Raw genomic sequence first — 60,948 nt, 5'->3', positions numbered from 1 at the left:
AGGGCACAACGTTGGCAGCTTGGCTATGCTGGGGCTTGAACTCCGATCTTCCGGTCAACTTCCCAGAGCCTTCAGCTATGTTGAGGTTTTATGTTCTTGTAGAACACATTGTTAGTACACTTCTCCATGCACAGGTTTGAAAGCCTGAAAAGCAAAGCATTACTGACTAATGCGGTCAGTCAATTCCCACTTAGCGAAGGAAAATGCTATTTGTGTAGTTTGTAAAGGAACAGCAAAACAAACGCTCTCCAAAAAACGTACAAATCAAAAAGCACTGCCTAGTGTCATGGACTGCAATTTATGTTTACTCAAATTAATAACTGAATCTAACTGTCTATCTGTATATTTGCGTAATTCTCTTTCTTTAGAGTTTATATCTTCTGCTCTTCTAGAAAAGCTCCACACTTTCTGGAGGTCAACAACACAAGATTTGCAGTCAAGTATCCATCAGTGAATTTCCTGGTTACACAACTGCATTTATTTTAATCACCCAGACGAGGACAGGTTCCCTTTTTTTAGTCTGGTTCCTCTCTCTTTTCTTCACCATTTTCACCTCTGACCTGCTCATTAGGGATCCATCTAAAATATAGAATTCATATCCTCAGTGTACACACTTCTTTAAAACTGCTTTGTGGCAATGTCCCTGATAACAATTAAATTGAATAAAACAGTCAATATAACCAAGATGAATTGAATCCAGTGCATTTATTTGAGACTTTAGGTTCCTCCATTACACAATTCATATACACTGATTACTCAATAGTATAGAAAGATTAAAATCTTTCACCTCCCTACAATACAATGTTTTCTGGCAGGACGTGACGATGTATGACATTTACGTCCAAAACCTCGACTGGGAATTAATATCACGTGTCAAGAAGACGTGTAGCAGCTTCAAAAACCAATGAGTACACACGTGGAGTACACTGTAGTGTTGATATCCACTTCCTTCCCTATTTTCCCCTTCAAGCCCTGTCAATCATCCAGGAGATTCCCATAGACGACTCCAACTTAAGCGACCAGGAATCCTCCGTCGATCGGCAGGAACGCTCCGTTAGTCATGGCGCTCTTGTCACAGAGCAGAAACAGGATGGCATTGACCACATCCTCCACTTCTGTATTTAAATAAAGCAAAAAGGAGATGCAGATGATCATTAGAGAGAGTCCCAGAAAGACATTCATTCTAAATCAAAACAATTTATTTATTTTTCTTAATACATATATTATAACCCACCCGCAAATTTGCCCATCGGGATTCGTGAGATCATGCCGTTGGCTCTTACGGGGTCACTCCATCCTATTTTTGCCATATCGGTCAACACCACAGTTGGGTTTACAGAATTCACTCGGATCTGCACAAATATGAACATAAAAAAAACATTAGAAAAGACACACACACACACACACACACTATGTACAGAAACCCAATAGTGTCCTACCAAATCTTACATATTACAGCAGTAGTGCAGGTCATTACCAAAAAAATTGCGCGTATGTCCAGGAGCCATTCAAAACTTGTTAGCGTCAGTGGAAAGCCAACAGAAGCCAGCTTACAAATTTTACAAATTATTTTTCAGTCAGTGAAAGCTGTTTAGAAAGAGAACAGAGAGTCACCTTGTATGGCGCTAGCTCCAGAGCCATCACTTTGGTCAGCATGTCCAGAGCTCCTTTGGTTGCACCTTTATAAACAGTGAGTAAATATCAGAGTCAGATACAGTATATTTAAATATATTGTAAGAACAAGTCAGCAGGAAGTGACAGCAGTCAAAACAAAACAGGTTAACGCACCACCTGACGTCTATCGTCTTCGTGAGGGTCGTGTTTTTTGAATTAGCGGCAATGTTTTTGTTTGTGTTTAGTTTAGAAGTCCTGTGATTAGTTTAGGTGTGTGTTTAGGTCTTGGTCTAGGTGGTGTGTGTTCAGGTCTAGGTGGTGTGTGTTTAGGAGGTGTGTGTATAGGTTTTTAAGGTGTTTAGGGTGTTCAGGTCTAGGTGGTGTGTGTGTTCAGGTCTAGGTGGTGTGTGTGTTCAGGTCTAGGTGGTGTGTGTGTTCAGGTCTAGGTGGTGTGTGTATAGGTTTTTAAGGTGTTTAGGGTGTTCAGGTCTAGGTGGTGTGTGTGTTCAGGTCTAGGTGGTGTGTGTGTTCAGGTCTAGGTGGTGTGTGTATAGGTTTTTAAGGTGTTTAGGGTGTTCAGGTCTAGGTGGTGTGTGTGTTCAGGTCTAGGTGGTGTGTGTGTAGGTTTTTAAGGTGTTTAGGGTGTTCAGGTCTAGGTGGTGTGTGTGTTCAGGTCTAGGTGGTGTGTGTGTTCAGGTCTAGGTGGTGTGTGTGTAGGTCTTGGTCTAGGTGGTGTGTGTGTTCAGGTCTAGGTGGTGTGTGTGTTCAGGTCTAGGTGGTGTGTGTGTTCAGGTCTAGGTGGTGTGTGTGTTCAGGTCTAGGTGGTGTGTGTGTTCAGGTCTAGGTGGTGTGTGTTTAGGTCTTGGTCTAGGTGGTGTGTGTGTTCAGGTCTAGGTGGTGTGTGTGTTTAGGTCTAGGTGGTGTGTGTGTTCAGGTCTAGGTGGTGTGTGTGTTCAGGTCTAGGTAGTGTGTGTGTTCAGGTCTAGGTGGTGTGTGTGTTTAGGTCTAGGTGGTGTGTGTGTTCAGGTCTAGGTGGTGTGTGTGTTCAGGTCTAGGTGGTGTGTGTGTTCAGGTCTAGGTGGTGTGTGTGTTCAGGTCTAGGTGGTGTGTGTTTAGGTCTTGGTCTAGGTGGTGTGTGTTCAGGTCTAGGTGGTGTGTGTATAGGTTTTTAAGGTGTTTAGGGTGTTCAGGTCTAGGTGGTGTGTGTGTTCAGGTCTAGGTGGTGTGTGTGTTCAGGTCTTGGTCTAGGTGGTGTGTGTGTTCAGGTCTAGGTGGTGTGTGTGTTCAGGTCTAGGTGGTGTGTGTGTTCAGGTCTAGGTGGTGTGTGTGTTCAGGTCTAGGTGGTGTGTGTTTAGGTCTTGGTCTAGGTGGTGTGTGTTCAGGTCTAGGTGGTGTGTGTGTTCAGGTCTAGGTAGTGTGTGTGTTCAGGTCTAGGTGGTGTGTGTGTTCAGGTCTAGGTGGTGTGTGTTTAGGTCTTGGTCTAGGTGGTGTGTGTTCAGGTCTAGGTGGTGTGTGTTTAGGTCTTGGTCTAGGTGGTGTGTGTTCAGGTCTAGGTGGTGTGTGTATAGGTTTTTAAGGTGTTTAGGGTGTTCAGGTCTAGGTGGTGTGTGTGTTCAGGTCTAGGTGGTGTGTGTGTTCAGGTCTAGGTGGTGTGTGTGTTCAGGTCTAGGTGGTGTGTGTGTTCAGGTCTAGGTGGTGTGTGTGTTTGGGTTTTAGGTTTTCTTTCATGGTTTTGATTTTGCTGCTGTGGTTTTTGGTTTTGTTCCTGAGTGTACTGTTCCGTTTTCTGTTTTGTTGTTGCCTTTTTCTGGTGTGTTGTTGTGTATCTAGTTTCTGTATTAGTTCTCTGATAGTGAGCAGAAACTTATTTATTTAAATCCCTGGACCAGCACAGAGCCTTGCTTTAAATAAGTGAAGGTAAAGAGGCTAAAATGGAGGTATTACTCATAACCTGACTATTGCCTTAAATATCATTAACCTGCGCCGAGCATTAAATCTGTTAAGTTGCCAGTTTATTAGACACGTTAATATATTGCACCTAATAAAATCATAAAATGCCCCAATAAATAGTCATAATAAAGTACAAGCCTACTCATAACACAGTACAATAAAGTCCAACAAGGACAGATTGTAGGTACAAAGTCCTGACTATATAGTAAACCAGTGTCCACTTTATGCCTCCTGTTCTTCAATCATGTGTGTGTGTGTGTGTGTGTGTGTGTTCTGGTTTGTCTGTGGTAGTGTAAAGCAGTGCTATTTAATGCACAATGCATGTTCCTATGAGTCAATATGTTTTGTCCTTATACCCAAGTGAAATATTTGAAGCTGCTCATCACCTTCTATCCTGTATTTATTTATTTATTTGTATGAGGACAAGAAGCTTATGTATATCTGAAACATCCTGTTATGAAGGACATTTCACCTGTGGTTTTTTTCTTCTTTTTTGTTAAACCCAAATCATATAATCAGCCTTAAGAAATAGTTTAGTGAGCATTATGATATTTTAATAAAATGGAAATATTTAAAAACAGACTTTTCTGAACATTTTTTGTTGGCTTAATGGGGGAAAAAAGTTAAAGAGGAAATGTGATAAATTTAAGCGATTGAATTTAAACAGAGGAATAAATGAATCTGTAATTTAGAAATGACTCTAAAGCCTCTTCAAGACAATTTTGGTAAATATTAAAAATACTATACAATTAAAATGGAATGGAATTGAACAGAGAAGCTCAAAGGCCCATGAGTAAAGAGGTTGTTTGTTCTACTCACAGTACACGGCATGGTCTTTAAAGGCACGCTGTGAAGCTTGGCTGGAGATGTTCACGATGGAGCCACCAGTTCCCCTGGCTTTCATTCCTTTGGCCACAATCTATACTTAAAGTCACCACTTAGAGTCAGAATTGCAGTCATAATGCCATTTCCATGAGTAAGTACTGCTTCTTGTACGTTTTTTCTATTTTCTCTGTCTCTTACTTGAGCGACATGTAGGGCTGCTTTCACGTTGACGCTGAAAGACCTGCAATTACAGTGCAAGCATTGAAAGTCAAAAACGTGCAAGTGTAGAAATATACTACAAAATATATACACTATATTGCCAAAAGTTTTGGGACACCCCTTCAAATAATTGAATTCAGGTGTTGTTTTTCAGGGGTTGGACTCGGTCCCTTAGTTCCAGTGAAAGGAACTCTTAATGCTTCAGCTTCATACCAAGACATTTTGGACAATTTCATGCTCTTTGTGGGAACAGTTTGGGGATGACCCCTTCCTGTTCCAACATGACTGCACACCAGTGACCAAAGCAAGGTCCATAAAGACATGGATGAGCGAGTTTGGTGTGGAGGAACTTGACTGGCCTGGACAGAGTCCTGACCTCAACCCCACAGAACACCACTGGGATGAATTAGAGTGGAGACTGTGAGCCAGGCCTTTTCGTCCAACATCAGTGCCTGACCTCACAAATGCGCTTCTAGAGTAACAGTCAAAAATTCCCATAAACACACTCCTAAACCTTGTGGAAAGCCTTCCCAGAAGAGTTGAAGCTGTTATAGCTGCAAAGGGCGGGACAACTCCATATTACATTCATGTGCAGCATGTAAAGGCAAATGTCCCAAAACTTTTGGCACTATAGTGTATATGAAAGTATGGAAGTGAAAATGTCTTTACACGTCAAAGCTTTCCTCCGTGATCTCGAGGAAGGACTCCAGCCTGGCGCAGCCCGCATTGTTCACCAGCAGGTCGACAGGACCCACGTCTTTCAGAGCGCGCTCTGTAGCATCCCAATCCGCCAACTCCACACACACGGGCTTAATGGAAGAACACTGCAGATTTGGGAATGAGGAGAAGATGAAGGTAATATCAAAACTATGTGCAAACATTACAGCAAGTCATGTTTACTCTCTAACAGGATCCATGAGGAGGTTTCCTGATGACTTCTGTAGGTCAGACTGTATAAAGGGTCACCAGTCTGACTTATGGATCATTTATGTTTGGCGTGGGTGTGCGAGTTGGTGTAAGAGGGAGGATGAGTGAAGTGACTCCTGACCCTGATATTTCTATAGACAGAATTTATTTTGATAAAAATATCATCATATGTTTTTATTTGAATGTGTACAATATCCGCTGTGTGTGTTTTTTTTTAATGCAGGATATGAAGTTCTCCAGCAGGTTTACTGCAGAAGGAGAAAAAGTTTTCCGGATCAGATTTTTTGTTAGATAAAATATTATTAACTAGCAGGTTAAAGTACCTCCTGCACGAGCGTGTCCAGGTCGGCCTGTGTGCGCGTGACAGCTATAACTTCCGCTCCCACGCGCGCTAAAGCCAGAGCTGTGGCTCGCCCGATGCCTGCAAGTGCAAGTGAGTTAAAGGGCATTTAAAGCGTTTGTATACATTTGATAACGATAGAAAATCATTAAGTTTATAGCACTGGTGTATTAAGCGTGAATATGACCATAACTGTCACTGTCTTTAAAAAAAAAAGAAAAAAAAAAAGTACCCTTTCCGGCTCCCGTCACGAGCGCGCGCTTGCCGGTGAACGTGATCTCCATGGCTACGAGTACAAAATCAGGAAAAACAAAGGAAATAAAGACGTTATTAAATTTTTACTCAACACATGTATATACACAAAGCAAAGCGGATACACTGATTTATGATGTTTAAACTGTTATACCTTCTTCCTCGTGGCAGTTAGCTGTGGAGGAGAGCAGGGTTTATACAGAGGGGGAGGGGCCGGAGGAAAATGACGGGTGGGGGAGGGGCTGTGGGATTGGGTCTATTGGAAGTTCAAGGGTTTCTTCAAGGACAAAGTGCATCTGGTTACAGTGGACTAAATCGCTGCAATTTACTGACCGAAAACAGATTAAATGTTTACTCCGAATTTCAGACAATTAATTAATCAGGGTTGGTCATTTTTTTCAACGATGTATATATTCTGGGTTTTACGGTAATAGTCAGTCACTTGGGTTAACATACACTGACCAGGCATAACATTATGGCCACCTGTCATTCTGTGCACTGTGTATTCTGACCCCTTTCTATCAGAACCAGCATTAACCTCTTCAGCATTCTGAGCAACAGTAGCTCGTCTGTTGGATCGGATCACACGGGCCAGTCTTCTCTCCCCACGTGCATCAATGAGCCTTGACCGCCCATGACCCTGTCACCGGTTCACCACTGTGGTCCATACTGACCACTGCAGACCAGGAACACTTCCACAAGAGCTGCAGTTTTGGAGATGCTCTGATCCAGTGGTCTAGCCATCAATATTTGGCCCTTTTGGTCAAACTTGCTTAAATCCTTACTCTTGTCCATTTTTCCTGCTTCTAACATCAACTTTGAGGACAAAATGTTCACTTGCTGCCTAATATATCCCACCCACTAACAGGTGCCATGATGAGGAGATCATCAGTTTTATTCACTTCACCTGTCAGTGGTTATAATGTTATGCCTGACACTAGTACATCAGCCATAACATTAAAACCACCTTCTTTTGTGTAGGTCTCACTTGTGCCATCAAAACAGCTCTGATCTGTTGAGGAATGGACTCTTCAAGACCTCTGAAGGTGTGTTGTAGTATCGGGTACCAAGAGATTAGTATATCCTTTAAGTCCTGTAAGTTAGAGGTGGATCAGACTAGTTTGTCCAGCACATTATACAAATGTTTGATTGGATTGAGAACTTTGTCGTGTTTCTCAAACCGTTCCTGATCTTTTTTTTGTGGCTGCCATTAACGAATAATGTTTCCATGAAGGGGTATGGTTGGTTTGCCAACCAAGGTAGGTGATGCGTATCAAAGTAACATATACATGAATGGCAGGACCCGAGGTTTTCCAGTAGTACATTGTCTAGCATATTAAACTGGCTTGCCTTTTTCCCATGGTGCATCCTAGTGCCATCTCTTCCTCAGAGAAGTAACACACATGCACCTGGTCATCTACATGATGTAAAAGAAAGCTTAATTCATCAGACCAGACCACCTTCTTCCATTGCTCCATGGTCCAGTTCTCATGCTCAAATGCTTATTGTAGGTGTTTTCGGTGGTGGTCAGCATGGGCACTTACTCTTTTGCAGCCAGCATTAACATTTTCAGTAGCTCTTCTGTGGGATCGGAACAGACAGGCTAGCATTCTCTCCCCATGCACATCACCAAGCCTGCTGGTTCTCTTGATGCACTTTAGCTAGGTAATGCCCATTGTACCTGCTTCCACACACATCAACTTAAAGAATTGACTGTTTACTTGTTGCCTAATATATCCTACCCCTTCCCTACCCACTGTAACAAGATAATCAATGTTATTCACTTCAACTGATCATTATTATATATACATATACTCATTATAAGATTCTCAATTATATCATTAACTATATACAATAGATGAGCTACACTATGGCCAAAAGTTCATGTCACCCATCATACGCATAGGTGGTTTTTCTCCAAACATTTGCAACAAAGATGGAAGCACACGGTGGTACAGAATGTCTTAGTATGCTGTAGCATTACACTTTCCCTTAAACATGTTCCAGCATGACAATGCCCCTGTGCACAAAGCACAGAGCTCCATGAAGACATGGATCACCAATGTCGGAGTGGAAAATCTCGAGTGTCCTTTATAGAGCCCTGACTCAGACTGAACTCCACCCGGAATGCCGACTTCAACCCAGGTCTCTTCGCCCAGCACAAACGAATGAAAACAAACGCCCATGTCCAGATGTTCTAACAGCAAAGGTGGACTAAATCTTTCCAATATGTTGGGATGCTCAGGTGTCCACACACGTTTGGCCATATAGTGTATATTGACTGCCCCCCCACCCACATCCGATTGCAATAAATCAATAAACAGAGACTTAAAAAGCTCAACATGGTTTATTTACATGAGAATAGGAGGACAGGATAAGAAGCAATCAGCAACAGTATTTGGCAGCAGCTTGGCATTGCTTAATCCTCTTCTGTTCGCACGGCAATAACAACATATTCGTCATCGCTAACGAAGAAAGTAATACCTCAGTCTGTTTTTTTGGCAAGCTCACATGAAATCACTGACCAGCAGTGAAAAGGCATGTAAAAAAAAATATTTTGGCAGAAATATGTTAATGTTAAGACATCATTTAGTGAAAGAATTATAAAGCCCAGTAGAGAATTTCTTTTACTTTAGTCCACGATATGCATCAGAGATGACTCAATTCCTTCCTGTGTTATCATCACATTAAAATCTACTTTAGATATCCTTCAGCTTTCATCTCCAGGCTTCCATGAGCCCGTGAACTGAGGTCAAGCCTAAACCGCAGCCGTAGTACCGTGAAACCCTATTTAGATGTGTCCTCATGACTTCTATTTTTGTTTTGGAGTCTGTCTGGAGGTGAAACCTGACTCCCAAAGAGATGAAACCGATATTTCCTCCTGCATGGCATGCTTACAAGAATGGCTCAGTTCAGCAATTTAAAGCCTTGAGCTGATGCATACTTGGGGGAAAAAAAAAAAAGAGTAACAGATGATCCACAAAACCCAAAATGGTCTGAAATAAGCTTGAGGGAAAATAATAATAATGCTAACGTGTAATCTTTTGCTGTTTAAAAATAAATCAGATTTTTCAATGAAATCTGAACAAAATGCAGCAGTTTTAACTTGACGGGGTAATCAGCCTGCTAGTCAGCGATATTAATGCATGAAAGTATCCTTCACACAAGACCCCAGATATTTTCCTTGTCTCCAGAACAACGTGTTGAGGTCAGTGATGTCTACTGCGGTGACACCATTCAGTCTCAGGATAAAGTAGGCAGTGAACGGTTTTAAACCTGAAGAAAAGACAAGATCATGATCCGTAAGTGATTGATGTTTATACAAAATAAGCCACACTAATTGTTGAAGTCAGAAGTGTTTTTATGGTAACGGTGACGTGTTAGTGGGAACGCAGCTCAACAGTGTCGGTTCTGCGGTTCTCAGTAAACTTACCGTGAAGGGTCTTCGGTCAAGGAGAACGCTCCGGCAATAGGTACCACGTTCCTCCTGTTCTCAAAACCGCCGTAGCTGAGGGTGACCTACGGCGGGGAACACACACAGTGAGCAGACCATAAAGAAATGATTGCACAGATTTATGCCGAGTTCTGCAAGATAACATGCACTTATGGAAACAGGTACAGATATAGAACTGAGTATTGTGTCCTTTACAACACACTAAGGAAGTTTATTTGATAAGTCAATATACGTAAAGGTTAATGGGACAGCAAGGGTCATTGTTACATAAGCATTACATGCACTTGCATACCGCGTTCTGCTGTGTCATTCTGTTTGTTTAGTCGAGCTTACTATATCCCTTCGATATCTCCTCATCCATAATTCTAAGCGTAAAATCAAGCGTGCGTCTTAAACCAGTCATTCACCCGAGTGAGAAAGCGTGAGGGAGACCTGTTGGAGGACGTTCTCAGCAGGCATCCTCTGCAGGTTCTCCAGATGTGAGTGGAACAGGTTGGTGTGCGTCAGAGGAACCTCCAGCAGCGCTTCGATGATGTAACCGATCGTACAGTCGTCTGGGAGACGGATCTTCTCCGCTGTAGTGATGAAGTTCCCTAGACTGCGACGAAGAAACAACAACGTAATGCTAATAATAATAATAATAATAATAATACACCTGTGCACTTAAATAGGAACACCTGCTCATTCATGCAGTTTGGGCAGAAGATCCACACAGCTGAGAATTGGGAAAATCGGGACCATAAGTGTCCAGTTTACAGTGGAACCTGGTGTGGTCTTCAGCTGACATATCATGACTGCCTCAAACAAAATGTTTCTCCCTGTAGAAGTGCTGATCACTGGATGCTGTTGGTCTTCTTGTGCTTGAAAATCCCAGCAGTTTCTGAAATATTTAAAACCAGCCTGTCTGGCATTCACAATAATGCCACGGTTTTCCACATTCTGTTTGATGTAAATATTAAGTGAAACACTTGACCCATATCTGTAAGATTTGCTGCTGCCACATGATTGACTGACAAAGAGACTAATGAGCAGGTGTTCCTAATTAAGTTACTAAGGCCTATTTATATATATATATATATATATATATATATATATATATATATATATATATATATATATATATATATATATATATATATATATATATATATATATAAACACAGATACCATTCAGTAACACAGAAATTCTTATTGAATGGTAGAGGGGTTATTATTAAAATGTGGAGGAATATTAATTTGAACACATTTGAGTACCTTGCCCATGGACTCATCTTGAGTGCCAGGCCTCGACTGATACAGAAGCCAGCACCTCCTGTAGCAAACCAGAACTTGACAGACGTCTGGAAAATAAACAGTATAAATGATTAGGAGATCATGCTGACAATCAACTGCTCAATAATACCACCCGCAGTGTCTGAATTACACGATTCTGGCCAAGCTTTCTCGACTTTTCCTCAATCCCACTAGACCGAGAATTGCTCATTTGGTTTTTCTTCACTTATGCTACACATATGCTGCTGATATAACAACATCTTCAAAATGTAACATTAGTTCTTAATTATAAATCTTAAAAAGAAAAAACAAGTCTGTAAAAAGATACATAAAAATTCGGGGATAGTTAGTTGGTCTGACATGTTTATGCAAATAATAAACCCACAGCGATCATTTCCCATAACTGTTCCATCCGATTTCAACAATTTGTCATTTGTCTAAGTGTCACAGTCATGCACCGGTTCTACAGGCTTGTAAGAGTTGGAGTTGCTCACCGATCCATCACTCCTGACCCTCTCAGGAGCCTCTATAGGGTGATCGAGGCTGGGCCGGCCCAGGTACACATCCTGCGTGTGGGAATAGGAGGAGAGCAGCTGCAGCAGACTCCGCAGGACGACGTAATTATCGTCATCCACGTGACAGAACCACCTAGGGTGGAGCGGAGAAGTGAAGAAGAGGTTAAAGACACGATCAGTACCATGATTAAACAAAAATACCTTAAATAACTGTAGTTTTGAACAGACGCAATGACATGGTTAAAAGGAAACTAATGCAGTATATTATGGATGCTCTAACAGCTCAGCATTATCCTGTCTCCAAGTGGGGTCTGTGATTTTTACATTTAGTTACAGATGAAGAAGAAGAAGCTTTAATCTGTCACATATGCATTATCCCAGCATAACAGGAAGTGCAGGACACAGCACCCTGGAGTAGTGAGGGTTAAGGGCCTTGCTTAAGGACCCAGTGGTGGAAGACTGGTAGTGAAAGGGCTTGAACTGCACTGATTAAATTAAGCTTCTATATTTCTATGCCTATAATCAGGCTTCTAACTAACATAACCTCTAACCGTATTTGTTTTGTCTCCTTGGTTTTCCGTATATCTTAATAAATCTGTTCTGTTTGCTCACAGTGTATTTATATGCCTGGTTTTGCTGAGTCTAGAAAAGTTTACGTCCTTGATTGAACAGGGTGTACTGGTGTACATCAGGTGCATGGCTGTGCAGAGGAAAGGGTATCAACGATACGTTTTATAACCATGGAGATCACTATGTCATGATGGTGACTGCATCTCCATATATCTTGTCCTATTAGCATATATTAGCCACTACACCCAGTTAACCCTGACGCTGTTTATTACTGTGATTTCAAAACCCAACTTTTTCTGTGACTCGATGAACTTGTCGTACTCCACAGACATCTTGCAGCACAGCGCCTGGCGTGTGTGAGCGGCTGAGCAGTTGGTGTTGATCACGCTGCCTCCTTCAGTGGAAGAACAAAGAAAGGAAGAAAACAGAGATTTAATGTTTTAAGGACATTGTGACATTTCTATGATGACCGGATACCAGGATTGTTATTTAGCTATTGATGATGAGTTTAAAAATCTAGCGGATGGGTCGTTACCGGCTTTCTGCTTCAGGTCTTTATCCTCACCGTCAGTGAAGATGAATGTCTGAAAAAAACAAAACAATAGTGTTTAAAAAAAACACACTTCCCGGTCCCATGCTGGAGCTACAAAACATTCTTGTCCATCTCTCTCACTCTGAACTCTCACTCTGCACAAAGTGTTACTAGCATTTTTTAATGGCATTAACACCGTGTAAGCTACAGGTAATCAAAAGCAGCTAATTCAGAGGAGACCCCAGGTAGCTCGGACCTGTCGCTGAGCCGTCTCGGCACGCCAGATCAGCTTACAGTAGTTAAGTACCTCTGCAACATTGCTGTGTGAAATACACTGGTTCTATGAAGCTGTAGCTTGTGGGCCACAGCCTACCAGGAGGTCCAGGTGCTACTCTGCTGTTGTCGAATACCTCTTTGGAAATAAAATGCCGGGCCAAAAAGTCTAATATTTAAAAGTCACTGTCTAATATTTCACTGGATCGCCCTTAAGTTGTCTTTATTTTGTCACGTACATTACTGCACAGTGAAATTCTTTCTTCGCATATCCCATCCTTGGAGGGTTGGGGTCAGAGCGCAGAGTCAGCCATGATGCAGTGTCCCTGGAGCAGGGGTGGGGTTTGGGGGCCTTGCTCAATGGCCCAGCAGTGGCAGCTTGGTGGTGCTGGGGCTTGAACCCTGATCATCTGGTCAACATCCCACAGCCTTAACCACCTGATCTACCACCACCCTGCCTTTTGCTTTGATTTCAGCACACATTCACCATGGCATCATTTTGGTAAGCTTTTGCAGCATCACAACATTTATTTCTGATCTGCATGAAGATCTTATATTGATGATGGAAGAGTCTGAGTAAAGTCTTCTCCGGCACAAAATGAAGATATTAAGGTCTGGGTTGTGTGGTGCCTAATCCGTGTGTGGAAATGTTTCATACTCCCTGAACCACATGATTTGAGCATGATGAATCCTGGCATTGTTATGTTGGGATATTCCAGTGTCATCCAGGAAAAAATCCATTGATGGAAAAAAACCTGGTCTTTCAGTATATTCAAGTGGTCAGCTGACCTATTTATTGCCACATAACATTCCTGAACTTAGATCAGGCCAAGTGAAGTGACCCTGGATCACAACACTGCCACCACAGGCTTGCACGGTAGGCATGATGGTTGCATCACTTCATCCACCTCTCTTCTTACCTCGAGTGGCCATTACTCTGGGACGGGGTAAACCTGGACTCATCAGACCACATGAACTTTTTCACCAATCTTTATGTGCATTACTGTTTGTTAGAAATTGCTCTTTGTAGTTGTAATAGTGACTTTGTAGTTACAGTGATACACATACCTTACATGGTTGAGATTGAGAACCTAATGTGAAGCCTTTATAAAGTCTCATGTAGGCTGATTATTGGATGATTAATGGGGCTACATATTATGTAAGCAATAAAATATGACTGGATGACTGGTACAAAGCCACTGGTATGAATATTTTCCTACAACTGCGTGATGTTATATTCGTCTATAGATAGTTGGATAGTTCAAAAGCAGTGCATCACAATTCTGTATCAAAGCACTAGGTTTTAAACCAATTGAACACTTGTGCTGTTGTACACTAACCTTTCCTCATTATGTTGCTTAGCAACCAAAGCTGACGCCGAAACAGACAAATTGATTATTTTAATATTGTTAATTAATTAATTAATTATTAATAATCACTCTTTGATAAAGCATTGCAGTAATGAGCTACAGCTTCACCCCTCTGTAACAAAGTGCTGACACTGGAGACTCCTTCCGTACATGCTACAAATCACCATATCAGCAATCACAAATGGTTTGAATCTGCTTAAGCGTACTAGAACGAGCATTTTGATATAAAAGTGTGGTTCTCCGTGCTGCTGGAGCTACGATCGGAGGTTTGAACCGTACTGTGGTGCAACACAAAGCGCAGGAGTGAACTCCATCCTGCTGTGGAAGAGTTTGTGGTTGATTGCGAATGCCTGAGCTACGTTTCAGCATTACAGTGTAATTGGTCTCATCTGAAACATAGCTCTTGTCCATTTTTTTCCATATAAAATGGTCTGGCCTGCACACTGCTGGTGATTTTATGATGCCTTGTGGCAAAATAATCTACCTGAACAAAAGCCTCTTTCAGAGTGCCTCCTTTTGACACTTTTACACTGGATTCATTCATTTCCAGGAAATTAGTACTGTTATATAATCTTCTACTCTTCCTACACTGAAAGCTGCTGAGATCGAATGTTTTTTTTATTTAAAAAACATAGATAAGTTTGTTTATAAGGCTTTATAGAGCGAAATGAATGCACCGACATTGGGAAAATCTGTGAAAAGGTCCTTTGTGTGATTTAACTGGGAGCCATAATCTGATTGTGAAACCTTTCTCTCTGGGTATTGCTGTTACTCAATACGGACCACTTACGTCAATTTAACGTGGAGCCAAAGTAGAAATAAGGCATTTTCTTTGCCAAACCAGTTCGCTAACTAAGGAATAACTAATTCTTGAGTCATTTAAGATCATTTGATTCTTTGTGCTCAGCCTGCAGTTTAGCCCTCGGCTGAATCTTTGCTCAGGAAAAGCAGTGCCCCAGCTGGTGCTTTAGTCTGCGATAAATTTTGTAGGAAAACAAACACCATCTTTTTCACCTCCTGACTTAGTTTTTAATAACTACCCAGCAGGCATGCTGCCAAAGCTCAGCTGCCTGTGCTCCCCTCTGGCACTCCCTAACTGCACCTTAAAAACTACTGAATTCCTCCTGCTCCTGCCTCACAGCCTCGATTCAGTCATTTTATTAATTCAAATAAACAACAGAACGTGTGTGTGTGTGTGTGTCTGTGTGTGTGTCTGTGTGTTTAAAGCCCAGTGTTTAGTTCAGGAGAGCAAATCAGGGAAGGCATGCATGCATGGATACACAAATAGCCAGAGATCTGTTTTGTTCTAGAAACCAAACAAACTCAGCTCCTACTCTCAGCTCATGGAAATGGAATGTCAGACTGATTCCACATCTTGTAGCTTTTGCATTAACAGCAGTCCAACTCTGCCGCTGTTAGTCGAGTGTGTGTCCTACCTGCTCTTTGGCTTCTGACACCCAGGTCTGAAAAAGCAGCTCCAGACGTGATCTGTGATACTTCCTGGTGGTTTTGACTGCAATAAAAATGTCTTTTAGTCTTAGAGGCTCCTTGGCTCGTGAACTGAGGAAATCGGCACCTCCTGAGTCTCTTTGGGATTTGTCACTAGTGACACTGCTGTGCTTAGAGTTACTAGCAGCTTTGTTGTCCGTGGCGTTTTCTCCCCCTGTAGGCCTGGTATGGGGCAGAGGTCGAGGCAGCTTGCCCTGCCGCTGGGGCGTTTGGAGAGTCGGGATCAGCAGCAGCACGATGGCACAGAGGGCCGAAGAGGCCAGGAAGCAACGTCTGTTTGTGCCGACCGGAGACAAATGCATTCTTCCTGAGCTCAGCGCCAGCTCAGCCGCCTGGTCTCGGCCACCTCTCCTCTCCTGTGTCCATCTTCAGTGGAAAGAGCTGCAGTCTGCTTGAAAGGGAATGGAGAAAGAAAGAAGCAGAATGTTAAAAATGACTATTACAGGCAACATGACGTATGAAAAGCAGCAGTAGTGTGTGCCATCCATGGGAGTGATTACTGGACTTCTGCTTCAACTGCTCACAGATGTGCACGCTGGAAACGGAACCAGCCTGGAGTTCTTTATAGACCAAGAAATAGTGCTGCGCTGAACTAAAAGCCGACCAGCAAAGACTATCAGAACTCGGGAAATACTACTCAGGAATATGGGACGGTCTCCTTAACACCCAGTGCAGCAAGTGACATCCGAAAACATGGCAGTTCTCACCATGAACAGCAAACAAAGCAAAGCAGCACTGCTTACTAACTAACAAACAGAAATGGACATGGAGGCATGCCTTACTCTAGGCTGGGAGTCTGCTTGGTCTCTAGGTTTCTTCCTGATGTCTTCTCAGGGAGTTTTTATCTTCCTATTGTTGCCTTTTGCTCTCTTATAAGCGACCTAAATCTAAATCCATAAATGGTTTTCTGTAAAGCTGCTCAGTAATACTGTTAAAAGCACTTTATGAATAAAAATTGTTCTCATAAACACAGGGATCAGTTTTATTCCCTTAGTCCTGACCTCGCAGATTGCTAACTAGTTAAGTTAGTTAAGTAGCAGTTAAGCAGCCTTAATTGTCACATATACATTACTGCACAGTGAAAATCTTTCTTTGCATATCCCATCCTTGGAGGGTTGGGTTCAGAGTGTCAACCATGGTGCAGCACACCTGCAACAGGGAGAGTTAAGGGCCTTGCTCAGGGGCCCAACAATGGCAGCTTGGTAGATCTGGGGGCTTGAATCTTCCAATCAACAACCCTGAGCCTTAACCACTTGAGCTACCACTGCTAGCCGAGCTGAATCTCTCAACCGCAAGTGCATTTACCTTCGTTGTATTTTGGGACCTCGTTGTCTGTCTTCTACACTAGATTCCTCATTAATATGGTAAGCCCTTGCCCTATTTGCTTTTAGGGGCAAACAGTACGATTTGTTAATCATCACAGCACAAACACGCTAACCTCTTACAGGAAAAAAACACAAACACAGCACCATCATTAAATACATAAATATTTCAGTATAAATACATTTCATGTGTTTCGGGGCGGAGCTTTTTAATCGTCTAACAATTTCGTATTTGAATAATCCCCGCCCATTTTACCGAAGCTCCACCCCCAGGATCTTGGGTATCTGTGTGTATAAAATGACTGACCAAACATAAACAAGCATTCCGATCCGGGACTCGGTTTTCCAATTGGGTTAATATATATACTTTTTCTGAGGCCACCGAATCTATTTTTGAAATCATGTTCCACATATTGTCCGTGTTATTTGTATAAGTAAGGAATAATAATAACTAAAAAAATCGACTATTGCTCCTTTAACTATGTCTTAAGTGGCATAGTACTTAATATAGTCATAGTACTAAATATTCCAAATAAACACCAATCTACCCTGTACGATTGCAGACAAAAACTAAACGTTATTGCAAAACTGACTCCTATATATCCTATTACACCTATTTATAACACCCGAAGAAGCTAGCTAAGCATTAATGACATGTTAATGAGAGGATTAGCAGTGTTGCAGTGTTTTAGTTCGTGCACCTCAGAGCTGGGTCACAAAAAGAGGATTTTTCGCAATAGTTTCAACAAAGTAATGTTGAAATAAACCCGCAGTTAATGTTGAGCAAGGACACATTTCTACCAGATTTTCCAAACAATTTTCCTTCACATAAACAAAGTAAGAACACACAAACACCTCACTGTCCTTTCTGGTTTTAGGTGCAATCTTAAATGGATATGTAGTGCACTAAATATGGAGCAGAATTCCTCTATGATATACCCTATGAAGTGCACTTAAATAGGGAGTATGGATCCATTTGGGATTCAACCGAAGTCAATTCTCCTTTCACTGCACACATTGACTTTCTCTCGCTAAAGCAGCTAGCAGCTACCTGCCGCATACATATATATACACACAATTCTAATACTGACCCAAAGTGAATGAGAGTGGAAGAAAAAACGGATCTGAAAATAATTTCTGAAATCCTTACCGCTAAACAGCGTGTGTGTAGCATCAGTTTTCTTTCTCAGGTCTGTCTTCATCCTCTCGAAATATGTAGCAAAAAATACAAAAATAAAAACAAAGGCTGACTAGGAAAAGTGAAGGAAAACACAACGTGACAGAAACTTATTTCATAACACTAAAGTTATTGTTCTTGTCTCCACCAGAAGCAGTGAGGACAAACTTATATCTTCAACTTTAGTTCACACATCACCGAATAAACCGCTCAGGATCTACACAAAGTCCGGCATTCATCTTCGAGGCTGTGTTAAATGCCCTCTGCGTCGTCTACAGCCAGCCAAAAGGTCCTGTGCGCTTTTACTAGATAGTAGCGGTGATGTAGGCCGACTCTCTATTTTTACCGTATTTACTGCAAGTGTGCAACCATAGTCCTGTAGAACTAGTGGGCGGGACAAGCAGACACAGTGTCAATCATTTGATGCATCAACCAATCATATAAGACTAAACTGAGAATTGGGGTCAGGGTTAGCCAATCATATAACAGGTACTCAAAATCATTCACAAAAAATGTGCTTCAAATTATTCATTATGGAATACTCTACAAACAAAAGAGATGATTGTTTTAATTATTTAAAAAGAAAAATTCTGAAAATATATCTATATAATATAACTAACTGTTTGTATAACTAACTTTTAATATTGATGCAAAAAAATGATTTGATTTTTGGGCATATTCATAAAGAATTTATGGAGAAATGATTGACAGAATTATATCTCTCATCAGTATTCCTTCGTATTGTGTCGTATTTACGCGTTAATTAAATATTATTAGCGAATTAGCTAATAATTAGCGAAAAGCATTTCGGTCAAAGAGGCATTTCAGGGTTGTTAAATAATTCCAAGAAAAGTTTAACAACCGATGAACACTTCTCAAGAGCTTTGTGCTTTTATGCTGAGTGAGAAAAAACAACAACACTTACTCAGCAAGAGGTGGGCTTACATGTAGGTAAAAGTCATAGTTAGTCAGATGAAATTGTAAACAGAGAATGAAATGATATGATTTGCTTTAACTTTAATGCTATCTATAAAAGCTCTCTCGAATCTTTGTGCTTGTTTACATCAACAGCACCTCATGAAGCCTACTAATACTTCGTTGTAATTAGAAGCGGTTCCGGCAGGGGGCAGTGTTGGGCCAAAAGTCGACATGACACTTTACCATGTAGTATAGTGACAAATACTGTGATATCATTCACTCTTCTTTTATGCTAATCCTTAAACTAGCCCAAGAAAATTCAAGCACTGGAAAAGGGACACACATTTATCTGCATGCCACCGTGGTACACATGCATTTCCACTATACCGACACTCCATAAACAGCCCTTTCTTCTCTCGGTCTTTGTCCTATATCATACTTTACATCACAGACACACCTTGTTTGAGCTTTAATTCCAGTTATTTGCTCTATAATACACGGCAGCTGTGGAGTATTTTTAAACTAGCTAATCTGGCAACCCCAGACCTGCCTCTCCTGAGCATGATTCCTGCCCCAGCTTTCTTTATTTGTGTTGGTTTTTACATTTTTGACCAATATGTCCACTAATAGCTGTATGAAGCTAATGAAAGCATAAAATCATTAGTTACTCAAAAATAGATCATTAGTATTTCCACTGAAAAATATGGTGAACTTTATGAAAGTTTGTTAAGGTTTGTTAAATGGCTGATCGCATGATTCGTTAGGATTTTATCCTTGTCAAGGTCATGGTGGATCTAAAGCATATCCCAGGAACTCTTTGCTGTTCCATCCTCTCTGTCACCCCTGATAAACCAATTTCTGATGGTTCTATTAAGTCTACCTTACACCCAAAACCTACCTTAACCATAAGTATCGATTTCAGGTTTACCAAGCAACACTGTATGGTGAGGTTCCAATTAGGGCATAAAATAGACTACACACACACACACACACACTGGTATGGCTTTATGGCTGATGCAAAAATAGCCTCTCTTTTAGACTCAAAGGGGACCCCACTGTCTTTTCCAGCTGCTCTTGTCAGTCACATTTCAAAACAAGATGGCAGACAGAGGGAACTGGGTTTTAACACTCTCAGGCAAGTTTTTGGACTTTTCTTTCAAATTAAATGACCACACTTATGTCCACACGAAACGTTTGATTTAGCCTTATTCATGAAGCGTATTCATGTTGTACCTAGACGTGTGTTCGAGTGACGAATGAAAGCTGCCTGAATGTAGCTTCAATATGATGTCATAGAGCTGGACTAAACCTACATTAATGTGTGACCTGTTCTACGTGGAAATCTGTGTATGTGAAACAAACTGTAATATATACATGTATGGAATATTTACTGTGAGTTTATTGAGCCTCTTCTCATGAAAGCCAAGACTTATTTGCGTTTGTTTTCCACACGATGTCTGTGTAAAGTATTAAACTGTGTTAGAAGTGCGGAAAGAAAGAGAGAGAGAGAAACAGAGAGATAGAGAGACAGAGAGACAAAAAGACAGTGGGAAAGTGTGTGTGAGAGAAAGACAGAAACAGAGAGAGAGAGAGAGAGAGAGACTGAGAGAAAAAGAGAGTGAGACTGAGAGGAAAAGAGAGACTGAGAGTGAGAGAGAGAGACAGAATCTTCCCTCCTGTGCTTGTATAAGCATCTTCCTCAATCTAAAAGATTCTGTCCAGTGAATAAATATAAATGAAGCAGCATTTTTTCTCTCTCCGCAGTGTGTAGTGTCTGCTTGCTGGTGGTCAGAGCAGACATCATAGGGCACGCCTCTGTGGGTCAGCTGTTCGTATATGAACTACAGAGAGAAATCTACCAGAATGATTTTGAGAACTTTCACTACTACGGTAAGCTGTATTGGAATATTAAACTACACAGACAGTCAGGATGTTTATTCATTTACTATTCCCACGTTCATATTTGCGAGCTAAATGATTTCTCCTTTTCTTCCGATCCATTTTTGAAGCTCAAATCCTTACGCTTGTCCATTTTTCCTGCTTCTAACACATCAACTTTGAGGACAAAATGTTGACTTGCTGTCTAATATATCCCACCCACTAACAGGTGCCATGATGAGGAGATCATCAGTCTTATTCACTTCACCTCTCACTGCTCACAGTGTTATTACCTGATCAGTGTATCAAGCTCTCAGACTCCATGTTTCCATATTTTCCTGTCTGTATCCCTTCATCATCTTCCTCTGTGTAACCAGGAAGTATGCATAATGACCCCATGGTGTTCAAGTGCAACAAGCAGCAGTTCCCAGACCTGCCCCGCTGGCTGCGCTTCACACAGCGCCATCCATACGACAACGGCTTCCTGTACGGCACACCGCTGCCCGAAGACCTGGGCAAGAACATCATAGAGGTACAAAAACTTTGACTTGAACTAAATGTCGAATTCATGTCAAGTCAGTATTTTTTTATCGGTGATGCCTGTCCTCCTTTTCCACAGATTTATGTGACAAATAAACGAACTTATGAAACTTTCAGGGACCGCCTTATTCTAAACATTGGGCCTGCAGGTAAGAAAGACAACAACACACATATCTTAAAATTGGATAGAAATTCTCTGTAGATAGAAATACATTTTATAATAATGATTGTTGAAGTTTTTTGTGTACATTTTGTATATGCAGCATAATATTTCTTTTATATTTATTTCTCTCGTGTAATGTGAAGGAATCTCTGGCAAAAGAATTTCCTTATTAAAGTATTAAAGGATTATTAAAGTTCTATCTTATCTTATCATATCTTTATAGGCTGAAAAGAAAATCACAAAAAGATTAAAAAGAAAGGATTAAACCTCATTTTAAATGACATGTCTTTAAAAAAAAAAAAAAGAAAGAAAGAAGAAAGAAAGAAGAAAGAAGAAGAAGCAAGCAGCATGGTGGCTTAGTGGTCAGCACTGTTGCCTCCCAGCAAGAAGGCACTGGGTTCAAATCCCGGGTTCGAACAGGCAGGGACCTTTCTGTGCGGAGTTTCCCCGTACCTGCGTGGGTTTACTCCAGGTTCTCTGGTTTCCTCCCACGGTCTCAAAACATGCAAACATGTTCTAAATTGCCTGTGAGTGTGTGTGTGTGTGGTTATCTGTCTATATGTGTGGCCCTGTGTTGAACTGGTGACCTGTCCAGGGTGTACCCCTGCCAGTGTGTGCTGGGATAGGCTCCAGCAGATCCCTGTGACCTTAATTAGGAATAAATGGATGGATGTCTTTAAAAACATATAAGCACTCAAATGTGAGCTGAGCAAAAAAAAAGCCCTCATTAAATAAAATAAGCAAACTTTTCCGCTCTCACCGGTTCCATCCTGACATCATGCTTCTGGTTGCTGAGCCGCTGACTGATGATGAGGAACCCCATGATCTGAAGATCTGTGAGATTACTGTGGATGGTTGTTGTTGATCTTTCGGTTGCTCCCTACGTGTGTGAGGGGTCACCACAGTGGACCAACTGTTCCGCTCAACAACTTGGCACAGGTTTTACACCAGATGCCCTTCCTGATGCGACCCTCCCATTTTAACCGGCACTGCATCCAGTGGCAGGGGTTTGGGCACTGGCTGTGAAACGAACCTGGGCCTTCCGCATGGTAGGCGAGCCACCAGCGCCCTAGATTACTGTGGTGCTGATGGTACCACTGAGAAACCCATGGCTATTATAGAAGGGAAGGGATTTATAATCACACTGTCTGGTTATATTTAGATGAGGATGAGGTTTCTTTTGAGTCCAGTTCCTCAAGGTTTCTTCCTAACCATCAACGCTTATGGCTTGCTCACTAGAGATAAATGGAAATTTAAGCTGCTTTGTGACATTGTCTGTTGTTAAAAGTGCTTTACAAAATCAAAACCCTGTTTTTGCTCCCAGTTAAACTGCTACCTTACCAGGCTGAATTCTTCATCGGTTTGAGAGAGATTGAGAAGGTCTTGCCGTATGACGTTCAGGAAGAGATAAAGCAGGACATCCAGATGATCTGGGGAACGGATCGACTCGAATATGTTAACATCACCTCTGCTCTGGACCGTGGTGGACGTGTCCCTCTGCCTCTGCCAGGACACTATGAGGGGTGAGTTAAAGTGTTTGAAGGTGTATTCTCACTCAAGGTTTCTATAGTAACAGTTTATTTACAAAGACCTTTATGGAAGACAATCTACATCATCTAAGGCCTACAATAAACAAAATAAACAAAGGAAGTTATCATCTACTCTCCAGAGTCTCCAGTGTCAGGGCTTCGTCACAATTCCATAATGAGAAAGTCTTAGATAGACGACTTTGCGCTCTTTCAGGTTCTGCTAATGTTGTGGAACAAGTGTTTTTGTAGTTTGATGAGAGTGTTTATTACTTCTCTAAGGAATTGGACGTTCAATAAAATGTATCAGTAAACAGATAAAAAAATACGTTGTCATTCTTTTAGATTCTAGTAAATAAATAAATAAAGTTTGCAAATTGCTGATTTAATAAGATGAGTAGTTCATTCAGGGGTTGTAAAGGTGTGTGTGTGTGTCAGTGTGTATGTGAAGCTGGGGTCAGATCAACCCTACTCCGCCTGTCTGCTGAAGCTGCAGACAGCAGATCATCAGCGAGAGTGTGAGGCTGGAGGGAAGTTCCCCGGAGAATGCAGAGTGTGCCGTATCCCTGCTAACTGTGTGACCTGGTGCAAGTCATCTCTGGTAAGCTTTTACACCATCACCAAGTGTGAGCAGCCATGGCTGAAAGGTTAAGATTATGTATCATTGACATGAAGTCACAGTTTAAGTGTAAAGATCTCAGGATTGTGGGTTTCGATCCAAATGCATGAGAATTATTGTTGGTTTTGGGCATGGAGTATAAACTTAGTGAACAGGGAAAGTGAGGCAATCTTACCTCAAGACTTGATCTCAGTAAAGATCTTTTTATTTTTTTTCTCATTTCATGACAGCACCACATCATCTCACAGCTCCTGGATCCTCGGTTCTGTCCTGAGATCATGTTGCTGTTTGTGTGGAGTCTCTGCATGTTTCTCCATGTCTGCTTAGATTTCTGCTACTTTCTCTGGTTTCCTCTGGATTCTCCAGATTTGCTGTGTTAAAAATGGCTCCAGTGTGTGTGTCTGTCTGTGCATGTATATGTGTGTGTGTGTGTGTGTGTGTGTGTGTGTGTGTGTGTGTGTGTGTGTGTGTGTGTGTGTGTGTGTGTGTGTGTGTGTGTGTGTGTGTGTGTGTGTCTGTATATGTGTCAGCCTGTCTGTACATGTGTGTATGTGTCTGTAGACATAGCTACATGATTCAGGCTCTGGAAGATCAGGGTTCAAGCCCCAGCACCGCCAAGCTGCCACCATTTGGCCCTTGAGCAAAACACACACTCAAACCTAAAAAACCCACACTAGTATCAGTCATTTCTATATTTTCCTCAGATTAATTCATCCATGCCTGCGCCTCCTCCAGCCCCGACCGTAGGTTCAGGAGTTCTGGCCTGGGGAGGAGAGTTTATGCCACCTGACTCTCCACCTGATAGAGACTTTGTCCCTGACTACATCGTTACCGTCATCGTGCCCTTCATCCTTGCCATCCTCCTCTGCCTCATTCTAGCTTATGTGATGTGCTGCAGGAGAGAAGGAGTGTAAGTTCGCTTCATTCCTGACCGGTAAAATATACCTCTGGAATAAGGAATGTCTGCAAGTGTACACGGACTTACTCTACCATTTTTCTTTTTCTTTCCAGTCAGAAACGGGATGCCATGACTCCAGAGTATGTATGCTGAAAGAAACATCTTTTTCATGTTTTTCTCTCCATGTTTTTTAAGTGCAGTAGTAATGATAGCAATGATGCCAGACCGTGGAGTCAGCCAGTAGGTAGCTGCCCACTTTATTAGGAACACCCTCACATTCATAGCCGTTATCTAATCAGCTACAGAGCATCTGCTGGTGTTCACATCAAACATTAGAATGATGAAAGAGTCTGATCTAGTCTTTGTGCTGCTTCACAATGATCGGCTGAGTAGATAACTTCATGAATGTTTTGACAAGTTCAAAAGTTATGTCAGTATTTATGCAGGTGCTGATTTTCTCAGTTGTCTATTCAGATTATTAAAATCATCTGTGTTTAGTTTACATATCCATAGTTGCCAGATATTTCTTTATTTCTTTATTTCTTTATTAGAGGTGTCCAACATGGCACTCTTATTGTTTTTCATTAGCCTCTTTTAACCACCACCTTCAAACGCAAACTCTTTCCTTTAAAATGGCATAAAACAAATAGAAATATTGTACAAAAAACAACAATAAAAGCCATTTTGGAAAGAAGCAATTAAAAATAAATTTTAATAATAATTAATAATATTTTAAGAAATTATTATTAAGAAATTATGTATTTATTTATTTGAATGTCTGTCCTTACCCTATGTTAGAACCCCTTGTTTTTTTCCCTCTTCTCTTCCACACTGCATTTCTTCTCACTCTTTTTCTTTTCTCTCTCATCCCTCTGTAATCTGTCACGCTCAGGCTCCAGCTTTATCACCATCACACCATCCATGATAACAGCAGTGAGCTGCGGACCATGACCGGCAACCGCAATAGTGTACCACAGCCCCTGTCCACACTGCCTATGTTTAACGCCCGGACCGGGGAGAGGGCACCTCCGGAGTATCCCTCCGACAGCGTCCATATCCCGCTCATCATGGCCCAGCAGTAAGGAATTATTGCTTTTACACTGGAATATTTGTGCAGCTGAGTTTAAGCACGTCACCGACCTGACAGCAGAGGGCGCTCTTAACTGGAATGACGCTTATCTTTAATTAAAAATCCAAACAGTTTACAGATTATGATGACCAGAGAGCTGATTTAAAATTCTGATTTAAAATTCTAAAGAATCCTTAAGAATTGTTTAAGACTTTTATGCTACACAGAACCGAAACCAACTCCTAGATGATGATACGTGTGCCTCGGATGAAGCTATTTTAAAATTCATGACTGAAAATCTTTTTATTTTGTGCCCACATTCATTGCCCTTTTAAATAGGTTGCCTTTCTCAATACTATTTATAGTTCCTTTTTGAATGACTTCTAATGGATGAAATGCTATCCAGCTGAACTTTCCTTGCCTTTTGTGATGCATAAATGCCCACTAATGATTTGGAAATAATTTTATTGCAATGTCTCTCCCTTCTTCTTCCTCTTCGTCTTCTTCTTCTTCTTCTTCTTGTTTTAGGGAGCCTAATGTTGACACACTGCCCAGGTAATCCACATCGTTTCACTTCAGATCATTAGCGTAACGATCCAGTTTGTGACTATAAATATGGAGTTCTTTTTCTCCTTTCTTAGGAAATGAAGATCTGGATCTTCGGGAACCCAATGAAGGATCGCGATTTGCTGGAGAGCTTTTTCTTTTTTTCTTTTCACTCTGATTTTATTTCTTCTGATCTGCATTGTTTGAAAAGTTGCAGTACCATGTGGCTTTAAGTGCACCAAGTTGCCTCTTTTAGATGCATTGCTAATGTTTGAAATCTGTATTTCATGTATTTCCTATAATTATTTAGGAAAATATATGAATAGATACCTGTAGAATGTGTTTATATATATATATATATATATATATATATATATATATATATATATATATATATATATATATATTTCCAATGAGAAAAACAAATCCTCCGTCCACCCAAATGTGCAAATATGTTAGTCCAGGAAAATCAAATATTCAATATTCAGCTAACTGGATATAAGCAGGAAGGCGATGGCAAGAAGATGACATGCCGAACATTCCTTTGACCACTTTAAAACATGCTTTATTTCAGCATCCAAAATAATTAAAAACATCTCGAAATATTATACATGTACAAAATAAGTACAGATCCTCTGTTTGGAACCATTAAAGTGTCTGGTTGTGGTTTTCTTTCTGTGCCGCCTCATTTACCGAAAAACAAGGAAAAAAAATGAAATGGAAGAGAAGAAAATGAAAAAATTGACAGTCGGGGGGCCATGTGCAGACACAAATAGATTTCCCCCAAAGGTTACGGGGAAACCCGGGAATCAAAGATCTGGCAATCGGTCCACTTACTTAACTCACCTACAGTACAGCAATCGCATTCAGCTTTTATTTTTCTTCAGCCAACAATATAATGAGAGAAAAAAATTGCATCACATTGACAACAAGATGAAATAGCACCAAACAGGTCCCAAAAAGCACAAGACAGAAACCAAAAAAACCACATTTTTTTTGGTCAAACACATATACACCACAGTTAAGGACCTGGAGAGGAAAGTAGCACCTTTTCACAAATGTTACTCGTGATTTTAGTTTGTTAATGTTCTTTGTTTTTGTTTTTTTTGAGTGGTTATATGGCTATAACCTGCCTTAGTGTCCCCCAAACACCCATAGGTAACATGATTTGTTGTCCTGAGGTAGCCATTACAAGTTAGAGCCTAGAGCCTGTGTGACACAATGATGGGATGATGACATCTTTCCCCCTTTGGCTGGAAGAACAAGACACTTAATTGTCATTTTTCAGATTTATTCAACACCAGAAAATGGTACATTTGGTAGCACTTGTGTGTTTTTTCATTGTCCTTCTGCAGTGGCAAAATGAAAAAAAGGAAAAAACGGCAAAAAAAAGTCACCGGTCATTCTCATGCCCTTTGGGTTGTTTGCTCTTTCGTTGAATCTTTGAAGGGGGGGGTGATCTTACACTTTACTTTAAGTACAGGTATATATTATTTTCTTGTTGCCAAACGACTCAAAAAATTTCTCGCTAAGTGTCCATGATGTTGACGCTGATTGGCAATAGTGGTCCTCAAAAATTATTTTCTTAAAAAAAAAGAAAAGCAGAACGTCTCTCGAGATCACAACAAGCACCGTCCTCAAGGATGTTAAAGTGTAAGCACGTGGACTGATTGCAGCCGAATGAGTTTTTTTTTTTTAATGCATAGAAAAAGATTTGGAGATGATTGCTAGAAACAAAACAACAACATTTTTTTAATGTCCAGATTTATCTTTTTACAAGAAGCAGACAGGGCCAACTTCTATGCCGAATTCCTGATTGGGAGCACCAATGTCCATAGGAGCAATGTCAATGATGGGAAGACGAGATGTTTTCGTTGTTTGATATTCGATGACTGTCTTGCCCCAAGTGCCAGTGTGCGACTGTGGAGACAGAAAGGTGGAGATAGTCAATTAACATGAAGAGCCAGAACATCACAGGAGACATTGCATTTATGACAAGTCAAACTAGTAAATAAACCGAACAGCTAAAAGATATATAGAAAAGTAGGATGATGTAGATGGATGGTCTATTCCCTCCTTCACATTCTAGTTGTCAATATTAGCTAGAAAGCTCGAAAGGACAGAATCAAAAGAACAAATGAAAGGAAAATCTATAATAGTAACCGAAATAAACGAAAAACTTTCCAGCTCAGTGCGTCTGTGCCAAACGAGAAGCAATGTGAGACTGATGCTGAGAGAAAAGAGTGAGTTCTCACCGTGCAGCCGTCCTCGGTGACAGTATACGTGGAGCGGCTGTTGCCCTCGGCCCTGATCTCGGCATCGTTGGATCCCTGCAGGAGCAGAGCCTTCTTCAGGTTGCCTGAGGTCTCGTCCATGTAGGCAATGCTGTTCTTGCAGTGGTACGTGATGTTCTGAGATGCCTTGTTGGACATCAGGCGCATGAAGGTCATCTGGATGCTCACGTCCTCAGAGTCTGAGCCCTCGCTGCCGTACTGGAACTGTGGACAGAGAGCTAGGTTTAGTCCATTCATTTGGACAGCATGGGTTTAGTGTACAGCATTCAGGATGTATATAAGATGCGTCTGGAATTTGCTGCACTCGGGTTCGATGTCACCGTGAGGCCAGGTTACCAACATACCCTGATGCTCACCAACCAAACTTAGTATCCATTAGTTGAGATGGAGTCATATTGTTAGAGATAAAAGAGTGTACATATTTGAATTTCTCATTAGGAATACAATCTAAAGCAAAAATAATGATTACTGGTAAATTATTTATTACAACTTCACTGGGGCTTTAGTCCAGTGGATATATATATATATATATATATATATATATATATATATATATATATATATATATATATATATATATATTTTCGCTGCCTTCCATATTTCATCATTCACATGAAGGCACCTTGGAAGGTTGAACTATATAAAAACATTCGCTTTAAGTATAATTTGACGTCTTTAAATCTTTCAGACACATTTGTAATCTAGCCATTCTTCTTTCATTCCACTATTTCTCTCTATTCCTCTGCAGCCTTTTGCTTTAACATCTTCATCTACATCATCGTCCCCTACCTGGAAGCCATCAGGCATGGACTCGCCGAACCAGACGTGCTTCTTCTCACGGATGTTCTTGCTGATGTACCAGTTCTTCAGAGGAATGCCGGAACGAGTTGGGTTGACGCAGGTCTCGCCAGTCTCCATGTTGCAGAAGACCTTGATGGCATCCAGAGGAGATCCCTGGTTGGGATCCACCCAGTAGGGACCTTTAGCAATGAACAGAAGATTGTAGAGAAGAGTTGGAGACTGAAGAGGTTTTAACCGAGGTTAAAGTTCTTATTTAGAAGCTGGTTGTGTGCAAAATAACAATGATATTACTAAATTTCTCTAGATATTTCTGGATTTACCGCTCTTCCACTCGGGATGGCACATCCTGAGGTCACGGCACATGCGAGCTGGGTTTGTCTTGGTTCCCTCGGGGCTGCGGATGTTCTCGATCTTCTGGCTGATAGTCTTGAGGGAAGAGTCCACCTCAGCATCACGGTCTTGCACACTAGCCTCATCAGCCCTGTAGCCGTGGAATGGGTCAGCAGCCTTCTCAGGCTGGGGCATGATGGGGAATGGCTCACCAATGCCTGCAGGACCGGGAGGACCTGGGGGTCCGGGAAGACCAGGGGCACCCTATAAAAACAAAGGTGGGTCTTCAGGGGCTGCCGAAGGCAAAGACTAGATGCATAAAGGGAAGAGTGGGAAGAATTAAAAAGAGATTATGCCACTCACAGCAGGTCCCATCTCTCCAGAGCGTCCACGAGGTCCAGGAGGTCCAACAGGTCCAGGAATACCGTTCATGCCGTCTTTACCATGAGCACCAGAAGAACCAGCAGGTCCCTATAACAAGAATGGCAGTAGCAGTCAGCACTGAAATGACCAGCTAACTGGTCAATAATTATTTTCTCAGAATCTCTTTCTGAATTAAATGACAGATTTGGCAATCAAAGACTTACACGAGGTCCAGCAGGGCCAGTGGGTCCAGCAGGTCCTGCCTCACCAGGATGGCCCTAAAGGTGCACAAAATGATAAGAAATTTATTACTACATTTTTCAACCCCAAAGATTAACATATTGAATGAAAAATAACAGAGTACACATTGCATCTAAAATCTAGAAAAATTTCTCAGCAGGTTTGTTTAGCCTCTCTGCTTGGGCTGAGTGGCTCTTTTTCTCACTAGATTTGACACGGTCACTCACAGCAGGTCCAGGCAGTCCAGCCATGCCACTGAAGCCACGGTGTCCCTTCATGCCTCTCTCTCCAGTCTCTCCAGCCTCACCTTTGTCTCCACGAGGACCAGCAGGGCCCTAAAGATAGATATAAATATGTATGTATCAAAATACTTTTTCTGAGTAAAAGTCTATTTGATGTGCAAAAGATGGAAGCTTTGTTGCACTCACCACGGCACCACGTGCACCAGAAGGACCTGAAATACCGGCAGGACCAGCAGGACCCTAGAGAGAGAGAGAGAAACACATTAGAGTAAACTATGCACTCTTAACATTACATTAATATCAATATGTACAATGGATGTTCATTTAAAAGGAACTCACAGCCTCTCCACGATCTCCAGGCTTTCCAGATGCTCCAACAGGTCCAGGAGGTCCAGGGGGTCCAGGAGCTCCTGGAGCTCCAGGATGTCCAGACTCACCACGGTCTCCCTGAGGTAAACAGAAAAATTGCAAAAATTAAGAATTGGAACTGCTTTTTGATGCTTTACAGTGACTAATGCAGGACAACCATGACCTTTGAAATGTTTGTTATTTTAAAAGGAAGGGTATGATACAAGACTAGATGCAAGCTTTTGCAGAAAGAAAATTCTGCTGCAAAAACAATATAATTCACCTTGGGGCCAGTTGCACCATCACGACCAGGGGCACCATCATGACCAGTGCTACCCTGTAACGGTAAGCAGGAAAAGGAAGTTAATTTAATTAAATAATATCACTTTGCCAACACACAAACCAGACTGTTCCATATATTAGAGTACAAAATAAGGCTGCTCCAATGCTAGCTGTTTTTTCATGTTTTTGCAGCTACCGGTGTATTTCTATTAATGGTACATGAATGTGCAAATCTATAAAGGTGGTTTTCTTACCTCACGGCCAGCCTCACCAGGACCTCCGCTCAGACCAGGGGGTCCCATTGGGCCAGGTGGTCCACGCTCACCTACTGCACCAGTAGGTCCCTGTTTACCTGGCTCTCCCTAAATGGAGGATGCACAAGAATTAGACTTGTGGTATGTCGTGATTAGAAAATAACTGAAACCCAATATTTAAAGTGGCTAATGTAAGCTATACTCTTAGTTAGCTCCAGACTCACAGATGGGCCAGAAGGACCTGGAATGCCTCTCTCTCCTCTTTGTCCAGGGCTACCAGCAATACCACCACCTCCATTTATACCCTGAGGTCCAGGGGCACCAGGGGCACCCTAAAGAAGAAACAAATCAAATGGTATTAAACCTTGTTATACTGTGTGGACAGAGGATGAGAATATTTCATTTCTTAACTAATGAAGCTGCAAAGTTTATAATTTGTTAAAATAATTTGTTCCCCACAATGGTACAAGTTAAAAAGTTTTTTTTAACTTAAAAGTGCCTGAGGGATAAAATGCTTCTTTGGGTCTACTGTCAATGTTTACTGTTACAAAATATTTCATCTAATTCAAACTGAACAGATGAGAGTGAGGGAGTTACATACGGAAGGTCCGTCAGCACCGGTAGAACCTCTCTCTCCGGGAGGTCCTGGGGCTCCAGCAGCACCAACCTCACCAGGGCGACCAGCTGCTCCCTTCTCACCACGGGCACCACGCTGTCCTTCTTTACCAGCTGAGCCAACGGGACCAGGAGGTCCAGCAATGCCCTAGGAAGAAGAGATCCATGAGCAGATGAGAAATGTCCATTTTTCAGCTAATATGCTACAAGCTTATAATAATGCCTTCTCGGGAAGGGACTACAGGTATGACCACACTGAGAATGATGATGGTGATTGTGATGAAGTAACTTACAGAAGGGCCGGGAGGTCCAACTCGACCAGCAGCACCAGGGAATCCAGTGGCACCCTATAAAAAATAAAGACACACTCTGCCAATGACTTATCTGTATAACACTTGTTAGCAACTAAGCAATTTATATATGACAATATAGTCAGGTGTTAAAAAAAAGAAGCTTACAGGAGGTCCAGCACCACCACGAGCACCTTTGGATCCAGTAGGACCAGATGGACCCTGGATAAAGAGAAGAGAAACATTTATATACATTTCTCCATTTGTGTTTGTGCATTTATCTGGTTACACACATGCTTATAATATCAGCTGTCGACTCAGTACCTGAGGTCCGGCAGCACCGACAGGTCCGGGAGGTCCAGGAGGTCCAGCATCACCTTTAGGTCCAGAGTCACCATGCTCACCCTTGGCTCCAGGCTGACCAGCTGCACCCTATGTCAGGGTAAAAAGCAAAAACTTGTATTTCTATCTCTATACTGGGTATTAACTGAAATATAATTGACCATATTTCTTATTTAATTAGAGAGAATGTTAGAACACTCACAGGAGGTCCAGCAAATCCAGCAGGTCCAGGAAGTCCGGGCTCACCACGGTCACCCTGGGTTAGAGATAATGATATGATTACTATCAGCATAAGCTAGCTAAGAAATTTAAAAAAGGGAGGAATTGTTAAGGGAAGATCTGTTATGATATGGTATGTATAATTGTATGTATCATTTTTATGGCCAGAAGTATGTGGACACCTGACCATCACATCTGCATGTGGTTCTTCCCCAAACTGTTGCCACAAAGCTGGAAGCACACGATTGTATAGAATTTCTCTGTGTGCTGTAGCATGACAGAGCCCCTGTGCACAAAACTCCATGGTGCCATGGTGTGTTAAGGGTGGAGTAAAAAAACTCGAGTGTCCTGCACAGATCCCTGACACTGACTCAACCCTGCTGAACACCTTCGGAATGAACTGGAACACCGACTGAACCCCAGACTTTCTCACACTTACATACAGTGTCTGATCTCACTACCGCTCTTGTAGCTAAATGATCATAAATCCCCACAGCACCAACATGTAGCTCATACGCCTGTGATGGTCAACTTTTTGGACCTACTGAATGTGTCCAGCATTTCCAATTCTATTTATTTAAGCCAGATGTCACAAAAGTCAGTGTCTATCCTGAAACATTCATGAACGAAGCTCCTACATCCCTGCCCAAATAATGAACCATCTGTCAAGATGTCTGGATTTGGATCTTGAGATAAAACCAAGATCAACCTAACATGTCTGCTGAGCATGGTGGGATGTTAATTGCTGGAATGTTTCTTGCCAGTATGGAAAATCGTCTGCACTTGTTATGTTTCTCCACCCAGTTTTTCCTGTTGTTCCTTCCTCTTATATCATGTGTTAATTCATGGTGTGATAATTCATATTGAAAACATTTGTAGATGTGCGTGACATTTGTAGAATAACTCACAGGGCCACCACGAGGTCCAGTAGATCCAGCGGGTCCTACAGGTCCAGGCTCACCCTGCAGCAAGACAGGACATGCATCTTATTTCCATATTCCATATTGTCACTTTATTTCAGTATATATTTGGTTATATATATATATATTATATATATTATTTTATTTTATTTTTATATTATTTTTAACAATCTGTTTTTTTATATGGCAAGAACAGTAGTAAGGAAAATTCATTACATGTCATTGCACTTGACTGTTGATATGACATGATAATCACACACACACACACACTACAGGCAAAATGAACAAATTCTGTCTTGTCAAAATAGAAATGGGAGCAGAAAATGCTATAAAATGTGATTAAGATGATTGCACTGTAGATCTGAAATAAAAATGTATTGTAGTTTGTATTGTATTGAAATGGTTTAAAATGTGATGCATTAACTCTGAATTCAATTATCATGATGTGGTCATGGTCGTGCATGTAGTGGGGATTATCTGGATCTGTTTAATATTGTGCTTTGAAATAATATTGTCCTATAAATTAAAATGGGATGGAATGGGCTTAGTGACCTTGACAAGTAACAATCAAATACTCAAAATCAAATATTTTAATAATCCTAATATACATATAGTGGTTTCTAACTGGTGTGTATCTTCAACTAAACAAAAAAAGGAAACCATTTAGCTTTGCTAACCTTTTCTCCAGAAGCACCAGAAGGTCCAGGGGCACCAATGGCACCAGTCAAACCACGCAGACCATCCTTACCAGGAGCACCATCAGGTCCCTTAGGTCCAGCGTCTCCCTATCAATGGAAGTCATCATCATCAGTCATTCTACAATCTCAAGTGAAAGGCTAAATAATTATTGTTACAGATTTCATTCTAACATTTTAATTTAAATTTTCAAATCTATCTATCTATCTATCTATCTATCTATCTATCTATCTATCTATCTATCTATCTATCTATCTATCTATCTATCTATCTATCTATCTATCTATCTATCTATCCTAAATTAGGGCTTGGTGATATGATTAATATGGTGGGAAGATAAATGTTTTTATATGTCAATATACTGTGTGTACTTCTGTAATTGTTTTTATCATTGTAAACTGATCAAATGTTAATCTCTTGTCATTGATCCTTTATATTTTTTGCATTTCTTTTTCTCTTTTTCAGTGCTACACGGCATCACCACAGATTTAAAATCCATTTAAATATTGATATAATACAGCTGATTTTAAACTCAGCTCCCTGCATTCGTAAACCATAATTATGGCTGGATACAAGTAACTTAACTTAGCTTAACAGAATAGAACAACAGGCGCTACTCTGGAATTTGAGACATTCCTTGTCATGTGTCTATTCTTGTCATGGATGTAGCTGTCCCTTCCAATTAAAAAGCTTTTTAGCTCAAGAGTAGGATAATATGAAAAGGTGATATTCAGTGCTCACTCTTTCTCCTCTTGTGCCTGGAAGTCCGCTAGAGCCACGCTCTCCGGGCATTCCCTGTGGACCAGCACCACCCACACCACCAGGAGCTCCAGCAGCACCAGCATCTCCCTAAACACATACACATACACATATTCTTCCCCAGATGTATTCAGAATATATTCCAGTTTTATTTGAAGCTACAAGCTATGCAAACCTACCCTAGCACCATCGTTACCAGGAGATCCATTAGAGCCACGAGGGCCAGTGGGGCCAGCAGGGCCTGGGGCACCACGCTCACCTGGAAGACCTCTATCACCCTAAGGTAAAAGGATTTACATTTTAACACCAAATATTGCTAGAAGGTTCTTAATAATTGTCTAGAAGGAAAATGTGACAACACTGATACTTACTCTGGGTCCAGAAGGTCCATGAACACCAACTTCACCAGGCAAACCCTACTCACAGAAACAGACAGTATTAAGATTTAATACTAGGATAGTGTAAGGTAATCCACTGGTTGTCTATGCTAGCTCTATACTTAACAGAAACACAAGAACTTAACAGATAAAAGGTCTTACATTATAATTCAAGGATATTACATTTCCACCACACTCACCTGATCACCAGCCTTGCCAGTCTCACCAGTGGCACCCTGAGGTCCAGGAAGACCCTGTGAAAGTAATAAAAACATAACAGTGACTGATTATGCCTATTTTTAATCGAAAACTTTATTAATAAAAACATTTCAGTAATGATACTAACACATAAGAGCATGTTCTGGTATGCAGGTCAACACTTACCTGGAATCCAGGAGATCCAATAGGTCCTTGCTCTCCTTTCTCTCCAGCAGGTCCCTATAACAGGAAACATTGGAAACGATCAGAATAGAGAATTTTTTTTAATTGAATTGTTAGATAATGTGTAAGATTTAAAAAAAAAATTCAATAAAAATTTAATACAATTTTTAAAATATCATCTCTATGATCAACATACAGCAGGTCCACTAGGTCCAGGAGCACCAACATCACCATCTTTTCCAGGGGCACCCTTTAAAAGATCAATTAAAGTTTATATTGACTTCAAAATGTCAAATGGTATGAAAAGCAATCTGATAAAAATTTTCTCAGGTAAACAAGGGAAGGCAAAAGAGTACACACCACAGCACCAACGGGTCCCTCGACTCCTCTCTCACCAGATTTACCAGGCTCACCCTACAAGACAATAAAACCAAAATTATTTCTCAGGATTTTTTTTTTAGCTTCACATCAGTTTGCAGACTGCTACAAATTTACTAACTGCAAATGAAACATAACTCAATGAGTTAGCCAGAATGCAGTTCACTAATTTTATCATTTATATTAGACAAGAACTAGGATGATGATGGTTTAGTGTGATGGTTGTTTTCTCTTTCCGTACATCAGCCCCCTTAGGTCCAGGGAATCCCATCACACCAGGAAGACCACGAGATCCAGCAGGGCCGGGAGGTCCAGAAGCACCATCCTGACCAGAAGCACCCTGTAAAAGAATCAACAATGCTCAATTTCTGTGGAAACAACCCAGCACCAAGTGTGTATGAAATATTACGCACTGCCCTGTATGACAAGTAGTTAATATTTTCTTTAGATGAGTACCATGAGTAATGTTACATTCAAATAATGTATTGTATTAATTTGTGAACTTGACTTACAGCAGGTCCAGCTTTGCCATCAGGTCCAGGGGCACCAGGAGCACCAGTCACACCCTTAATAGGAGACATAGGACTGTAAGATTAGACTAGAAATGTAGAAATAATCATCAAGATGGAAAAAATAGGACAAGCATCATGCCTTGGATCCAGGAAGTCCAGGCTCTCCAGGTCGGCCAGACTCTCCAGTGGCTCCCTGAGGTCCAGCAGGTCCGTTGGGTCCAAGCTCACCAGGGGCTCCCTGTAATACAAGAAAAAACATACTTATAGATATCTATTTTTATACTCCCTTGACTTATGTGCAACGCTGTGTAATCCAGCACCATGGACAGCTCTACAGACTCACATGTGTTCTACAGTGCAGGAATGATGATTTATCACTTATCATTAATAAGTGACTGATAAATTAATGGTGAATTATGTATTTTAAAAGACTTGCCTTGGGGCCTGGGGCACCTTCAGTTCCAGGGAAACCACGGTTGCCAGGGGCACCCTGTTTGAAGACAAAAAAAATATTAATAAGAAGAATAAGAAGAATATAGAAGGAAAGATTTAAAGGATTGTGTATGCAATTTTTTACTCTGTTTATATTTATGTATATGCATTAAAATTTTTTTGGGAGTAGTGGTTTAGTTAAAATTGTTCCAATCGAAGGATGGTTAAAGAGTTTTGAATATTAACTGTAAATGTTTAGATATAAATTAGGCTTGTTGGAACACCATTGTGATTTTTTTGGGTCAAACAAGTTCAAAGGTTAAGGTTTATGCTTAGTGACATTTACTTATGAGCTGAGGTTTTACCAGTAGTCAACATGAACGTGTTGATGTTCTTCTCTGAGAACCTTTGGGTGTTTGATGTTAAATTAAAGCAGACACACTGGCTCCATAATGTACATGAGGAGGACTGCACTAGCTTTGATTTTGGTTGTTGTATCATATGCAAAAAAACAAAATTTAGGCCTGTCTTCACATTCCCTTTGTGTTTCTGTCACAAATAAGTCCTGATTATTTCTGAAGGATCTGTCTTGTGTTAAACTTACACGAGCTCCAGGAGGTCCAAGAGGTCCAGGACCGCCAGGCTCACCACGAGCTCCTCTCTTTCCCTCATCACCAGGAGCTCCAGCAAGACCCTGAGGTCCAGTTGGTCCCTGTATAACAGAAAGGTAGCAAATCAGATCAACACTTTTAGATGCCATCAGCTATCATGTACATCTCTTGGTAAACGTTAAGCATACTCACAGGCTCTCCCTTAGGACCAGGCTCTCCTTTGGCTCCAGGGGCACCAGTATCACCCTGTGATCAGCAAAAATATCAGAAACGTTTAATATTTTCTAATATGAAATGATAAATATGCTAATCATACCCATGAATGTTTAGAGGGTTATAAAATCAGGATCTCTGAATTAGCTTGATTTAAACATCACTTTGGCTAGACTAGTTAGTTTGTTTGGACAAATGCGTACGTACATTGAGACCCTTAGGTCCACCAGCGCCGGCAGGTCCAGCGGGTCCAGCAGGTCCACGAGTACCAGGGAAACCAGGAGCACCAGTAATACCAGCAGAACCCTACAAATATTCAGAGAAATAAGAAGCGAATTTTTATCGAAGGATCCAGGAAACATTCTTGACATGATATGACAACTGTCTAACCAAATCATGGTTTTCTTTTGTTAAACCAAGCTGCTTTCACCTTAACAAACACACTAACAGGTCTATATAAGACTTATAATGACTTATAGCACTGTAGCATTAATGCTCTTCTAGTAGACACTTCAAAAATCATCCTTAAAGCAATCTGCTCATTTTTTTTCTTCTGTTTTCTTCTGGGATTTTAGTCTTCTGTTGTTGTTAATCTGGTTTAAACTAATTCTAACCTATTTCCCGAGATGTTTTGCATCAGGACCATCATTAAAGATGACAGAGATTTTTAGATCATTTAAATCATTAACAATTTAAAGATCATTTAAGATTTAACTTCAGTATGTATGTATAGTAATACTTAAAGATTGCTCTATTGTAATGTCTAATCATAATGATATAAATATATTACTTACAGGAGAACCCTTGGCACCAGGGCTGCCATCATTACCAGGAGGACCCTAAGAAAGAAGCAGAAGAGAAAAGTTTAGACTCAAATCTGTTCATTAGAATTAAACAAACAAACAAACAAATAAGCAAACATATTCACTCACAGAGGGTCCAGCAGCGCCAGCAGGTCCAGGGTTACCAGGCTCACCACGGGCTCCCTGAGGTCCCTCAGAGCCACGGCCTCCAGCAGGGCCAGTCTCTCCCTGCACAGGGGGATGAGGTTAATGTAGATGCCCTTTCTCTGTGATCCAAATGAAACCATGCTAAATATGTTTACTTCCTACATAATTGCAGCTGATATGAGGGACTGGCCAGCTTCAAATGCCCTTTTCATGTGAGGTCAAGCTAAGGGTAAATAAGCTAATCTATGAGAATTTAATACAATTGGAACAAAGTTTATGTGTAACATTCTACCTTTCCCCAAAAAATGACTAAAAAGTGTCACAAAAATAAAAAAATTAAAGTATAATTCTGCTTAAATTAATACTACAGAATCAGGAGAATAAATACATCAAATGTGTACTATAATGATGATGATTATATTGTGTGTGTGTGTGTGTGTGTGTGTGTGTTGGAGAGGCTTAAGCCTTACCTTAGCTCCAGCAGAACCAGGGAATCCAGGAGGACCAGCAGGGCCAGTGGGTCCCTAAAAGAGAAAATCCAATCAAAGAAAAACCTTATATTCAACTTCCACCAAAACTCTCCTTTAACTCACTCAAGTTTTAAACCTTTCTATTCTTCATGTGAGCTTACAGAAGTGTTAAGCTACCACGAATAACATAATCCACCATCAAAGGTTAATATTTATATTCGTACTTATAAGACAGTGTTTTATTATTCAGTATTTCTGTTGTATTTAATGAGATTGATACTTAAGTAACACTTACAGGAGGTCCAGCAGGGCCAGAGTTGCCATCGTTACCACGAGCGCCCTACAGCAAGCAAACAGGACAGAAATATATCAGTTCATCTGTATTACCTGCCAGATTAGGCAATAAAACCCTTAGTTTGAGGTGAAATATCTGGATTAAAAGTCCTGTCCCTTCAGATTTAGGAATACAGTACACTACATTCATTTCTGAGCTCTAAGCATTACTCAGCATTGTAGATTATCACCGTAATATAACTACAGTTTTTTAATATGATGTCTTATCCTCTAATTTCTTATTATTTATACACATTTTGATGCTGTGCATAATGTGAATATTATTGTTGTACAACAGGTTGATGTTATGCAGTTTAAATGGAAGCGTAAACAATACATGAGGCTTTTTTATAACATTAAAAATCCTTTCTATAAGGGCTTTATTGACCATGACCAAGACACTTACAGCAGGTCCAGCAGATCCAGGGCGACCTCTCTCACCAGGCAGACCACGAGGGCCCTAAAAAATAAGCAGGACAAAAACGTCTTTAGGTCTTTGAAACTGGCAAATATTTCTGTTTAAAAGAAAAAAAACAAAAACTAAAACTAGTAAACTTACCATAACACCAGCAACGCCATTCTCACCAGGTGAACCAGGCTCTCCCTGCAAATACACACAATTCATTTTAATTCTATAGAAATAAATCAAACAGTGATTTAAAGAGATTCAATTATAACATTTTATCTATGTCTTAAATGTTCATAAAGTTTAAAAGGAGAATCGTACCTTAGGTCCAGCAGGGCCAGAATCTCCCTTAGCTCCATCTAGACCAGGGAAACCCTAAAAATGGGTAAAAGGATAAAAAAGAGGTCACAAAAAGGATTTAAAGATGAATTCAGAGGGATTTCATGCACTTTATGCATCATACTCACTCTGTGTCCCTTGATGCCGGGAAGTCCAGGGGTTCCTGGGAAACCACGAGCTCCCTGTGTGTGTGTGAGAGAGAGAGGGAGACAGAGAGAGACATGAGACTTTGGTTAATATAAACTAAATGCTCAAAATGTTTAATTTCCCCTAAAGATCAAGCTAAATGTTCCTACTAAAACGATCCTTTATTTCAAAACGTACAGAATAGAATTTTGGGTTTTGATTGATTTGTGAACATTCATCTTCACACAAAATGAAGAGGAAAAATAAAGATGCAGACCTGAGCACCAGCAGCTCCACGCTCACCGGGGCGACCAGATTTGCCAGCCTCACCCTGAAAAAAACAGAAAAAAATGTTTCATATTCAAGTGAGATGTCAAAGAGCAGAAGAAACACACTGGATATATTTACATAAACTCTGAAGTTAACACTATTTCCTGTTCTTCATCATCTTCTTTATCTACTCTTTTCTTTATATCAGTAAATGGAAATCTTAATTGCAGTGTTGGACAGAGAATTCTGTAGTGTGTGTGTATGTGTGTGTGTGTGTGTGTGTATGGACTCACATCATCTCCGTTCTTTCCAGTAGGACCAATGGGACCACGAGGACCCATGGGACCCTGAGGACAATAAAATCAGAAGAAGTATGAAAAACGTGTTTAGATATTCTTTATGTATGTAGATGTCTGATTCTAACTGAAAGGTTCCAATGTTTATGGAAAGGAAGTGACATCACCAGTGCAAGGTGGTGCTGGAGTGGTGTGAATACTCACAGGAGAGCCAGGCTCACCAGGTTCGCCTGGAGGGCCAGTGAATCCTTGGGGACCCTGAGAAAATGTAAGAGGAGAGAAAATGATCAGACTTTGCTCCACTGGCTGCAGATCTATTCTTTATAATGGTCTCAGTGTACTTTTTAGGATTTGTTGATTTCAAATAGATGCTTAAAAAAAATAAACCACTTACAGGAGTACCTGAAGGTCCAGGAGGTCCACGGGGTCCCATTGGGCCCTGAAGGAGAGACAGAGAGAGAGAGAAAAACAATTAGGTGTGTGATGCATTTATCAGTGTGTAATGATGAAAAGACTGATGTGTTCATGCATAATTCTATAGTAAGGTTCATCTACCAAGAGTCACAATATACAAGAGATCAGCATATGGAAGAGAAGAGAAGAGAAGAGAAGTGAGAAGAAGAAAGGAGAAGAGAAGAGAAAAACAGAGGAGAAGAGAAATGAGAAGAAGAAAGGAGAAGTGAGGAGAAGTGAGGAGAAGAGAAGAGAAGAGAAGAGAAGAAGAAAGGAGAAGAAGAAAGAGAAAAAAGGAAAAGAGAAGAGACAGGAAGAGAAGAGAAGAGAAGTGAGAAGAAGAAAGGAGAAGAGAAGAGAAGAAGAAAGAAGAGAAGAGAAAAACAGAGGAGAAGAGAAATGAGAAGAAGAAAGGAGAAGTGAGGAGAAGAGAAGAGAAGAGAAGAGAAGAGAAGAGAAGAGAAGAGAAGAGAAGAGAAGAGAAGAGAAGAGAAGAGAAGAGAAGAGAAGAGAAGAGAAGAGAAGAGAAGAGAAGAATCATCGTACTGGTGGTCCAGGAACAGATATGCCGCTGGATTTCTCACTACCGTAAGAGAGCTGGGGCAGGTTGTATTGCTAAAAACAAAGAAGTCAAAGTTAAACACAATAATCATTCATCCATCACTCCTTTAATAAACCTCTCTTTAAATCTCTCCCTTCCAATCACTAAACTAAAAGGATTACAGACACCCCCCCCCCCAGAATCAGCATCACTGTTCTTAAGACTGCTCTCATATTCACAGCTTTCTCGAGTTAAAGTTTGTTCTCATGGTCACATGGTCACGTGTGTGTCCGATGCTCGGGCATTTAAAACGTAAAAGAGTTAAAGCTGCTGTCCATCACACTGGTGCTGATTTACAGGGACATCAGGGGTAATGTTGGCTCTTGATCTGACAACAACAATCATTTTAAAATAATTACTGGATCTCATTTAGATCATTAAATCTAAACATAAATTCTGGTGTAAACCTTTCACTAACAACTGAGATGAATTTCTATTTTCCTGAATAAATGATTTTCCCACGATTCCCACACGACGTCTTTCCCACTGAACGGATGCAGTAGTCTGAACATGTGACAGTAATATCAGTGAGAAGTTGGTCTTCGAGCCTCACAGTGTCTTAAACATGTATGGATTTGCTTTCCACAGCATTGTCTTTACAATTTGTGTAAAGTGATCTACTCACTACCCCAAGACCAGGGGGTCCAGGAGGGCCAGGAGGTCCAGGAAGTCCGTTCTCTCCGGGAATGCCATCGTTACCAGGATATCCAGGGAGACCCTGTCAAACCAAAGCACTGTTTATATCAGATGTAGATTAACAGCCTCAGTTTAATCACAGGTCATAGAAAAGGATGAAATTAAATTGAAAAAGAATCAGAAATTACATTTCTATATAAAAAATTATATAATTATTGATGTAATAATATTATGTTTAAATGTTATAAACATGTTATAGAAAGTTATAAAGCATGAATAAACTACATCTGGAAAATACACAACATTCATTTAAAAACGTTGAAGTTTGACGTCCGATGTTAATGTGGCAGAGGTCAAAGTTCACGCGGGTCAAATGGTCAAAAGGTTAGCGAATTAGCCTCTGTTTTGTCAGCAGAGGATCTGTATCATTACTCAAATGAACCTAGAGAACATGTATGCTTTATAGAAAACAACTGATTCCTGTGTTTGAAATCTGTGTATGAAATATGTTTGAAACACATGGCAAAAGGCTTGGATCATTTAACACAAAATAGTATTTTAAAGTAAAAAATATTTCCAAAAACACATCCACCATGGCTGGCTGAAATAAATGCAACCTTAAAGCGACACGAGGAAGACGAAAGGAAGACGTGAAGAGGGAAATGGTGCTTACCGGTTCACCCTTAGGTCCACGGTCACCCTTGGCTCCATTAGGCTAAAATACACACACACACACACACACACATATATATATATATATATATTTATAATTATACCTGTAATATTCTTTTTTTAGAAGCAATATCATATATATGGATGGTTTATGTAAACAATATATTTTTCTTTTTGTCTTCAAGTTGGTGTTATATTTATTATTTTAGGTTTATCATTTGTACACAATGTCCTTCACATGAATATTCATTTTTATACACAAATAAAAAGTATATATAGTTATATGACTCAGGTATGTGTTTGAGAATAATCTGGAATTGTTACTGACCCCATTAACTGGTAATTCGGTGCCTGGGAAATGAAATCAAAATCAAAATTAGTGATTTTCCTGATTTTTTTTGGATGCATATTGTCTAACTTTATGTTTTTCTTTATTATAACTGCCCCAAGATAAGGGATGAAATCTCTATGATCATGAAAAAAATGTAACGATCATGAACTGTGAGCCCTTTCACAAGATCAATAAGTGCCAAATTCTGATCATTCCGAACGCAATCTTAATCCAGCGTGTGAAAATAGATCCGCAGTAGTGCCCTCCCAGACCGTGCACCTTTCCAGCAGGACGGCCATCGGATGAGAGACACTTCACTTGCTTTTTATATTTCCGAGCTCAGGTAAAGAGGCAAGTCTGCTAGAGGGCGACATAAAAACTAGCACGTCTGCAAGCGAGTGAATGGTGATGTGGCAAATAATATACCGTCGATGCAAATAGGGCAGCATTCGCCGTCGGGGATTTCTGGGTTGGCGCAGTCCGTTATGTCCTCGCAGATCACCTCGTCGCACATGACACTGCCGCTGTCGCACACGCAAATCCGGCATGGCTCAGGTTTCCACACGTCCTTGTCATTGTACGACTGGCCGTCTAATGTGCAGCTACTGAAAAAGCCTACGAAGGAAAGACCGAGAGGAACGCGTGAGTTATGAGCATTTCATTCGGTTCCTCATTGATTCCTGACATTATGAATTATTCCACCTCTATGAAACTTTAGCATTTCAGTTACGCACGTCTCTGTGTTCATGGTAGATTGAACACATAATAAATTTTTGGTGGTTATCGTGTCTATATGTTAATTATTATTCATCTCTAAAACCCAGATGTCATTTCTAAACAAATATACAGCTTTCCCATTAATCATATTTAACGATTTAGACATTTTCAATGCTTTTATTTGTCCTCCCCAGTCATGCACGCTGACACTGTAGACATAGAAATGGCTTGGAAATGAACAAACAGAACTGTCTATATCACAGCAATATGGTATATATATATAATACATAATATACATGTTTTGACTGAAACATTCATTTTTTTTAATTGAATTGTAAATAAGTGCTGTACTTTAAATCACTTTTAATGCCATGAGTTTTCTTTTTGAGTTTTCATTTTTTGAGGTCCACAGAAGTCTACTTCAGAAAAACAAAAACAAAAAAAAAAACCAACCCAAAATATTTAAGGAAAAACCGACCGATTTTATTCAGTGGGCGTGTCCTAATCACTGAACCTAATACGCCCCCTGAAAAAAAAAACCCGCCTTCGTGCAATACCCAATCCGGCCACATGGTGCCGCCATTGCTTCACATTAGTCACAACAGAATTTCAACGCCCAGACTACATCATCGATTAAACCCTATTAACTTGTCTCACGACATTACAGAGGAGAGACATCACTGATTTTTTTTTCATCGACGTCAACTTTTCTTTTTTCATTTTATTTTTAACAATCGAATTAAATTTCTTCTTGTTTTTTTTGCGCAGAATAGTCTCGGTTTGATTGAGACTTCCACCTGATTAGCGCTCCAAACTTGTCCAGATGTTCCACATCTGTCTCACGCTCCATGAAATTCGCCCTCTCTGTCGGGCAAAATAACGAAGAATTTCCGTTTGCAAAAGACAAAAAAAACCCCAAATCGCTAAATTGAGTGCAGCTTCTTGTGTGTTTTGTTTTTTGTCCTCCTCCTCCTCAGTTGGTACAAGAATTAAGAACTGGAGCTGTGCGCGAGCCCAGCTGCAGCAAACTTGTAAAGGCACGCGCTCTCACACAACAAAACACTCAACCCGTTGTTTTCAAACCCAAGCTTTATAGGAAACACGTTTTCCAACATTTTTGGTTTTTAATCGTCTCCTTTTGTCAAAAAAAAAAAAAAAAAAGGTCAGGGTACTCACTGTCATCCTCGCCCTGTCCTCTTGCCACGAGAACGGCGGCCGCGAGCAACAGCCCTAACCGAATATCCACAAAGCTGAACATGTCTAAATATTAGACATGTAGACTCTTTGAGGCGAGAGTGTTGTGTCTTTAGTTCCCGCAGGCGCCGATCATACACGTCGAGGTTATAACTCCAAACCCAGACCCCAACACACACACACACACTCCCTACTGCCCAAACACACACCTCATCCCGGCTTTTATATTGCCAGTACTGTTAGGGAGGTGCTCGACATCCTCAACATGTTCAACACACACACACACACACACACACACACACAGAGAGAGAGAGAGAGAGAGAGAGAGAGAGAGAGAGAGAGACCGACCCTCCTTCGCCAAGAAAGAATAAAACCATGTCTAGAGAACTCAATTGTAGGACAACGTGGAAGTTTTGAGTGGTTTTGAGTGATGAGGTGGAAGATTCTTACACGGATTTAACATGGCGTGGATGAACACATCATCTGCATCTTCATGTTATGTTACACAAACCAACACTGGATGCACACTGACACGGAAATCTATTCCATATACATGCTTTATTTTTATTGTTGCATTAGATTTTTTCTTTGGAAAACAATTCATTTTGCTTTCATATCTCACAAGCTTATTTTCTGTTGGCTTTACTTTCAAATCAGCATTGAACCATGCTGTTAAAAGATTGGGTGTCATTACACACAACTTGTGTTTAAGGTGGATTTATTTAATCCACGACTTTCTACTGATTGAAGCAGTTGTCGACCCTGCTATTTGCTTGCTGATGATTGTTTTCATGGAAAAGGGTGGTCCGAATAGCAGAAATCGGGCTGATGCAGAGTTGGCTTAATGAAAAGTTGTAATAAAGGATTCTCACAGACATGCATTTTTGTGTTATGTTTGACATTTTAACAATAGCAGAAATGTTTCAGAAAGGCATCTACAAGAATCATCTTCCTTCTCTTTATTACAGCATTTCATTTGGTCTGCTGACAAAACTTATGGTTCATTCAAGAAATATGAATATGGATGCAAATAAATTCTATTTGAAAATAACATTTTAGTGACTTGAAGAGTTTATGTTAGATATGTAACATGTGAGAATATGTTACGTGTCTGTGTGTGTGTGTGTGTGTTTGAGAGAGAGAGAGAGAGAGACTTGGCATTATTTGAAAGTATGCGTTGTGTCATGGACACGTTGCAAGTTCCGAGCCTGATGAGAAGCTTTCATACAGTATCGTGTGCTGTCTTTGATTAGTCACTGTCAGTCGTACTAACTGAAGAATAATGTTGGAGAGTCTAATTGAACCTCTGAAGAGCACAGGGATGAACATTCGAGGGTTAAGGTCACTGTCAAAGGGTCTTCCAAAGGGTCTACTTCCAGACATGGTGTGATATGAACCTGCATGCTACAGACAGATAGATAGATAGATAGATAGATAGATAGATAGATAGATAGATAGATAGATAGATAGATAGATAGATAGATAGACAGACAGGCAGATAGATAGATAGATAGATAGATAGATAGATAGATAGATAGATAGATAGATAGATAGAGATAGACAGACAGACAGACAGACAGATGGGTAGATAGATAGATATTCACTCACAACGTTGAATTCACTCATAATGTTGTTGTAATATCCACACTTCACACATTAAAACTGATCAAAATTCATATATATATATATATATATATATATATATATATATATATATATATATATATATATATATTTAATTCACATAATTTATAATTATTCATAAAAAAAAATCTATGTAAACAGAAGTACTACACAACTCAGGTGTCTCAGAAATAACCTTGTAAATTGACTATTGGTAAATATTTCCTGCTTTGTACTGTAAGTAATATTTACAGCATTATTGCGATCATGTTTATTTACAGTAAGGCGACATTTCACTGTAATTTTAAAGGACTGCATGTTCATAAGAACATATAACTGCTGCGCCAATCACAGCTGGAATTTTACTGCATTAAAGAGTTGTGTAATGAAACACACACACTAATAATAACATACAAAGAAATGTTATAAAGGAAGAAAAAGCTCGGAAAGAACTCCAGTGATCGTTATTGCCTGTGGTGAGTGTTTGTGGCTAGTTTTGCTCACGCTAGCGTGAAGACTACCATTAGTGCATTATTAGGGTTTAATTAGCTTGAGCGATAAAAAAATTGATGCAGTCACATGCAAAAAATACAATCAGCACTGTCTGCATATAGTGTAAGAACTTACTGTGTCTTAGTCCTGAATATCTAAAGGAAAAAAGAAAAAATAGGAAGGAACTGAAGCGTCTATTTTAAATACGTCAACCTGACGTGTGATTGTTGATCTGTAAAAAGTGGAAATAAGTCTGAGAACTGAGCCTCACGTCATGTACAGATTCTGATTTGCACAGGAGATAAACTCGATTAGATGATGAGAAAATGACAGATGGGAATTATTAGGAAGTTATAGTAAACTTCAGGCATGTTTTTTCCTCACCGACAATTGTTTCATAATTCTATTTAGCTACACATCTGTACTACTACTTCATGCCAGTACTATTTCACGAGGAGGGTCCATGATGATCAGTAAGAATATGCAAAGGGTTCATGGTTAAAAAAAACCCTATTAAGAATCACTGATCAACTGTTTTTAGTCTCCTAGCTTTCTCTAAAACAACTAAGCTTTGTTATAAGTAAAAATAATAGACTGTATGATTGTTACAGAAGCTATACAATACAGTAAGTGTATAATATAAATCCAGATATAAATATTTTCCTGGTACGGTGTTTTATCACAGATCTGATTCTTTATATCGTGGTAGATTTGGCCGTAGAGTTCAGTATATCCAAGCTGAAAACGCACCCCAACACTCCAGAATGCTCTTCTTCTTTCATTCATCAGATGTTTCCTACGCTCAGAACCCAAACCCCTTTAAGCAGCCGCACATTAGTGAGTTTTCTCCATGCACATTGTGTCCAGATTCCTAACCGGTTCTGCTTTTCATTTCGTTCTGGTAATAGAAACGAATGCTCATGGATTTTATTTGGTGCATTTCGCTGTTTATTTTCACCTGGTTTTGAGAGAAAACCTGGTTCTGTATTCACAAGCAAAACCTTGTTTCTGTGTAAGCAACCTGAACAGAAGTTTGTAGAATAGCTTTGGAACAAGGACAAGAACACTTCGAGAACAATGCAAGATTAAGATATAATTCATTTCATCGAAGGTGCTGATATTCAGTATGTGCTCTATATACTGTACTGTGAGTAAGCATGGAACACCAGGAACTTGTTCACCTTTTTGTGAGATCTTTTGAATCTAGAAAATGTGGATGTCTTTTATGTGGAAGAGGGCAACTAATTGAGTTGTTGTTCTTCTTTCAGCTGCTCCCTGTTTGGTGTCGCCACAGCAGATCATTTAGTCCGTGTGTGGCGCAGGTTTTACACCGGATGCCCTTCCCGACGCAACCCTCCCATTTAATCCGGGCTTGGGACCAGCACTGAGAGTTAACTCTTTAGAAGCTGGGTTAGCTCCCTGCCCGGGAATCAAACCCAGGCCGCGGCAATGAGAGCACGGGACCCTACCACTGGACCGCCAGGAGGCTAACCAACTAAGTGGGTAATCATGATTTAAAGTAGGGGAACACAAAGAGGAACCAGACCTATGTAGAAGCTGAGAACAGACTACAAGGAGGGGTGGGGTAGCTTAGCAGTTAAGGTGTTGGACTACTAATCAGAAGGTTCTCAGTTTATATCCTACGTTCATCAAGCTGCTACTGCTGGACCCCTGAGCAAGGCCCTTATCCTTCAATTGTGTAAAATGTATGTTGCTCTACGTAAAGGTTTCTGCTAAATGCCAGAAATGTCAGTGTACAAGACGTTGGTGTGAGTGAGCCAGCTTGTGACATTTAATCTTAGTAGAAAAGTTATATCCCTTTTTTAAGCCATTAGTTCCTTAGTAGTTTTATTTAACTTTTGTGAATAGAACCAAACAGTTTTAATAAAAAAAATGCAAAAACAAAAGAAAAAGAAGAGTCTATTTTCTGAAAGTTTCCAAAAGAACAAACACATTCCCCTTGGTTTAATTCAGTTGAGCTTAAATCCGGCTTTCCCAAAACCATTCTCCTTCTTTGATGTGCATTATGGCTTAAATGAAAGTGGTGTGGTGACTGAAGCATGCTATCATTCGGCTACTACTGTTCTCTAACATGCACCAGCTCTTTCACGGGGATGTGGGATTTAATAAGGTTACTCTGGTCAGAAAAGATATTACATTGCTTACACTTCACCAACTTCAGTGTTTCCACTGAGGTATCACCAGGTGTGTATTAGTACTAGTGAGCCAGCATTGAAGTTTAAAAGGAGTTTTTTACGAAATATATTCAGCAATGGAGTTTCTCACTGTTTCTCTCTGTTGCCACAGTATGCAAGACTAACACAGAACAGGTCATATCATTAACTGCCCTGCCTGTTGCCCCTCCCCCGCTCATAAACAAAACGTTCATGGAGTGAGCATGGGGCAGCATGATTTCTTCCCCTGTGGTTCTCTGTTAGCGCTTCCCAGTGCAGTTCCTATTTTTTTTTAATTCAGTTTTATTTGTAAAACACTGGACAATAGACATTCTATCCAATTTTAGAATAAAAGTTTTCATTTATATTTATCCCTAATGACTGGAGACTGTATATCGTCAAGTGCATTTGTGTAACCAGGAGCTTTTACTGGTAGGTGCAACAGGGATGTGGTGGCTCAGTGGGCAAGTTACTGGGTCATTGATCAGAAGGTTGGGGTTCAAGTCTCCAAACTGCCATGCTATCAACTTTGGGCCCTTGAGCAAGGCCCTTAACCCCTCCTGCTTCAAGGGCACTGTATCATAGCTGCCCCTGTGCTCTGACCACAACTTCCTCGGCTGGGATACGTGAAGAAAAGTATTCCACTGTGCTGTAATTTATGTGGAGATTATGCACTCGTATATCCAAGGACCATGGGCATGAATATATGCTGCTGGGTTATTGACTTGCTGACACGATAAATATGATCACACTTTACTGACTCAGGAAATGGCATGAATATAACTAGAAAGAGATTTAAAATTCCTTTTTTTTGTGAGGATCAGTTACGCCTACCCCCAAATCACATCCAGTATTTACTACCAGACAGCACGCAGAAGTAGCAGCATAAACATTTTCATATGCATTTGTCCGACTGTCAGGGTTTAGTATCTCTGAAGGAAGTGGAAATGTGGAAATACAGTAGAGACTCGCCCGGGTTTAAATAGAACTTGCAATTTTCTGTGCTTTTTGTCCGTGCAGGAGCCGCAGTAATGTGGGGCTTTGTGGTTTGTGTCTGGGAGAATTCAGACCAGTGGTTAGGGTGGACACATGTTGGACCGGTGCACCATGAAAAAGGCAAGCTCACTAGTGTTTTAGGGATAGGGCTCCTGAATGCTGTTACCCAGCCATGAAAATGCACAGAATGTATGGAAATGGAAATGGAATAGTGGGTAATATAGTAATATAGTAAAATATTATTACAAGCAGTCAGAGTAACCGTATTCATTTGATATATAAGTGTGAAAAAGATATGACAATACTACTACTACTACTATTACTTCTACTGCTACTAACAATAATAATAATGCACACATAACCTTCATAATTACCATTTTCAGATTCTCCAAATGTGGTGTCATTACTTCTATGTTGGTGCAGTAGGTTGAAGTTACACTGTCCTGGAGTTTTAGGAGTTTTGCACAGACTTCATGTGTCTATGTGGCTTTCACCTCCTAAAAAATGCTGATAGGTGGCTTAAGTATGATAAACTGCCCTTAGGTGTTAACAAGTGTGTGTGTGTGTGTGTGTGTGGTAGCATGCAACATACTGGCATCCCAGTAAAGGTTGAACCGGAGGAGGCTCCCAATCCACTGCCACCCTGACCACAATAAACCAGCAAGTAATTTTCATTGATTGGAATTCCTCCAAAAGGACTAAGATAGTATTATACAATGTATTTAGCATTCAATCTGGTCATGCTAGAAACCTCAGGTGCTAGCTCTGCCACATAACCTCTTCCCGTCTCTCAGCAATGTCCTGGTTTTATCTCAGTTGTACCAGATGACTAGGTGCGGCTCGTGCTCTGTTTTATGAGACTCCCTTTCAAATCCAGCAGCTGCACTGGTACCTACAATTACAGAAGTCTGAAACTCCCCCATTTTCCAATCCTGAAAGACGTAGAATTAAATGGAAAGTGTTGACTTTCATCACTAGCAAACAAGGTCTTTTTCTAGCCTGGGATAACGTGTCAGTGCTCCAGAATGGGCAAGCGCAGTCTAACGTGTTCAGTATTACACACCTGGTGACCAGACAAAACCCAGATGAAATATTAAGACCATACGAGCTTTAAGTGCTTCCATCCCATCCTTCAGGATACTCTGCTTTACAGGATATTTTCATTCCACAAAATTTGAAAGTATTTGATTTGCAATGATGTTTTGACATGCTCAGTCTTTGAGGATTAGTAAAAAGTTTTGAAACTGATAGAAAATCCCAGTGTTTAAAAACCTTCCATTTAGACAGAGGCAGATTTTTCTAAATTGAATTTTCAAAGCATTGTCTATTTCTAGAAGGCCTGCATTTGTTCCTAACATATTAAACACGGCAGATCTGGCTCTATTTGAATGTAATATGGCTTTCATTTTTGTCTACAGGGGTTAACTACCTGTAAAATGAACTGGGTTGGGAAAAATGCAAGCACTCCTCCTACCTGATATGGTAAGTGCAGTGATTATGTTGGCCTGAAGCTTTGAAAATTGAACATTCTTTCTGCACCCCCTCTGCTAGGCTTCGACCTCTTGGGTGTGTCTGTGAGGCAGACCTAGTTTATTCTTAGCAGGGCTTGATCTGCTTTGCTTGTAAAGTTTTAACATTTGCATGTGAATTCATTTACAATGGGAAAAATGTATTGGCCTGACTAATGTAGCATATAATAAAGCACAGAATTCATGAACATCAATCTTCTAGAGTCTTTTTTTGAGACACGTGGCAAACGTTGATGTCGCCCATGTTTTGACGTAGCGTCCTTCACGGTTGAGCAAATTTTACATAAATCATAAGATATCCACTATGCTTGACACAGAGCTAATAGATTCTTGTTGAAAATATTTCATGTTTGTAGTACTGAGAGAGTCTAGGGTTGCAAAGATTCCTCAGTCCCTGAGCATCTGGTGCTTCTTGCGTGTTTCTACTTGCAGATCAGGGAGAGAAGGCTTGCGCTGTTGCTGGAGAAATCCATGCCAAACCCACCCCCTCCCAAGCTTTTACTTTGTCCTTCCCCCTTTTTTCTTTTCTTCCTCTCTACTTCCCTTCTTGTTCCTGGGATTCTATCAATCACCGTATGGCTTCTTTATCTCTGCAAGGCTTGACTTACAGATACACTAAAGTACCTCAAGCAACTAAACTGTTTGGAAATTCCCTTAAAATACTGTACATTCCCTTACAATAACATACCATTTGCACTGGTCACTACTTATTTGTTGTATTGTAAACCATGAGTTGCAGACGTTCAGCTTGATGTGCGACTTTAAAGAGAGAGAGAGAGAGAGAGAGAGAGAGAGAGAGAGAGAGAGAGAGAAAAAAAGAGTAGTTGAACCTTGAGCTCTGTTGTCTGTCTGAAAATGTTCCCCGGTGAAGTAAGTAGAAAAATCTGTGCCTGACTAATGCTTTCCTGACATCACTCCAGCTTTTCCTGCATGAATGTTTGACTCAACATGGTAGACAGTGTTCCAGAATTTTGCTCTCTTGATTTTCCTCAAGATTCCTGCTAGATGCTCTTGCAGCATTAGTATTAACATATACATAAACAAAGGGCTTTTCCTTTGGGGGATTGAAATATTTAATACACCGACCCCTTGATTTGAGTGATTTATGGAGTATATGGGGTTAGAAGGATTTTTTCTTTAGAAATCTTGGTCTCTCTGAGGCATGGTCAATTAAACTGAATAGCTGCAAACCACATAATGTCTACACTAGACTTGTCTAATTTTCTTAGTCTATTATCTCTTCCTCTCAGAATTACCCACAACAAGACAAGGGGCTAAATGTTGTCCTGTACTGTTGTACTTGGGAATCTGGGGGACCACAAACATGCAGGTTCCATTTTTCCCCTGATGGGTGTCAACCAGCTCTTTCTCAAGGAATAGTTAGAGATCCATTAAGACCCTTCCTTCCTTCCTTCCTTCCTTCCTTCCTTCATTCCCTCCTTCCTTCCATTCTCCCTTTATTCATTTATTTAAGGATTGTCGTGGATCCAGCGCTAATCCAGGGAACAGTGAGGACACAAGGCAGGGACACACCCTGAATGGGATGCCAGTCCATTGCAGAGCACTCTGTACACACACACACATCCATAACTAGGGTCAATTTGGTGTTGCCAGTCCACCTTCATTCAAGGCTTTGGGAGGTGGAAGGAATCCAGAGAAGCCAGAGGAAACCCATGTGGTAAGAGCATGTGTACAAAACCCCATACTAACTGTAACCTGGTTAAACTTGAACCTGGAGATGTGAGTTGAGAATGCACCACCATTCCACCACAAATTCTACAGCTTTGATAAACCCCTGAGGGTAAATTAACCTTCACACCTGGGATGCTTTGAGAAGAATTGCCCTCCCAGCATCACCGTGGGATAAGTGCACTCTTACTTTCAAACTCTACAAGCAAGTGAAGGTCCTGACTCCTCCTTTAGGCTTTGTGTGGGTGGACACAATTACAGAGTGGCTGGCTGCTTGTGTCTTCTGAATACTTGGCAACCTTTCACCTTAATGACATGGCTTATCTTGCCTCTGTCTTCAGAGAGAGTCACTGTCCAACTCTCTTGAACAAACCAATCTTTTTCCATAACCAGGAGTGTTTCACTGTCTCAGTAACACACACTGATTTCATGTCTTGAGATTCTGAGCTCAGGTTCCAGACAAGACATAAAATTCGTAAACTCTGTAGCTAGATAAAATTGGAACTACTGTCTAGTTGGATGTTTAAGTTCCTCCTAAGGAGATGAATATCTTCTCATCTTTTCATACCACGTCACCAGTGGACACGCTGGGATATGGATGCCTGAAGGAAAAGGAGATGTTAAGCATAGACCTCCCCTTAGAATCAGCTCCTCCCATTTTGGAAAGCATGCCAGGGGGGGAAACTAGGACGATGTTTCCTTGGATGATCTTTCTGAGTTTGGTTTTCAACAATGCAGCATGAAACATTTTTGTGAGCTATGTTTGAACATAACAAGATTACAGGACATGCAAAATGTAGATAACTTTTTTTTTTATCCAAATACACATCTGGTGTACACATCTCAAGCTGTCCATGCTTGGACCTGGGATCTGTTTTCGAAATATGTAACAAAAAACCCTCGGGAACAATGTTTTTGGTAAGAGAGCTAAGAGAACATTTGGTGTTTCTCTTTCTGAGTTGCTGTGTGAGGTTCACACTGTGACATGGTTTTTCTTTCTTCGTCTTACTTCCTTAATAATACAGATGTGTCTCTAAGGTCCTGTCCCTTATTTACTCCCCGCCTTGAGCACCAGTCCCCTCCTTCTTACCAAGACGCCAGTGCTAATGGTGTGTGTGTGTGTGTGTGTGTGAGAGAGAGAGAGAGAGAGAAGGAGAGAGAGAATGGAAAAAGTGACTGAATTCTTCCCAGACTTCTGATAATGTTCATATGGTGGGTGGAAGCCACCATGTTACTGTTTCAGCAAAAAGAAAGAACAGAAAAAAACCGTTTCAGCTCACTTTGACTGCTTAGACTCACAATTAATAAGATTCAGATTAGTCAGAGGCTAGTTTTGTCTGAAATGGTGGAAGGTGCTATTGAAAAAGTTCAAACAAGCGAAAAATGATGGTCCACTTGTGTCTCTTGCTGTGAATATGCTGTCCAAGGGGCAGAGGGGTGTGGCCTAAACGTGGTTCAGATTTCAAGTTGTTTTGTGTGAAAGGAGCTCAGACCATAAAACCGGGTACATCACTGACCTTGCTATATTCTCCCTGTGTTTTTTTTCTTTTCTTTATAAACTGACCTCAAATACACCCCTGAAATAAAATCCAAGCTTATTTTAAAGCATGGGGCTTTATATCTCGCCTGTCTAAACACCCATTTCCTGATTGGTTCTTAATACCTAATAGTTATTTGGGTGGAACTGAAATGTCAATCAATTTCAAAAGAATTATTTTCCATTAAAGAAAGTCTTTTATTACAATATTAATAGTACACACATGAGGAACTTTGTTTCATGGCTTGTAGAAGTTTAGAGCGCTCTTTTTAATCTAGACATAATTTCCAGTCTCTCTGGCAGACATTTCATTTCAAATCCTCTGCCCAGGGAAACATCTGGAAAAAGTTCTCTCTCTTCAGACTCTATGTTTAATACGCTGTTCTCCATTCCGCTTGCTGGTTATATGCATGCTCTCTCTTCACTTGTTTTATCTTGTAGATTTTTTTATTATTATTATTATTATTATTATTATTATTATTATTATTATTTTGTTCTCTGTCTATTTCTTTTCCTGAATCTGCTGGTCACTGAAATGCAAGAACTGATAAAGATCACAATAAGTGTGGTTTTTATGCATGTTTTATTTCTTAAGTACTATAATTATATCAGAATCCATTGTTCCTAACCTCCATGACCATGTGTCATATTTATAATTGTTAAAAGGTAAAAGTCATCATGGGAGGTGTGTGAGAGAGCGCAGTGGGGGAACTAACTCAGCGTCGAGGTCTGGAAAGCTCATCAGTCATCCCCTGACGCCACCGCACAGGCACTCATAAATACTGCTGCAGGCCTGTGCAGAGAGAGAGAGAGAGAGAGAGAGAGAGAGGGAGAGAGAGAGAGAAAGAGTGAGAGAGAGAGAGAAAGAGTGAGAGGGAGGGAGGAAGGACGGAAAAAAGTGGAGCAGAATGGAAGGAAAGACTAAGAACAAGAGATGAGGTGGTATGAAAATGTGGTGGCTAAATTATGGATCCATATGGAGTACAGATAGAAACAGCTCAAGAAAGAAAGAGGGATGGGAAGAAAAAGAGAATGAGAATTTTTACTCGCTTATATGCTGACAGAAAAAAAAGAGAGACTGTATAAAGCTTAAAGAGAAAACTGACCTGAATAGCTAAGTTGTGACTCAGACACTCCAGATAGCAAAAGCTGCAGGACTCTCCAATTAGGACAGCTTTACGGAAAAAAACGGATTCATATGAGATCGTACGTTTTTCCACATATGATTATGTCATTAACACGTGACCACGTGAAAAATGTTATGCCCAGAATTGACATTTTTTGTAGAAATAAATCATGATCATGTGTAAACAAAATATCACAAGAGAAAATAACAGACAATAAAAAAAGAAACATTTATGTAGAAATTAATTGATCATGTGTAAATGAAAAATGTTGGAAAAAATCAGAAGAGAAATTAAATAGAAAAATAAAAATGTGTATTCATGTATGATTAAAATGAACATGTGTTAAAAATAATGCAAAGAGAAAATTAAGAGAATTTTTTTTTAAAAACTGCAATATTTAAGTAGAAATAAATTGATCTTCTGTAACAAATAATTTAAAAAAAAACCCCACAAAGTAATAAACAGAATTAAAAATAAAATTCCACATTTATGTGGAAATAAATTGATATCAGTGTAAAAAAAAATCATTTAAAAAATCACAAGAAAAAATAAACAGAAAAAAATGTAGAAAGATGTGACATTTGTGTAGAAATAAATTGATGTGTAAAAATGCATAAAACAATAATGTAAATAATCACAAGAGAAAATAAACAGAATTTGTTTTTAAATGCGACATTTATGTAGTAATAAATTAATCAAAGTAAATAAATGAATCAAAATCAAAATAAAAAATGCAACGTTTAAGTAGAAATAATTTGATCATGTGTAAAATAAATCATTTAAAAAGAGAAAAGAGAAAAAAGAGAAAAGAGAAAAAACTGAAAAATGTTATGTAGAAATAAATTGATGTGTAGAAATGTGTAAAAAAAAATAATGTAAAAAATCACAAGAGAAAATAAACAGAAAAAACGCAACATTTATGTAGAAATAAACTGATTATGTGTAAAAAAATTATTTAAAAAAATCACAAGAGAAAATAGATAGAAAACAAAAATAATTTGGCTTTGTGCAGAATGGATGTGTATCAGGAACACATTCAAAAGTTAACTCCGAGCTAAGCTTGCTAGCCAGATATCCACCAACTACTTTAAAGTTGCTTCTTTCCTAGCCTAGCATTATCCTACTCCACAGAATTTCTAGCTATTAACATAAATGTTTGCGTTTTTTAAAACATCACCTTTATATGCAGAAGCACATGATTATAACTGCTGTCCATAGCAGCTAGCAAATGTTGACTTTTCATCTTATAGCCCCACTATCCATCTGTTGCAGTTCATGTGATGGACTGACGAGCTAACTGACCAACTTTCAGCTAAAAAAAATCCATAATTTATAGTGCAATTAACCAACACATTAGGTAATAATCTAGCTATTTAAGTTTTCTTTCTGCCAATACATTCTATGACTACTAACTGATTTGTGTCATATTTTGACCACCATATTATTGTCTATTAGTGGTTTGATTGGTGTCAGTTATTCTAGAAATTCTTTGTTTAGTCACATGGAAGTTGGGGTCAGAGCGCAGAGTCAGCAATGATACAGCAGTGAGGGGTCAATTAAGAGCCTTGCTCTGGGGCTCTTAATTGATTGGCAGTAATCTTGACTCAGCAGGTAGTCAGGTAATAATGATAATAATAATGTCATCTCAAGTGCAGCTGTATTTCTACCTGTACTTCCAAATATCAGTAAAATGCATCGACAGAAACTGGTAGACCAAAGCACTTTGCATCAGTCACCCCAATCTCTGTAAGTGCTGGGGCTTGAACCCTGATCTTCCAATCAACAGTCTCGGTCCTTGCCCATTAATCTCCCTTATCTTTACTGGAAACCATTCTACCAGTTTATTGCAGCTTGATAGTAATCTCCACTCAGCAGGTGCAGCTGTATTTCTTCTTGTACTTCCAATGCCTGTGACAAATATCAGTAAAATACATCAACAGAAACTGGTAGGCCAAAGCTGCTTTGGCATCAGTCACCCCAAACTCTGTAAGTAATACTTTACACAGAGAGAGAGAGAAAAAATCACACTCCACAGCCAGATCCTGTCGCTGTGCTGAGAAAAGGAATCCCTCTCTCTCTCAAGATGCATGAGGCCTGCCAGAGAACATCATTAACAGCAAGTCATGTTCTACTCCCTCACTCCTGTCATCATACCTCGTGTTTGTTCTCTTCAGAACATCAGGTAGGTTCATCTGAACCTCTGGCACGACAGCATTGCCGAACCGAAGATCGCAATCTAGAGTTTAGCTTGGATGGACAGCCAATCAAAACTCGAAGCAAACCAGAAACATCCCGCCCACACAGAGAGACAGCTCCATAGAGAATCTGCCTAGAATTATAGTTGTAGGATGAATAAACACTGTCTGCTATATGCAACTTCCAAATGATTGGCACCCGTAAAGAGAATACTGAACATACACATGAGAAACAGTTTGAGAATCTAAACATTTACCAGCCACTGTAAACTAGAAACACCTGAACCCATGCTCATCCACGCACTTATCATCATGTGGCAGCAGCATTAGCCATGAAGTCACACAGATACAGGTCAGTTAATGTTCATGTCAAACATCAGAAAAAAGGGGAAATGTGATCTCTGTGAATTTAACTATTACTTTGTTATTGATGCCAGATGAGGGTTTGGGTATTTCAGAAACTGCTGATCCAACATGACATTTTTTTAATCAGAAAATAGAAATCTTATCAGACTTATCAGACATTTTCAATCGGTATAAAGAAAGGAATTATTTTATCTCTGTGAGTCTGATATAAAATGAATCTGTTGGCTTTCATTGTGAGACGTGTGTTTTTCTCTCTGTTGGAGAACCTTCCACAGGCATCTCAGAGAGCAGAAATGGGTTTCGACTTTTCTATGAATTTATTTGGAATAAACAGAAATACTTATGGAAAACTACAAATTCTTAACGTCCTGAGTGTCTACTTTCATATAAGCTTCATATTAACCACCACTGAGTGAGACACGACAAGAGAAAATCACAAGAGAAATTAAACAGAAAAATAAAAAAATAATATGTAAATAAATTGATCGTGTATAGAATCATTTAAAAATCACAAGAGAAATTAAACAGAAAAATAAAAAAATAATATGTAAATAAATTGATCATGTGTATAGAATCATTTAAAAATCACAAGAGAAAATAAACAGAATTAAATGTGATATTTATGTAGAAATAAATGATGTGTTAAAATGTGTAAAAAAAAAAACCCAGATTTTTTTCAAGATATTTTTTAATGCATTAAAAAATTCTGTTTATTTTCTCTTTTAACATGACAAAGACATTCAATGCTGAACATAAGTCATAAGCACAACCAAAACAAACACAAATTCCTTTCTTTGGCCTGAGGGAAAAAGCGTTTAAACATCCATTTCCATCAACAGCATGAATTTGGTGTGAGTTTGGTATCAGCAGCGTGACTCCATGGTGGTGTAATGGTGTGAGGTATGCTTTCTTGGCACACACACAAACACACACACACAAACACACACACACAAACACACACACCTTTATCAAGCATTTTTTAAAAGTATCTGAGTATTGTTTCACTATTTGGAGAAACCAAGGAGTGTTCAGAACTGAGTCAAATGGTAGTTAATTCACAAAGCACCAGTGATAGCTAGCACCCAGTGCTGATCATTGATGTAGAGGCTGGTAGAACTTTCCTGTCACCTTGTCTTGTGGAGTTTAATAGCATTGTTAATTCAGCTAATTTGACCTGAAATCCTTCTGTCAGGTGATAACTGGTTATTTTTTGGGGATATGTGTAACCAGCTACAGCTTTTTCATGATT

General features: G+C 40.0%; 4 protein-coding genes and 1 long non-coding RNA gene across 7 annotated transcripts; 2 read left to right on the top strand and 3 right to left on the bottom strand.

Moving 5' to 3' along the window:
* Positions 1–686: 686 nt before the first annotated feature.
* Positions 687–6,374, bottom strand: dcxr (dicarbonyl/L-xylulose reductase). Its single transcript, XM_058406680.1, has 9 exons — positions 6,282–6,374; positions 6,108–6,161; positions 5,859–5,956; positions 5,278–5,432; positions 4,588–4,630; positions 4,384–4,483; positions 1,615–1,679; positions 1,235–1,352; positions 687–1,115 (listed from the first exon to the last, which is right to left on the bottom strand). Exons 2-9 carry the CDS (start codon positions 6,157–6,159, stop codon positions 1,012–1,014), a joined length of 735 nt encoding a protein of 244 aa, XP_058262663.1. The 5' UTR covers positions 6,160–6,161; positions 6,282–6,374; the 3' UTR covers positions 687–1,011.
* A 2,081-nt stretch (positions 6,375–8,455) lies between these two features.
* Positions 8,456–18,418, bottom strand: rfng (RFNG O-fucosylpeptide 3-beta-N-acetylglucosaminyltransferase). 3 transcript variants are annotated; one of them, XR_009206375.1, is made up of 9 exons: positions 18,095–18,418; positions 15,550–16,010; positions 12,474–12,522; positions 12,230–12,332; positions 11,348–11,501; positions 10,836–10,921; positions 9,989–10,179; positions 9,561–9,646; positions 8,456–9,403 (listed from the first exon to the last, which is right to left on the bottom strand). XR_009206375.1 is itself a non-coding variant. In XM_058406679.1 (9 exons), exons 2-9 carry the CDS (start codon positions 15,922–15,924, stop codon positions 9,337–9,339), a joined length of 1,086 nt encoding a protein of 361 aa, XP_058262662.1. In that variant the 5' UTR covers positions 15,925–16,013; positions 18,095–18,417; the 3' UTR covers positions 8,456–9,336. The 3 variants fall into 3 exon arrangements, 2 of the variants coding, with proteins under 2 accessions (XP_058262662.1, XP_058262661.1); XM_058406679.1 differs by having other exon boundaries at positions 10,014–10,179; positions 15,550–16,013; positions 18,095–18,417; XM_058406678.1 differs by having other exon boundaries at positions 10,014–10,179; positions 18,095–18,416.
* Positions 18,419–20,023: 1,605 nt separating this feature from the next.
* sgca (sarcoglycan, alpha) lies at positions 20,024–26,634 on the top strand. Its single transcript, XM_058406585.1, has 11 exons — positions 20,024–20,174; positions 20,804–20,929; positions 21,295–21,449; positions 21,537–21,606; positions 22,945–23,143; positions 23,585–23,747; positions 24,470–24,675; positions 24,777–24,803; positions 25,556–25,741; positions 26,261–26,287; positions 26,374–26,634. The coding sequence occupies exons 1-11, from the start codon at positions 20,138–20,140 to the stop codon at positions 26,378–26,380; spliced, it is 1,203 nt and encodes a 400-aa protein (XP_058262568.1). The 5' UTR covers positions 20,024–20,137; the 3' UTR covers positions 26,381–26,634.
* A 918-nt stretch (positions 26,635–27,552) lies between these two features.
* On the bottom strand, positions 27,553–46,173 carry col1a1b (collagen, type I, alpha 1b). Its single transcript, XM_058406584.1, has 51 exons — positions 45,954–46,173; positions 44,487–44,675; positions 44,058–44,080; positions 43,731–43,772; positions 43,047–43,139; positions 42,367–42,435; positions 41,762–41,806; positions 41,572–41,625; positions 41,365–41,418; positions 41,079–41,132; positions 40,804–40,857; positions 40,658–40,711; positions 40,490–40,534; positions 40,337–40,390; positions 39,893–39,937; positions 39,598–39,651; positions 39,110–39,208; positions 38,972–39,016; positions 38,385–38,483; positions 38,157–38,210; positions 37,958–38,065; positions 37,354–37,411; positions 37,061–37,155; positions 36,922–36,975; positions 36,651–36,749; positions 36,392–36,445; positions 36,228–36,281; positions 36,035–36,088; positions 35,851–35,904; positions 35,645–35,689; positions 35,453–35,551; positions 35,256–35,363; positions 34,496–34,603; positions 33,807–33,860; positions 32,882–32,935; positions 32,662–32,769; positions 32,506–32,559; positions 32,341–32,394; positions 32,034–32,195; positions 31,657–31,764; positions 31,433–31,540; positions 31,180–31,233; positions 30,888–30,995; positions 30,735–30,788; positions 30,534–30,641; positions 30,291–30,344; positions 30,067–30,174; positions 29,694–29,967; positions 29,362–29,552; positions 28,534–28,776; positions 27,553–28,198 (listed from the first exon to the last, which is right to left on the bottom strand). The coding sequence occupies exons 1-51, from the start codon at positions 46,033–46,035 to the stop codon at positions 28,052–28,054; spliced, it is 4,341 nt and encodes a 1,446-aa protein (XP_058262567.1). The 5' UTR covers positions 46,036–46,173; the 3' UTR covers positions 27,553–28,051.
* On the top strand, positions 44,564–53,591 carry LOC131363744 (uncharacterized). Its single transcript, XR_009206371.1, has 3 exons — positions 44,564–44,702; positions 49,355–49,585; positions 52,675–53,591. It is a non-coding gene; the product is annotated as an uncharacterized LOC131363744 (long non-coding RNA).
* The last annotated feature ends 7,357 nt before the right edge of the window (positions 53,592–60,948 follow it).

Source organism: Hemibagrus wyckioides, linkage group LG13 (genome assembly GCF_019097595.1).
Source record: "Hemibagrus wyckioides isolate EC202008001 linkage group LG13, SWU_Hwy_1.0, whole genome shotgun sequence".
Classification (NCBI taxonomy): domain Eukaryota; kingdom Metazoa; phylum Chordata; class Actinopteri; order Siluriformes; family Bagridae; genus Hemibagrus; species Hemibagrus wyckioides.
This window is presented reverse-complemented; position numbering and strand designations above follow the sequence as displayed.

Excerpts from the sequence above, each read along its gene's own strand:
- dcxr (XM_058406680.1), bottom strand. The coding sequence starts at position 6,159 with ATGGAGATCACGTTCACCGGCAAGCGCGCGCTCGTGACGGGAGCCGGA. Across the intron at positions 5,957-6,107 it reads CGTGACGGGAGCCGGAAAGG|GCATCGGGCGAGCCACAGCT; the intron begins GTACTTTTTTTT and ends TTGCACTTGCAG. Across the intron at positions 4,484-4,587 it reads CAGCCCTACATGTCGCTCAA|ATTGTGGCCAAAGGAATGAA; the intron begins GTAAGAGACAGA and ends CTTTAAGTATAG.
- rfng (XM_058406679.1), bottom strand. The coding sequence starts at position 15,924 with ATGCATTTGTCTCCGGTCGGCACAAACAGACGTTGCTTCCTGGCCTCT. Across the intron at positions 12,523-15,549 it reads TGTCAGAAGCCAAAGAGCAG|ACATTCATCTTCACTGACGG; the intron begins GTAGGACACACA and ends TGTTTTTTTCAG. Across the intron at positions 12,333-12,473 it reads AGACCTGAAGCAGAAAGCCG|GAGGCAGCGTGATCAACACC; the intron begins GTAACGACCCAT and ends CTTCCACTGAAG.
- sgca (XM_058406585.1), top strand. The coding sequence starts at position 20,138 with ATGGCAGACAGAGGGAACTGGGTTTTAACACTCTCAG. Across the intron at positions 23,144-23,584 it reads CTGCCAGGACACTATGAGGG|TGTGTATGTGAAGCTGGGGT; the intron begins GTGAGTTAAAGT and ends TGTGTGTGTCAG. Across the intron at positions 24,804-25,555 it reads CGGGATGCCATGACTCCAGA|GCTCCAGCTTTATCACCATC; the intron begins GTATGTATGCTG and ends TGTCACGCTCAG.
- col1a1b (XM_058406584.1), bottom strand. The coding sequence starts at position 46,035 with ATGTTCAGCTTTGTGGATATTCGGTTAGGGCTGTTGCTCGCGGCCGCC. Across the intron at positions 40,712-40,803 it reads CCGGCATCAAGGGACACAGA|GGTTTCCCTGGTCTAGATGG; the intron begins GTGAGTATGATG and ends ACCCATTTTTAG. Across the intron at positions 32,770-32,881 it reads CTGGATTTGCTGGACCTCCT|GGTGCAGCTGGTCAGCCTGG; the intron begins GTGAGTGTTCTA and ends ACCCTGACATAG.